This window comes from Aegilops tauschii, chromosome 1, assembly GCF_002575655.3.
Source record: "Aegilops tauschii subsp. strangulata cultivar AL8/78 chromosome 1, Aet v6.0, whole genome shotgun sequence".
Lineage (NCBI taxonomy): Eukaryota > Viridiplantae > Streptophyta > Magnoliopsida > Poales > Poaceae > Aegilops > Aegilops tauschii.
Window position 1 is genome coordinate 522,602 of NC_053035.3, and position 72,089 is coordinate 594,690.

The 72,089-nt window shown below is 45.3% G+C and overlaps 4 protein-coding genes and 1 pseudogene across 4 annotated transcripts in view; all 5 read right to left on the bottom strand.

Moving 5' to 3' along the window:
- LOC109734584 (wall-associated receptor kinase 5-like) overlaps window positions 1-28 on the bottom strand; it is a 9,985-nt gene extending 9,957 nt beyond the window's left edge. The window contains exon 1 of the mRNA XM_045230178.1: window positions 1-28. This exon is cut by the window's left edge and continues 295 nt beyond it. Within this exon, the coding sequence (XP_045086113.1) occupies window positions 1-27 (27 nt within the window). The 5' untranslated portion in view covers window position 28.
- A 10,053-nt stretch (window positions 29-10,081) lies between these two features.
- Window positions 10,082-13,273, bottom strand: LOC109734583 (wall-associated receptor kinase 1-like; annotated as a pseudogene).
- A 356-nt stretch (window positions 13,274-13,629) lies between these two features.
- LOC109734560 (glycosyltransferase-like At2g41451) lies at window positions 13,630-17,526 on the bottom strand. The gene is made up of 11 exons (XM_020293766.4): window positions 17,136-17,526; window positions 16,891-17,040; window positions 16,757-16,809; window positions 16,550-16,658; window positions 16,314-16,448; window positions 16,185-16,229; window positions 15,486-15,673; window positions 15,242-15,383; window positions 14,992-15,038; window positions 14,209-14,296; window positions 13,630-14,109 (listed from the first exon to the last, which is right to left on the bottom strand). Exons 1-11 carry the CDS (start codon window positions 17,505-17,507, stop codon window positions 13,816-13,818), a joined length of 1,623 nt encoding a protein of 540 aa, XP_020149355.3. The 5' UTR covers window positions 17,508-17,526; the 3' UTR covers window positions 13,630-13,815.
- Window positions 17,527-19,853: 2,327 nt separating this feature from the next.
- On the bottom strand, window positions 19,854-36,400 carry LOC109734561 (disease resistance protein RGA5). The gene is given in 7 exon segments (XM_040401475.2): window positions 19,854-20,140; window positions 20,424-21,293; window positions 21,640-22,335; window positions 22,337-27,060; window positions 33,815-35,686; window positions 35,801-35,994; window positions 36,123-36,400. Coding segments are annotated over 4 exon segments (1,758 nt in total). The 5' UTR covers window positions 22,432-27,060; window positions 33,815-35,686; window positions 35,801-35,994; window positions 36,123-36,400; the 3' UTR covers window positions 19,854-20,043.
- A 17,976-nt stretch (window positions 36,401-54,376) lies between these two features.
- LOC109734581 (uncharacterized) lies at window positions 54,377-56,707 on the bottom strand. The gene has a single exon (XM_020293790.4). It carries the CDS (start codon window positions 56,700-56,702, stop codon window positions 55,467-55,469), a length of 1,236 nt encoding a protein of 411 aa, XP_020149379.2. The 5' UTR covers window positions 56,703-56,707; the 3' UTR covers window positions 54,377-55,466.
- Between the last annotated feature and the right edge of the window lie 15,382 nt (window positions 56,708-72,089).

Consider the following 72,089-nt stretch of genomic DNA (forward strand, 5'->3'; position numbering starts at 1 on the left):
CTCCACCTTCCACAAGTGAACAATCATCTCTAATACTGCACACAATATGTTTGGGAGAAAAGGTTTTCCTTGGGATGGCCGCCACAACGTCGTTGCTTTCTTGCTGCTTTATAGTGCAGATGATAAATAGATTCCCGGCAGATGTTGTCAGGAGTGGCCACATGCGGTGGAACTGCCGTGCCATCTTGTGAGAGAAAAGCAACATGGAGAACCTAGGATTCGTTGCCGACAAGAGGCAAGAATTTCCAAAACTCATGGATCACATGAATAACTGGACAAACTTGAAAAAGCCGTCGTTGAGTCCACACCGCAAATGCCATCACAACATCACCTTAACTAAATCTTTCAGAGGGCAGTTAAGGGGTTTGTGTTGAGCTTCCAAACGGGAGACTGTGAAATGATGAATGCTAATTGTATGGTTTAATAAGTTTTCCTCCGTTGTGCTTCTGCTGCAACACGAGTTCCCTTTCATATAGATTTGGTGGCTTTCTGCAGTAACAAAGTTCACTATGCATGTTGTGTTTGCTATTTGGATATTTGGCCCCGTCGATTATGCTGTGTTCCCGGCAAAATGAAAGGAAGGAAAAATTATGCCTAGCTGCTTATTTCACACTCAACTTAATTTATCAACGTCAAGACTATAGCAATGTTGACTTTATTTTGATTTTGATTTTTTTTGAAGGATAGAAAGGTTGACTTATTGATCTGATTTCAGACAATTCATAAGAAAACTCTACATATGTTCACAAAAATCATTATGTTAAGTGACATATGCCTTAAGAGGTAACTGTGGTCTGAAAAAATTATTTTACTGTTCCTTCAATAATGTTCGTTACTATGTTTAGTTGATGATACTTCTAAGCTATCCGAAATGTAAAATGACTATTCAAACCAAGTTAGCGCTCAACTTAAAAGGTTTTATGAAGTTCAGAATTTAATATAGCCGGTTTCCAAGTACAACGTTCAAGTCTGACCAAGCACCATAGTTTAGGGCTCAAAATGGATTTTTTTCCTTTTTAATATTGGTATGTATTGAAATACCTAGACGCGCAATTGGAATTTGGATAAGTTCTTCCAACAAAAGATCTCCCAACTGCATGCCGCAAATGTAAGGCACACAACCGATATTCGTTTCCCTCCTCTGTAATGCATGTGCAAGACCGTATTACAGAGGTATTTCTGGACTCACATTACCAATTAACTCGGCTGTAGGGTGTTGACTTTGTGTGAGACCACTCGCTCCACCACCCACACAAACAAGTGCAATGGTCAGTACACGATAGATCAATGCAAATGATGCCAGTCGAGGAGCCCCCACATGCAGCCGCGAACCCCCGGAGCCGCTATTGCGGTGAGGCATGGGATTATGCGACCGGGATAGAGCCATGTGGGCATCGGTGCGCGGTGTGGGCGGATCTGATGGCCTCGATTGCATTGGAGGCCGCAGATGCCCCTAGGAGTTGGTATTCCAACACCCTTTAAAGGAGTATAATACGTTAAGTCTTTTTAGAGAATGGGTGAATGGCTGAATTTCGACCATAATGCTACATGTGTTAGAAAGAATTGATAAAAAGTATAGTTCTTCCCCGTTGAGAAGGTAACCAAAGATGATTTCTCTTTCCAAATCGCTCCTTTCTCTGAGTTTGTAACCCACCACATTGGGTTGATTGTGGATTTTGTACCCCGCAGCTCGCTTGCACCAGTTACTTTGGGAAGATTAAAAACTTATGTCTTAAGACGCAAGGGCTCATACATACGCACATACACTCACCCCTATGAATGAACACACGAGCGTATCGCTAGAAATCCTGAAATAAATCCAGAAATAATGTGAGCACCGAGACTTGAACCCTGGTGGGTTGGGAATATCACTATCCCTCTAACCATCCGACCGTAGGTTGGTTCGCCATAGCATGCGTGTTTATATGTTATTTCGAGCTTGTTTTGTCTATATATGTTTGCCTACCAAATATGATAATGTCATTTTAGGAAGAGATATGGAAACCCAATGCTCGAGCACGATGAAAATATACATTTGGCATCTTGGACGTGCACCAAAAAGATACACGTTCAAGATCCAAATGTATATTTTCATCGTGCTGTGTGTGTGGTACGGTAGTGTAAACTCAGGAGATTAATGGTGCGTGCGGGTAGCCTTGATTTAGTACTGTGAAAAGAGGCAAGACTTGGCGTGGTTCGTGGCCTGGTCATGGCATCATGCTCATGCCTCGACAGAGTTATGCTCCTTGTACGAGCCTACACAGGTGGCGTGTCACGGGTGCCAACGCTCGGAATATTCGTACTAGGCTGACATACGTCAGATCTCACTGGACCTCTCTCTCTCTCTTATGATTGGAATATTCGTACTAGGCTGATGTATGTCAGATGTCCCTGTGTCTCTCTCTCCCATATGATTGGAATATTCGTACTATGCTGGCATATGACAGATCTCTCTCTCTATCTCTCAGATGTCCCTGGGTCTCTCTCGGATGACTGCAATATTCGTACTAGGCTAATGTATGTCATATGTCCCTCGGTCTCTCTCTCGTATGATTGGAATATTCGCACTAGGCTAACGTACGTCTGATGTCCCTGCGTCTCTCTCGTATGAATGCAGGCCAAAACTGCTATACGTACGACTCTTTTTAATCGGACACTGGTACGACCAAAGAGCAGATGATATGGCCCACAAACTGATAATCTCTGATTTCTCTCTAACCATACTGAGTGTTGGACGAAAATTCATCGTACGTATAGCAAGGTTCCTTTGCCATCCCCGAAGATACCCACCTCCAGAGGAACAGCCTAAACCCCAGCCGCCGGAACCACCGTCCACCGCGAACCTCGGCTCCCTCTACCACGCGGGACAGCGTGAAACCAGCATAAAAAATATGGAAATTCGCAAGGGCACCGCACGCAGGTGCGAGCATACTCACACGCACCTATCATGTCTTGCCCAGCCGCTCAATTGCCTCGCGATTCGCAAAGTAGTTGGATCCCGCACGAGGGCACGGTAAGTTTAGTTTCAATCAAGTTTCAGAGTACCAAGTTTGCATATGAAAAATCCGATTTTCTCGGTCGCGAGTACCAAGTTTGAGTTGCAACTTTAAGCAATTCTTTTTTTTGTTGGTCGCTGGTACTAAAGCTGTGATTTTATCGGTCACTCGTATTGAGTTTCAAGAGATGTAACTTTTTTTTTGCAAAACATGTTCAAAATGGATAGTTTTTCAAAGCCCTTGTAACGCGAAATACGAAAATGAAAAAGGAACTTAATTTGGACTTTTTATTTAAATATTTGAAAGTTTGATAATCAAAAGCCAAAGAAAAATCACGCGTGAGGGACAAGGTGCCCCCGCACCTGTGTGCCCGAAATCCCATCCCATCAAAAAGATGGATACAACAACATCCAAAGTATTCCATGACCCAGTTGGCGCCAGCTAGCAATGTGCTATTATACATGACATGGTAGGGCCTTAAACAATGATGGCTACAGGTAATAGGCACGAGAAAAAAATATGAACATGCTAATATTTCATGACGTAGTCAGAAAAAATACGAAAACGTCGATAATTATTTCCACTCCCGTGAACCCCCTCCTGGCGACCAAAGCCCTAGCCAGCCTCCCTCGCAGCCACCGACGGACCCATGGACGCCCTCCACAACGCCATACAATGAAAACCGGCATTGGCAACTCCGAACGCTTTCTTCTTCATCAACAAGGTAGCATATGTCTAGCCGGCTCTGGCAGGGGAGAGGCAATAGCTGCGCGTCGGTGACTAATTGGTGCCAGTAGCGGTTGTTCGATGGTCTTTGAATCTCGGTGTAATTTTTAATATGTTTGACATGGTTTGTACTTCCGGTGAATTATGATAATAGATCTGGATCATTTTCGAAAAAAAAGGTATCATAGGTCAGTTTTCTTTCTTTTCGAGAGAAAGACCACTCCTCTTTCCTCCCTCTCGGTTTTTTTACCACATTGCCACCAGTAAGAAAATTCTCCATATGACTCTCTTCATTCTTCTTTCGTAGCATAATAATGCTTACAAGAAAAATCACAAGACTTCAGTACCGTTGGGTAGTGTTATACAAAGGGATGTTAAACATGACATGATATGGCCTTAATCCTGACCCACGGGACTTGAGAAATTATTGACAGACCCAAAACCATGATGTCTATAGGTAATTACCCTAGGAATAAATTATAAAACTATCAAATTTTATGACGTAATCAGAACAGACAAGTAACTGTGACACGCATGTTATTAGACTGCTTACTCCCCCCGCAAAAAAAAAAGACTGCTTACTCGAGAGATCCATTTTTTCTAGGGAAGAGACCAATTTAAAAGGTGGAGTATAGTCGATAGAAGTTCTTTTCTTTTGCACCGTCACAATGTGTGGTAAGAAGAACCAGTTGAAGAACATTTCTTCTGCCACATGTCTGTTTTGTTGCTGATGCATCTATACCAGGCTGAATTCTAAGAATTCAAATTTGTCAAACATATTTTCCTTAAGAAAAATCCTCAGCTTAGGTCTACCAATCGCAACGCAAACCCCAAAGCATATTCTTTCCTACGCCCGTGAACCATCTCCTGACCACCTAAGCCCCAACTAGTTACCTACACCATCACTAACGAGACCGTAGTAGCCATTCATCGCACCAGACAACGAAACTCAACATTGCCTACATGGAAGGCTTTAATCCTCGTCAACAACGTAAAAAAGATCACATCTCTATCTGCTCCAAAGAGAGACCACTCCTCTCTTCGGACTGCTCCTCCCATCTCTTTTTTTACCTTGTTACCTCCGGTAAGAAAATTCTCCTTATAACTCTCTTCAATCTTCTTTCGCAGCAAAATGATGCTTACAAGAAAATCCACAAGATTCCATGACTGGTCGGCAGTGTGGTCTGCAATGGGATGCTAAGAATAACATGGTAGGGTCTTAATCATGACCCGCGGGACTTGAGACAACTAAATTATTGAGGGACCCATAACCATGATGGCTATAACTAATAGCGGTAAAAAATTGCCCCAGTCGTATCCGTAGGGTCTCGTTTTGCGCTCGATTTGACTGAAAAAATATTCCGGCGATCCCACCCCAAGCGCAGCCTACTGGGGGCGCCGACGCTATTTTTCGCATGCGAAAACCGACAAGTCAGCCTCTCTGCTCACTCTCTATCCTCTGTTCCTCACAGGCCCACCACGTGCATGCACACCCGCCGCGGAACAACTTCCCACTTCTGTTGGCCGCTCCGACCTCTGCATGGGCGCCGTGGCAGGGAAGGCCGTCGAAGACCTGGCACCTGCTGATGGGACAACGACCAGAGTCGAGGACCGGCTCGCCGTCGCTGAGCGCGCCATCCTCGAGTTCGAGCGCCACCGCTCATCATGCGACGGCACCGTTGTCGGAATATGGGACGTGCAGGCGACCTGCACCAACCAGGGCCTCCTCGCCGCGGTCGACGAGATAGTCTTCCTAAAGGAGATGCACACGTTCCCCATGGCCTCAGCCGCCGGCCGCCGCATGGACAGCGCCCTCCGTGCCGCCATGTCGTGCCTCATGGAGGAGTTCCTCAGCCTCAGGGTGGCGGACGGTTCTCAGCTCTAAGGCAGGAGCAGCCTCTGCTTCGCTGTCGGCAAGCTCTCTGTTTCCGTGCCAGTGGCCCGTGACGCGTCGTCATCGCTCGCCTTCCTAATAGGCTGAAGCACGGCCAGCACGGGCGAGTTAAGCTAGTGCACCATCGACGAGCTGTACGCGTACGGGTTCGGGAGCCAGCCGGCTGGGCTGATGGCTTCTCGGATGGGGATTTTCCGGATTAGCTCGACCTGATCTGCCCGGCAAGCTTGTCCGTCCTCCATGAGATCTCACTGTGTGTCATCCGTGTCGGCTACACAAAGGAGCTTCTCCACACGTTTGCCGACGCTCCTTGCGAAGTTCTGGACAGATGTGCTAGCTGGCTTCTTTGATTCTCCAAATGCTCTGTTATCCCACACACGGCGCCGACCGCCCCATTCCTTCCGACGCTCCCAGGCACGAATGCCAGCTCCTCCTCGGCCGTGTACTGGCGCCGGCGGCCACGTCGAAGAAGTCGGCCACGCGCTCGTCGGAGTCGCCGGTGCAGCCCGGCCTCGAGCCTGGCGAGCGCGGCGGCGGCCATAACGTAATTCTTGAAGCTGGTTGTATGGAGTTGATTGACGTAATGGTCAATGGGGTAATTCGCTAGGACCAGTAGCGGCCATCTATGAAGATTGTTCCTTCCTTAGTCGAAAATTTTCTTCTATTACTTTTAATCATTGTCCTAGAGAGGTCAATATGGCGGCGGACGTTTTAGCTAGCAAGGCGGGGTGCGATCGATCCATTGTTTGGCAATCGGAGCCTCCGGATTTCTTGTTGATGTTTTGGCAGACGATGCATCCATATTTGAGCATGAAATATAAAACGTCATGTTGGTGTACTGCCCTAAAAAAATATCATCAGTTTACTTTGTTGTTTATATAATGATCAAATGTTAGGAGCACTTACCAAATTGTTTAAAACAACTGCCACTTTTTCCTACATAGCTAATGTAACTTTGAAGGGTACCTTTCTTTTAGAAAGAAAAGGGCACCATATTGTTTAGGATAACTACAATTTTTTTCATTGTATATCAAATTATTTCGAGAAAACGTTATCGCCTTTTTAAGAAACAAAGATGATGGTGTGCACAGCCACCACACACAAAGAAGATGGTGTGCACGTCTTCCTATGAGAACTTCCAAACATTCTTTTAGAATATTTTTTATATAACAGATTTTTTTTTTGAACTGTTTTATATAACAGATAGGGGAGCCTGCGTATGTTTGCTATATTTCAGTTTCCTGCTGAAGCCCAAACTAAAGCATTGTAATAATTTTTTTTAAAGGTCATCCCACGAGGTACTTAATTTCACTGTGGTTACGATCATTTCATTTTTATTGGTTGTAACTAATTTGACTCACGCGTGATAGATTATGCCTGCGCCCTTGAAGCTATATTTATATGGTCACGTAAATCACTGGTTGGCATTCTAAAGATATTAACTTCTACATGTAAGTCATTGGTTGGTATTTCAACGAGCCCGGACAGTTGAATACTTGAAAATCATTACTTGTATTATTTCTTTGTAATAACATCAAAGATAATGATCAGTGATAGTGTATTCATCTACCTAATTGCTTCATCCATTTTGCACGGTGAGTATTTTATAATGCATATTCTTACATCTTGCACATAATAGCCTCATGCTAACGACATATATTGCTCATGTGGGATAGTTACAATCTTTGTACACTTGCTTAAATACCATGTGAATTACACCAAAGACAACATATCTAAGTTATACATGAATTTCTTAAGCGTGTCAAAGTAGATATGTTACATTACTTAGCTGAATCATTGTTTTCTATACTTTATACAAGTACAGCCTATTATAACATTTTGGACATCGCGGGTGGCCCAAATTTTGGGGAGCCTGAGCTGGTTGCATGGTTAGATTTGCGGAGTCTATTGGGCGTCGCTTGGATGTATGAGTGACAAACAAGCTTTGACCTTGGACAAAACCTTAATCATTTGTTGATTACTCGTATGCATTGTAGCCCGTAGCAACGCACGGGCATCCCGATATTTCTAAATGGCAACGTTTATTTCCGTTTGGTATTCCAACGAGTATAGATGAGTAATGAATTCATAATAAAAACATTCATTTTTGTTTTCACTATATTCTTTACATTATTAATTTAAAATATTGCAGGAATGTGTCTGGCTATTTTGTTTTTCATTTTATGCTCTTGTGGAACTGTAAACAATTGGTCAAGCCGGTTTGCGCGATGAGTATTGTCCATTACATGTTTTAAGACCTTCGACGTGAAATTTGCATACTAACTACATATATTGTCTGTGGAGGATGGGTATGAGTGAGGAAGCAGTTTTTATTATACTTGCTAAAACATCGTGGGAATAAAAGCTAAAGGCCTGATATTGTTAAAGAATTTCTTAAACGATCATCTAGATATTGATAGTTTTGTAATACTAGATGTTTAGATAGAACATCGCTCAGTCTGTTACATGGGCATGTCGTTAGTCTTTCTTTTTATTATCAATTTTCATTGCAGAATGGACTTCAATTATTCAGTAGTTGTGTTTGTGTTATATTATTTGTGCATGTGAAATTTAACATGTAACTTTTGCAAACTTTTTCGAAAGCCCGTGGCAACGCACGGGCACTCTACTAGTATAGGCAAAAGATGGGGCATCGGGAGCAGCCAAGCCGACGTGTATCGCCGAGTCGTCTCAGTCGAAACTTGCTCAATTTAAAGTTTCCTTATCTTTTGTCAACGCATCAGATTGATTTTCTTCTTGGCGTGCAAGCCAGTACAAGAAAAGGAAACAAACCTAATACATACCTTCTTACGCGGCGCCTTCCAAATTTTGGTAGCTCCCCCATCAAACGTACGCATCTGATTGCTTATATGTGCCAAATCATCTAATTGCAGTAGCCAACTCGTAAGTATTCAAGTGTAATTTACACCCACCAAGACACACACATATAACGAACGAACCTGTGGTTGAGAAGGTTAGGTGGACCGTGGTATCCCCAACCCACCAGGGTTCAAATCCTGGTGCTCGCATTTTTCCTGGATTTATTTCAGGATTTCCGTTGATGCGCTTACAGTGGATGATATGCCGGCTCAGTCTCTCGGAGGTGCTCATAGGGGTAGGATGTGCGTGTGTGCGTTCATAGGGATTAGTGTATGCGCGTGTATATGAGCGCTTATGTCTGTACTGATGCAAAAAAAAAAGACACGCACATATTTCATCCACGTACCTGTCCAAATATCAAAAAAGTATATGTGCATGGTTAGCTATATATATCGGGTATTCGAATATGTATACGCACACTTGCCAGCCGGACGTAAATAGTCGAGTACATATTTGTACTAGCCGCCGCCACGCCAGGCCACTAGGGAGACGATTTTCTTCCTCCGATCTCAGCCGGCCAGGCCGTTGGCCCCCTCTCCCTCCGACTGCTCCGGCGGCAAGAGGGAGGGGGGAACCCGTTCCTTCTCTCTGTAGTTAGGTTTTGGATTCGTAGGCCGTGGTGCGCCTTTGGGGTGGTGGGAGCGGCGTCCGGATGAATAAATCTGCCTCAGCTTCACTCCCACACCGGCGGTGCCCTTCATGGCGGCGTCTCGAAGTTGATGGCATCGTGTGTTTGCCGATCCTTCAGATCTGTTGTGTTAGGGTTCATGGATGGTGTCAGCGAGGCGGCAACGGCGACTCCATCAGGTGTGTCTCTCCTTCTGCTCTGTCCCCGTTGTTGTGGTGTTGTCTCCGACGTCATGGTGGAGCAGGGAGGTTTTGTCGTCCAGGAGTACGCGCAGACGGTTGTCTGTGCAAGTGACAGCTAGAAGATGGTGCATCCCGTGTTGGGTTTGTGATTGGTGGCTGACAGTTCTGGTTTCCTCTTTCGACGTCGTTGTCGTGCGGGGGTGTCAGATCTAGAGCTCAATGGCGTGTTCGGGGACATGTTGCCCCGGTCTGATTCTTTCAATGGCAATGGTTTTGCTTCTGGCAAACTACTTCCGAGGTCCGTAAAGCTGCTGATCAGCAATGGAGCCGCGTCGAGCTCGGGTAAAGAGGTGATCTGTTTTCTTTCCTTTTGGTGGCCGTTTCGGTGGTGTCGAAGGAGAGGAACAGGCACTGGTATTTTGCATAGGATTATCCTATCTTTTCAGTCTTGTAATTTCGGTGCTTACGTGCCTGGTAACCGGATCTTTATTTTATAAATGAGACACATATTACCATGCAATAAAAAGAGTACATATTTGTACGAGCTCTACGTGCGTGCATGCATGCACTGGGCTAATTTTAATTAGCTGTCCATTCGCCCATTAACACATTGGCTAGGAGTAGTTCATATGCCTACACATGCAATATAGGCGCGTACACGTAGTCACTTCTTGTTCCATGTGTACAACTAAATATTATTAGTCCAAGTCACAATTTAGACAACTTTTATTTTTGCATCATCCTCCCTCCTTATTTTGGTACTATTCGTAGTGTTAAAAAATTCTCATCGAACAACACTACAGGTGCAAGCAAAAGGATGTATGATGTGTAACATGGTTACAAATTTGGTGAAATTATAGTGCTTTGAAACACAGTTGCAAATGGAGCGTACAAACATTCAACACCTTAGAAACATTGTTACAAATATGACCTCGGCTTCCCCCTTTTTTAAGGATTTTGTAAAAACTAACGGTGAAAAACACCCTACACTTTACGAGACCGGCCTAGTATGAGCAGTTGCTCAGCTACCTCCATCATCGTTGGTCTTTGGTCTACATCAAGGCTAAGGCATTCCACGACTATACCTGCTAGACTATCAAGAAGCTCCAAATCTTTTGTTGTTGCAATTTCCTTGTCAAAAAACTCAGTCGATTTATTCTGTTTCTTATGAGCGTCAAGAAAGCCCTTTACCAAGCTATTATTCTCAGAATGTATGGCCCTCCTCCTACTAATAAGCTCTAGGATCACAATTCTGAAACTATAGACATCACTTTTTTCAGTGAGTCGGCCTTCTTGTAGATATACTGGATCCATATAATTCATGTCGCCGATGACTTGTCCAGTGTGCTGCTTGTATTTCTGAATCAACTTAGATATGCCGAAGTCTGAAATCTTGGGAACAAAGTTATCATCCAAGAGTATATTCGCTGGTTTAACATCACCATGTAGAATTGTACTATTTGTTTTTGAGTGCATATAAGCTAGACCATCCGCTGATTGTGCTGCAATACTTAAACGTGTATCCAAGTTGAGAGCCACCTTGTTATTACTGTTGTGAAGGATGTCAAGGAGGCTACCTTTAGAGATAAACTCGTAGACCAGCATGGGGGCATCAACTTCAAGGCAACAACCAATGAGCCTAACAATGTTCTTGTGAATGACTCGAGATTGGATTATGACTTCATTTGCAAATTGTTCACTCTCTAGCACACTACCATTAATCGGCTTCTTTATTGCAACTAATTTATTGTCAAGAAGGCCCTTGTAAACTTCACCAAAGTAACCTTTTCCAATTAAGTTACTACTCCTCAAAATTGGCTTGAGCTCCCCCTTTTTGAAAAGTTTAATGACATCTGCCTTCTCCAATGTAGGGCCACCATTCTTTTTATAGAATTCTTTCGTCTTCTTTTTCTCTTTGTGAAGAATAACAAGAAATGATAGAACCGGCATGAGAAGAATACCGCCAATGGCACCTTAATGGACAAGAAACAAACTTGATTAGTACATATCACTAAATTATCATGTACAAATCTATCAGGTATGTTTAACATAATAACTAAGTAAAATGATTCGTATGTTGATCTACTAAGAATCTAAAACAAGTTGCCACTAGAATTTCAGAAAAAAAAATGAATCTAAATCAAGACTGGAAGGGGTTGAAACTCGGAGGGAAGTGTGCAGAAGATAATGGAATCCTGTACTTCGTCTTTGCCAAATTACAATGCGTATAAACTGTCAGATTTTGTAAAATTTTGATGAAGTTTACAGAAAAAATATCAACATCTACAATACTGTATTAATACCGCTGGATTCATCACAAAGCATATTTTCATATGATATATATTTGGTATTGTAAATGCTCATATTTTTTGAATTTTTCCCTATAAACTTGGTCAAAATTTACAAAGATTGACTTTGAAGAAAAAAATTACATGCTCTATAATTTGGCAAGGCGGAGTAGCTCATACATTAGAGTCAGGTTATTTGTAGAAATTAAGCAGTATACACACTAGAGGAAAAATTATATATGCGGCTGGTATCCATCAAGTGATGTACACGTAGTGCACCTATCCAATACATGTTTCTATTTGCATATGGAATCAAGCTCCTAGTTGAAAAACATAACTGAAGGTGAATGATCTAGGTGACACAAATTTTGGTTTATAGTTTGCACTTGAGATCAACGTTTTTCGTGATGTGGCATACCCAAAGGGTTTTGATTCTAAAAGAAAAGATTCTCACCTGGGGTGCTGCGTACTGATGCATACATAGTTTTTTTGTTTTGCGAAAATGATGCATACATAGTTACATGCATGTACACACACATACAGTGGAGTGCAGTAGTAGCTTAGTACTTACCCACAGCCGCCTTGGCCGCTGGAGTGAATGTATCTGAGCAGGTTCCGGCTTTGCCGTCGCCTTTCATCCCGAACTTGCATGGACAGTCATAGCCTCCGAGCCTGTTTTTGCAGATCCCGCCATTTGAGCAGGGATACACATGCGGGAGCTTGCATTCATCAATATCTGAAGAATCAACACTTCCGGGAGTTAACCAATCAGCAATGATGTGTGTATGTATGCATGTATGTACCTTGGCATCCGTGAGTGACGTAAGGGTTGCCGGCGTAATGGTCCCAGCACTTGCAGATATATATAGCCAGGAGTATGTGTTGAGTTGGCGCAAGAGCTGTTGCCGCTGACGCAGGCGTAGTCCGAAGGGGGTGACCGTCCCTTGGCCGGACACGAAGTGTTCCCGGCGGCGAAATCGAGCGCGATTTGGACGCCCTCCATGTCCACCAGCATGGCGTAGGAGCACGGGTAGTCTTCCCACCGCTCGTTGGGGACCTCGCCATTGATCGAAAAGCTTAACAACTTGCCGAGGTTGTTGTCCGGCGTGATGGTGGTCTGGCAAAAGATATCGTGCACGAGAAGTACAAGGGAACATGACCGTATACGCACTACCAGAAACGCGAATTATACTGTGGTTTGGATTATTTTCCTGTCGGGCCCGAAGCCACCCACAGGGCAAAGTTAATATTCCTGTGCGTCCTTAGCCCACAGAAAAAATATTTAGCCTTTCGCGCTCTGGCCTCCCGCTAAAAAGGCCTTCCCGCGGTAAGGAATCCGGCCGCGCGCGCTCGGGCAGTTTACCTGTGGGTTATTGGGCTCAGATCCCCAAATCAGAACCTTCTCGTCCCTCGTCTCCACTCCGCCCCCTCGCCGCCGTCTAAACCCTCAACGCTGTCCCAGCAGCATCGGTCGCCGCCTTTGCCGCCTCAGTCCGCCGCTACACCCACCACATCGTCTCCATACCGTCACTTGGTCCTCGCCGGTCGAGCGACCCACGCCGTTTCCTCGTCGGCGCCTGCGTGTGTTCGCGTCACAGCACGCACAAGCGCCCCCCTCCTCACGTCGTCACCACCTCAGCCTGCTCGTTCGCCCCTTCCTTCTCCCCTCTGCCTCCCATCGCAGATCCAACAATTCCTCCTCATGGATCCAACATCCCCCCTGGCATTGTTATATAAGGCTGGATATTGTTCTCTGAGACTGGCATTGCCTAGCCAGATATCTTCCCAGAATCGAATCTCCGACCCGTCTTTTATCGCAAAAGACCCAAAGCGAAAGAGATGTTTCTTTGCCGCCATTAGGCTAGCCCAGAAGTGCGAACCTACATATCAATTAAATCCACTTCGTTGCGAAAGAGGGAGCATGGATTCATCACGCATCAGCTCTGTACACCTTATATTTCTGTAAGTACATGTAGCATCATCTTTTTTTCACTAGCATTTACTAAAAAAAAAGATGGGTGCACATACTAGCATATATGTCCTGCCCAAAATCACTCTATATATTGACCAACCATGAAAATATATATTCTGGATATAACATATGTCCTTTGATCACCAAAATCATGTCACTAGCTAGCCTGCCCATCCATCCACGATCATCTTCTTGTCACTAGCTGACCAACCTACATGGGCAAAAAGAATTCTTTCATCCCGATCCAAGTCACCACCTAGCCAGCCCCTCCCCTCGCGCGTCATCCAAACCCGGGGGCGACAAAGGGGGAACAGCGGCGGACGCGCCGCCGTCCTTGTCCCTGTAGGCAGGGGCGGGCTCGACGACGTTCAAGATCTTCCGAGCGTTGTTAGCTGCGACGAATGATGTCCTAGGTTCATCTTCATGGTCATGATCGGTGCTGTTTCGGTCAACGCTTTCCTTCTGTCCAACTTTAGCATTGTCCACGGCTGCTGCAATGACAGAGGTGAAGACGCCAGACTCCCGCAGGCCTTGCACGATCGCCTGATAGAACAATGCACAGGTGTCAAGCGTATGAATATTACTGTATTATTACATATGACTGACATTTTGATGGTGTGGCTATGGTTACTTATTGCGTACCATTGGCGCATAGATGCGAGTTAACACTCCTTTTCGCAGAAGTTTCAGGTTGAGCTGCTTATCGTTCCACACGACACGTTCGTTGTACCTGACAAAAGAGCAATCAGCCAACAGTCATACTAGGTGTGGGATGTCTAGGATCATTACGAAGAATACCATATCTCTTAAAAAAAGGCATAAATGGCCAACTGCGAATCATTAACGTCAGCTAGTACTTTCATGCTACAGGCTGCAATGATAAATCATTATACATCTGATCTGAGTGCTTGGAGAACAACTCACGGAAAAAATTTGAGTTGTTTGTTTACCTGACAAAGATCATTATTTTAGTTGAATTTATGATACACGGTCAAATATATCATGACCTATCTGGCAAAAAGAAAACGAAATTTCCATGACCATTCCTGCAGTTTTCTCAGGGGCGGTAGCAGTAGCTATCTTTTCCTGATTTGTTGCTTTATGCTCTTAGAGTGCCCGCTGATTAACTTATTTTAGTTTTGCTCATCAATCAATAAAAAACTAAATTGGCCACATGAAATTGGTATGACCAAATTTACTAAAAAATATACTTTCATAATATATGTTTGTGATCATGATCATGACAGATATTAATGTCAGAGTGAAGAATTGGAGATCGTGTAAATGTCCAGGAGAGTATATTTTCCGTCAGAGTATCATTGATGGTGCATGCTAGAAATCAGAAAGTGTTTTTGTTTGATGGCTTAGATTAATTAAGCCAAGTTAGAACAGAATTTATGATACTAAGGAGACCATGAAAATTACCAGCGAAGCATATCCTCTTCACTAGCAGTTGATGCAATTATAAAAGCCTGCATAGTAAATGCTCAAGTCAGAACTCAGGGTAGCAGCAGCAGTAGCAAACTAAATCATGGAAGAGGAAGCAGAACCACTAGTATAAGAATGTAAAATGCAAAAGATCCTGGAGGGGAAAGGGACTAGTGCAATGGGAAAAAAAAATCGACAAACAAAAATCTGGTAGTAGCTTGCAAGAGAATCAAGTAGCTTTACTTACTGCTCTGTCAAAATCCAACATGAAACATCTTTTAACATCTTCTTTTGTAGGCTTGCATCCACAGCGATCACGTCTAGATGTTAAGTCTGAAAATTTGGTGTATGTATAGTGCAGAACTGCAGCCTCTTCCAGCTTGATCTCACTGTCAGTTACATGCCAACAATATTATAAGAATCAATTTCGGCTTGATCTCACTGTCAGTTACGTTCTGAAAAAAATTGATGCTATGGGCAAAGGTCCTTACTTTGGGCTCTTTGCGTAGTTATGCCATCTGTGTGCACCATTTGGCCGGAGATGATCTTGAATTCGCGCAGCAGATTTTCCATTCCCATAAGTGATGAAATAGTTGGGATTGCCTCTTGTTGCTTCCTTATACATGCCAAAGTAAGTATCTTTGGGGAGATGATCATAATTCTTCTTGAACATAGACACCTGGTAAGATATTGCAATGTAAATAAATTAGCTAGTTGTATATGATTGATCACTAGTTGTATATGAGATTATCTTTTTCATACTAAAAAATGGCAAGATACTAGTACAGTTTATTGAAAAAAAGGCTAGACACAGCAAAAAATGTCAAAAGGCATAATCTGTTGTTGGCACTGAATTGTTGCACATATCGGAGGCCTAAGATTATTTTTCATTTGCTTCTCTTTTCTTTTGGAATAATTTGCTAAATTAGCTAGGCCCGTGGCCAGTCTACACTAAGAAAAACAGGTAAAACTTAATTCAAGGATACTAGGCTAAATCGAAATTGGACCAGATTACAGGGCAGCACAAAACTAAATTTCCAAGCAAATGTAAACAACAATATCAGAGTATCAGACCACAGTATCAGACTTTAGATGTAACCGAACAAACAGAATTCATATCACATCAGCCAACATTGTATCAAACGGAGCTTGTGGATATTATTATGTTCTTAAAAACAGAGAATGTTTACCTCACTAAATGGATCTTTTATATCATCACGCTCGACGCTGCTTTCCTGCAGAGTGCAGACATGCAAGTTAATTACTACTGTATGCATAAGAAGTCTGGCAGGCATAATTAGGAGCAGCAGCATACTTACATAGTTAGGGAAGATAACCATGTCAACATCCTCGGGGACGTCGGCTAACAGGCGTCTGATGGAATACTCGGAAGCTCCACCGGGATATAGCAACTCATCGGTGTCTAGATGCATTATCCAGTCCATGCCAGATTCCTACCATGAAGAAAGAACGCTTTTTCGTTGTTTATGATAAATATAATACACTAAATGAATACTAGCAATACTCGTGATAAGCCGAAAACAAACATACATACCCGGGCCATTACAATTGCCATCTCCATGTTGAGCGACTGCTTCACAAACAGTTCGTAGTTGCAGGGCTTGTAGAAGAATCCTGAGAGCCAGGTTTCGTCCCAGATGCGGCTGCAGGTGAAACATATGCATCATCAGAATGGGTATCGAAATGATCGAATTTGTGTATAGGCCGACGAGGCACGCGGGCGGCAAGGATTGTTTCGGACCTCCGGGCCTGCTGCTCCTCAAGCTCCTTGGTCCTGTACACCACCTTCACCCCCTGAAACAGAGACAGAGACATAGATCCAGACTCAGAACAAACAAGCAGAGTCAAATTGAAAATCTCAGGCGAGGAGCGCACGGGGATGGACTCGAGGACGCCGGCGACGCTGGGCTTGGCGGCCTTGCCCTCGACGAAGAGCAGGAAGTGCGCGACGCCGACGACCTTGTGGTAGTAGAGCCACGGCAGGATCTGGTCCAGGCCGGCGGAGGTGCTCGTCTGCACGCACACCTGGCAGACAGGAGGGCGAAAGATCAGCGGGTCAGGCACATCGGCCGGCGGCCGGCGAGGAGGAGGACGGAGGTGAGATTGGAAAAAGGCGGTACCTTGGGGTGGTGGGTGTCCGGCGCGTCGAAGTGGAAGGACCAGCCGCGGAGGTAGGGGAAGGCGGGGCCGGCGGAGGCGGCGAGCACCTCCACGCAGGAGGCGGCGGAGGAGTGGAGGGCCTGCAGCCTCGACGGGGCCGGCACGGCCAGGCGAGCCGGCCAGCGGGAGCCGGCGTCGTCCACGCCGCCGCCGCGCCACTGGAGCGCGAACGCGAGGAGGGCGAGCGCGAGCGGGAGCGCCGTGAGGAGGAGCAGCAGGTGGCGCCACGCCGCGCCGCCAGCGCCGCCGGCAACGGCGGACGGAGTCTGCGCCGGCGCCGGCATTCCTTCCGAGTGCGATCGATCCGTGGGTTCGGGCCGGGTCCGCCGCATCCCCACCGTTTTTTCTCTTTAGCTGTGATTTTATCTTATTTCATAAGTAAATGGTTGCCTTTTCCAACAATGAAATGAATTACTGCCAAATATTGCCATAACCTTCTTTTGCCAAAAGGAAAAAAGAATGGGCTTTGCTGTTTTTATTTATTGGTTTTCTGTTATTTTTGGGTTTCACTTTATTAGGGTTAAATGTCGTCGATGGATTTGAGTCAGGGTCCGACGCATTCGCCGGTAATATTGTTTTAATTTCTTATCTAATTAATGGTTGCCTTTTGGAACGATGGAATTAATTAATTCATGGTTTGAAAGAAAAATAGCAATCAAATATTGCCTAAGATGGCCAAGTCCTCCTAGCACGAGCCTAGTTCATCTGGGTGCAAACTCACGATGCTCGCTTGCACCGAGAACCAGATTAAAGTGGTTGAAAGCGATTTTGACCATGGCCGCATGGTCGGACGCCACCCCACTGTTAACCACTAGGGTTGTGTTTGATTCGCGGGCAAGGTTGAGTTAGTCGAGAATATTCGCAACCACGTGGTAGTGATGGCCAGTTTTTATTGTTTGGTTGGAAGGGATGGAGTGGGTTGGATAACCATATTTTAACCAAATTTATAAAAAAATGTTTATAATAATAAATAGTGGATAAGCTTTATCTGCTTTTGATAGGAGGTGTGTTGGTGCATGATGAAAGAATGTTGTGTTATTGTCGCTCTTATTACTCAACCAAACATTCTTCGAGCGTTTGTCGTGCCATGGTGAGCTTCATCAACAAACCCTAGGTATGTCCGTTTTTTTTCCTTTTCTTGTTTTCTTTTGTTCCTTTTCTAAAAAAATTGTTCTCTGGTTTTTTGTTTCTTTTTCTTTTTTTTTAGTTTTATTTTTTCTTCTCCAGTTTTTGTTTTGATTTTTCTTATGTTTGTTTTCTTTTTCACTCTACATTTTCGTATATGTCAATTTTTTTAATAAGTGATCAATATTTTTTATCCATGTTCAACATTGTCTGAACGCTTGTTCAACATTTTTTAAAATATTTGTTCAATATTTTTTTAATACTTATTCAACCTTTTCCAAATACTCGTTCATCATTTTGTAATACTTATTCAACATTTTTAAATACTTATTCAACATTTTTAATAGACTCGTTCTACATTTTTTAATACTTATTCAACATTTTTTAAATACTTGTTCAACGTTTTTAATATTTCTTCAGTATTTGGAAATACTTGCTCAACATTTTTCAAATTCTTGTTCAATATTTTTATAATACTTATTCAACATTTTTCAAATGTGTTATTGATTTTTTTCATATATATATATATATATTAAAGTATAAAGAAAAATAAAAAATAAAGTAAAAAACGAGAACAGAGAACAAAAAAAACAGGCCATGGCCTCCCGCGCGGCTGGGCCGGCCGATCTGTGGCTCCCCCCGACGCGGGAGCTTCCTCCTGTCTTGCTTAAAGCGAGACATAGGGGCGCCCTAGCCCGAGTGCCGCCTCCAGTCCACCACCCTCTCACGTCTCCTTGACCAGGCCCCTCAACGACTTAGCTGGCGGCTGCGTTGGTACTATGTCGCGAGATAGTTTTAACTGTTGTGTTCTGTAATCAATGAAGAAATGAGTAGCAAAATTTCTTGCTTTGATATTTGACTGCTACTAACTGCCTGCAAATAGGTAGTCGCTCCGTTCCAAATTAATGTGAACTAAAACCACGACGAGTAATTTGAAACGGAGGGAGTAGTATACAGCAGTGGGTTTTACCAACCTTGTGGTAACTGTTGCACGGAACTTCATATCTTACTGTGCTGTTTTTTGTGTTGGGTTGGGTATTTTCTCCTGAACAAGTGCGGTGCAGGAGATGTCGCGCTTAATTTGCATGGACTGTTACAGTGTAAATCACGCTGGCTGGGGAGTTGAATTTGAACATATGCGCAAACTGAAGGAAAAATGTAGCAAACTTTTGATTGTATCAACGGATTCAGTTATCTCGGTCCATGCAATGTACTGTTTCTGATCTGTAATATTATAAATAAATGTTGGCAATAGCGTTGAATTTTATCGATGACTGTGATTTAATTAGTGCTCTCTTACTTATCTGCCAGCAAAAGCCATTTGGAATTCGGCGCGGTGAAAAGATCATTCGCACGGCCGACCGAAACTGACTAGCGAGGACTGAACTGAACCCTTTTGCAAACTGACTAGCGAGGCCACCTGCGTTCCTACTGCCTGACAGTTTTTTCATAGTATTTTTTTTGGTTGCTTTTATTTTTATTTCAGCTGTTTTCCTATTAATAACACTTTCTAAATTTTGGAAAATATTTATAAAATTTGAAATTTCAATAAATGTTCAGAAAATTTATAAAATACCCATGTCCGAGGCCTGAAAATTTGGGAATTGGGATGGGATGGGATGGGATTAAATCCCTTCCTTCCCATCTCAACATCTAAAACAATCAACCACAGAGGAGGGAGGCCTGTGCATCACATAAAAACTACACCAGCAGTCCCATAATTAACACCAGAAGGCACTAACATCACAATAAAACTACATCTTGATGAGACAAAAGCAGTGTTCCTGAATTCTCCTGGTGCTGCTGCTGGACACGACGTTCTTGTCCAGTGAAATTGCAACTGCATTTGCAAGGCACTAACTAGTTCAGGGAGCAGAAGCAGTTGGCCCAACTTGAATTCGCCATCTGTTGCACGTGGAGCATTGGAGTGGAACAAGAGAATGAGAAATCCAATGGTGCCAAATTACAAGAGTAACGAAGAACCCAACTCAACAAATTCAGAAGCAGACCAACTTATCTGTGCAAGTTCGGAAGCATTAACTGAAGAGGGCTACAGAACACACAACACAGAGAAGAGAGAAGATTGCATGATACTAATATAGACAAAACTAAGAACAGCAGACCTCACTTGTGGCATACTTGTGGCATCGATCAGATTGGTGGTGGGCTCTGACATGCTATTTTGAAAAGATAATCTGCGACTCTTGCTGTGTGAAATAGATTTGCTTTGCTGTGTACCATCTAATATTGTAGCAAAGTTTTGTTCACTAGACATGGAACATAACATATCAAGCACCATATCATGCACACGACAAGCTTTAGCCTTGCCGGTAGCATCAACATCTACTGGTTGAATCAAGCTTCTATTTGCAAGCTCATTGAAGTAACTCACTCCAAGCTCAAATAGTCCAGTTTCTTCTTCTCCACGTTGCAGAAAGCCTTCGGCTATCCACATCCATATCAGACGGTCTCTCCTTATCTCAAAATCCTCTGGAAATATACTGAGATATAATAAACAAGTCTTCAAATGAGAAGGTAAATCGTAATAACTAAAGGCCAATATTCTCTGCATGTCCTTTGCACCTCCACCTCCTGCAAGTCCACGACCAATATAGCCAAGTATGTTGTCCCAATGATATTTTGGCTTCATCTGTTGGTCTTGACTATTACTATCTAAAATACTTGCAATACTAATGATGGCTAGTGGTACTCCACCACATTTTTTAAAGATTTCTCTAGATACTAGCTCCAATTCAGCCGGACACACACTTCCTTGAGGAAATATTCTTTTGTAGAAGAGTCTTTTGGAGTCATCATCAGTAAGAGGTTTCATCTGATATATTATATCATCACCAGAAGAGCAACATGCTTTAGAGATACTGCCTATGCGGGTGGTAGTCATTACTTGACTACCAAGGCAGTTGTCTGAGAAAGCACACTTAATAAGTTCCCATGCTTTTTCATCCCATATGTCATCGATTACAATGAGGTACCTGTATATTTTAGTGCGTTAGTTTGCAAATCAACCAACATAACTAGGTCTATAAATATTTTTCCCAGAAGTCAGCATCTAATTAACTAAGAGACGGTATTGCCAGCTCTAGAAATTTAGAAAAAAGATTAATCGCTTAGAAACATATATGCTGCATAATTTGAAGATGCATATAAAACACAAAAGTAAGGCCTAATAACAGCGTCATTTAACAAAAAAGTAAGGCCTAATATCAGCGCCATTTAACAAAACCAAAATAAAACTTAGTTGGGACTAAATGTTCACTAACTAGCACAACATGCTCTCATGGAAAGAATAATGATAATCATTTTCTGCTACATACGTACCTCTTGTCCTGAAGAAACATCCTCAGTTCATCGATGAGTTGTTCATTGTCCCTAGCAGCTCCGTTGATGGTTGCATACTTGCTCTTGTCAAGTTCATGTAAGATCTTCTTGAAAATCTTGGTAATGTCAGGATTCCGAGAAACAGAAACAAAAGCTACACTATCAAACTGCACTTTGATCTTGTCATACATTGCTTTGGCCAGAGTTGTCTTGCCCAGTCCGCCAAATCCAACAATAGACATGGTCCTTAATTGGTCCTTGGACCTCTCATTGCCGTCACACAGCTTCTTGATCAGCTCATCTCTTATGTGATCTATCCCAATGAGCTCCGTGACATCTTTGTACACCGCCTTCAAGCGAGGGTCAATGGCATCACCGGTACCTTTGGCTTGCGCGTCAATCATATACCTTTGGCGCAGGTCGCCCAACTCCTTGGCGAGCCGCTGAGCTTCTTCAATGTCATCAGAGATCTGATGAAGAGCCTTGCCCTTAGAAAATAGTTTGGTGGCCTTTCTCAGGAACTTCTTGACTCTGTTCTTCATGTTGGTCTCCACACGCACGATGAAAGCGTCGATGGCGTCCTCCATATGGTAGGAGAGGTCCCTCACTTTGCCGGCCCAGATGAGGACCTGCTCGTCGAACTGCTCCGGCGGCTTGGCCCCGATCTTGCGTAGAACGGCGTGCATCATCTCCAAGAGACTTGACGCCTTTCGTCACGCGTTTCTCCAGGTTGTACTCATCCACTAGTAGGCTACCGAGCTTCTTGATTAAGGGGATCATGGTGGCCTCCATGGCTTGGATGAGGAGGAGGGGTGTGTTTTCTTGCTGTGGCGGAGGAGTTGGTGGTGCTGCAGCTAATGACAGTGGTGGAGAAACGGAGTAGACGATGGGTTGATTGATAGAGCTGGAGACACAGAGGAGACGCTGGGTTGATTGATAAGAGTTGGCGGTGCTACTGCTACAGATGGATGGTGCAGCAGTCCATGTGATGTGCGTGAGTGGGCGAGTGACCCCTCCACCTTAAATTGCATAATAGATGTGTTGCTGCAGTGACCTCACGATGTCTTGCAGTGTCGAGCCCACGATGTCTGGCATCCGATGCTTTGTTAGAGGTGCCAAGGAGGTAAGATTTGGAGCGGCCCGTGCTCTCTGGACGGTCATGTAAAGCTCTGTTTTTAGTTTTTACACATCGCCATGGTAGAGCTGCTTCTAATGATAGAGCTGGAGAAAATGAGGTGCTACAGATGGATGGTGGTATGCAGCAGTCCGTCCATGTGCGTGAGTGACCCCTCCACTAATTGCATGATTGCTGTCTTGCTGCAGTGAGCCCAGCTGCTGTTTTCTGCAGTGACCCTAGAAGAGAATGCTGGCATGGCATCCCATGCTTTGTTAGAGGCGCCAAGGAGATGAGATTTGGAGCGGCCCGTGCTCTCTGGACGGTCATGTAAAGCAGTGTTTTTTATTATGCAGTGATTCTTCTTCACGTCCTGGTGTAACTTGATGATGCAGCGATTTTTCTTCATGGTTCGGTGTGTGTATATGATATGAATTAAACAATTAGGTCAAATAAGTAAGCTTGGCGAGTTAACACTAAAGGAAATATCATAAAATTAAACTATACTAAATTATTTAATACTCCCTTCGTCCCAAAATAAGTGTCTTAACCTTACTACGACCTTGTACTAGAGTTAGTACAAAGTTGATACAGAGTGAGTACATGATATGAATTACACTGTGATATAAGATCAATTAACGTATATATTGGTGTAATGAAATTTCAAATTCATCAATCAAGCTAATCATGAGGCACTTTTGTAGTTCACACTAATTTCTAGAAAAAAAAAGGATTCAATAAAATTAAATTTAAAAAAACTGAGTTAATGTACGGCATCATACGGTATATTTGCACTAACATCATTTTTTGTGTGGATGAGGCCATTTATTGTACATTTTATATAAATAATAAAATAAGAAAAAATTCATTATAAATTTTCTTTACTTTTTTTCTTTATTTTTTAGAAAAGGAGGAAGACCCCAGCTTCTGCATCTGGACGATGCATGCAGCCACTTTATTAATTATTCATACAAGACCTTACAAAGAGATACAGCAGCAAGTCTAAATCAACCATCTAGGCAACATCTGTCGCTACTCCTATCCAATTGATGAAGGGATGCTGATAGTCTGAGCCTACTACCATAGACCTCGCAGCCAAGCCTAACATCTAAGACCTGTGGCCCCAACCAAGCCACTTGCGGGTATGGGCACACATCAGTCTGGCGCGCTCTCAGAGGCCGCCGTAGCCAACTGCCACCACTCCAACTTCAGAGTTGTACTGACGCATCATCCTTGCCCGGTCTAGCTGCCGTTGACGCCACCACGGCGCCCAACACCACCACCTCCCTGCGCGCGAACTGCTGAGCACGTCGCGGTTGCCGCTGGTACACCTCAACACCATGCCACCAAGTACCACCAGCCGACACAGCTTGAAGTCTCTAGAAGATCTGTCGTGCGTAGCACCTGCTGACCAGGAATGACAAAGCGTAGCACCTGTCGACCAGGCATAACTTGACATCTCCACCGAAGCTCCGTGCAAGACGAAGCCGCTCCACCTCCTACCTCTGACTCCCAGCGCTGCTCCACAAACGATGCTCCCACGAGAGAAACAACAACACCGTGCCGCCATCATCCGATCTGGAAAACCAGATCCTAGGGTTTCCCCCGGAGCAGTACGAGTGGGTCGACAATAATTACACGACGATGCCTTCATCAAAGTAACGACACAGAATGCCGCCATCGCTTGCCGCCGGCTCGGTTTTCACCGACAACTCTATCTCCCCAACTCGCAGCCGGGACTAGATGACGGATCTCAAGATCCAACCACCCAGCCTCTAGCCGGCCACCTCTGACGGAGAAGATGACCACCACTGCTGGCTACACCGGCCAGATTAGATCTGACCAGAGGTGCCGCCAAGCAGCTGTGACACCCCAAAAAATTTTATTTGGTTTTTATGAATTTCCTTTTTCATGAGAAGGAGGTTATTTAAATTTTTGTTTTAAAAACCTCTCCTTCTCAAAACCTTTAAGACAAGTATCTTATGTTTCTCTCTCAGCTTTTACTTTGGTCTTGAGGGTTTTTCATTTTTGTGTTGACTCAACACAACAACTTTCTTTGGGAAGGTTTTTGAAATCTTTTCTTTTAAAATTAACCCTAGGACTTATGGATTGATCCTTCCCCTTTCAAAAATTTCCTCCTGCCATGACCTAAGTTGAAATCCCCCCAAAAGTCATCTTCCCACTTTGTGTCAAGTCAAGCTTCATATCCAGCAAGTTTAACTCCCCCTTGAATTTATTTCTAATTATTTTTAATCAAAAATCTTTTCTGTCTCTTATTTTGGCCCTTAGTGATTTACAAAGGAACCACTAGAATTCCTTTGAGTTTTGATTCCAAACAAGTTTCTCTGGCTAGTCCTTCAAACCCTCAACCAAGATCCATGAAGATCCACTGGTCCACAGTTCAAAATTTTCAAAATTTGCTTGCTGCAAGTTTGGACCAGATTTGTCATTTTCGGTGAAATTCATTATTTTTCTTCTCCAAAAATTCTGAGAAAAATCATGAGGCCTCCAGATGCATCAAGAGACCTCTCCACCAAAGATCAGCTCCAGAAAAATTTTCCACATGCCAGAATCATTTCATCGAACAGGTGGCATGCATTGTTTCTATGCAAATTCAGAAAGTGCAGTGTTCAGTTCAGTCACAAGTGTCGTTTTCTTCAGAAACCGGCGTCCATCTCGCGAGTACCCGCGCTGGCCTCTTGCTTCCTGCTTCTTCTTCTTGTCCACCGCACCGCACGGTCGCCTGGACGGGCGCGTACATCGGCGGTAAGCTGGCAGGAGGAACACCGTCCCCGTGAGCGGCGGCAGCAGCACCCGCTGCGGCTGCCAGAGAGGCGCAGCGAGGGACGGCGCCGTCCAGCACCGCCCACACCACCAGGAGACTCCGCGTGGCCATCCTCTCCTCTGGACGCGCTGCAGAACCGTCGTCGTGGCCTGAGTGGTGCAGAGCACGCCCACTGACGCCGACGAGCCCGTGAGGCCGTTCCGTCGAGGGCTGGAGTATCGCCCAAGTCCGACCGTGATTAGCTGAGAAACGGAGTCAGTGAACCAATCCGCTGCTGCCCAGCCCCCTAAACCTCTCGTCTGACCTCTACCTCGCCGTAATCCTCACCGGAGAAATCACGCTCACGGCAACCGCCTCGGAGTGGCTATAAAAGGAGACCCCGAGCTCGATCTCGAACACGCACCATCTCTCCACCTCACCAGAACCACGCCCAGCCACTGGGAAGACCTCGGGGAGGTCTTCTTCCCTGACTCCGGCCGCCTCGATCCGCTTCGGGCTCCGGCAAGATTCGCTCAAGTGCGTGCACCCCCGCCTCTCAAACCATGCCAGTACCATCCTAGTGCATCCACTCTTCTAACCCGCGCCCTAATTTGAAGGTTGCAGCTCCTGTCGGAGAGATTCATCCTTGCCCGAACGGCCGTCCGCCGGAGTGAAGGCCACCGTCGACGTGGTGCTCGCCGACGGCCAAGTCCACCACCCACCGACGCGGAAGGACACCGTGAACCCGTAGGTACCCTCCGATCCCCCTGCCTCGCCGTGGATCAACGCCGGCGACCACCGCGAGCCTCGGCGCCGGCGAGCTCTGTTTCAGAGTTTAAACCCGACGGGTGGGACCCCCCGTCAGCCTCTCCTCTTTCTGTTTGAAACGTTTTCTGAAGACGCCTTCGGGCAAAGTGCGTTTTCCTTCGGGGCTGGCGTATTTCTAGCTGAAACGTTTTCTGCTTTTTCAAACTGGCCCCTGGTTCTTTTCTGTTTCATCACAGATTAGTCCTTGGACTAAAACCTTTATATCTTTTAAACAAAAGATGCTTTTTAGTTGATTCTTTTTCTGTCAGTTTTATTTTTTTGTCTAGTTTTTTATAGTATTTATTTGAAAAATATTTGGACAACTGTTATGCACACTTGGTATTCACGTTAGTTCGCGTTCTTTTATAACGTAGATACCGGAGGAGGTGACGGAGCCGCGAACTTCGCCGAGCTAGACTCCGACTACTCCGAACCAGGCAAGCATGTTTGAACCTTTGATATGATGAGTGTTTTGCATGTTTGCTTGAATAGTTAGTTCATGGCATATTTATGTGAGCATCAGTGGATGTTATGTTGCATACAAGGCAACTACTAGTATGCTTCGAAACTTGATGTGATCTTTTGGTGAGAGGTAACATAATCATGTGGTGACATGAAAGGTGGTAAGATGGTATTGTTGAAGCATACCAGTCTTATGTCGACCGTTAAACTCCAGTGTTAACGTGGATCAAAACCACGTTACCGTCCGTTTCCTTTTTGTGCTACCACATGTTTTCTGCAAAGAATACGGTTTAGTAAGTTGCAAGCCTCTTTCCTCGTACACACCAAAGAGAGGGGCCGAGATGAGGGTACCATGGCCCTGGATTAAAGCCTATCATCCGGTCAGGGGGCATGGGTGTTTCCGGTTGGGACCGAGGGGGGCACCCCTTAGAGCGCGCGGTATAAATTTGATCCCATGCTACGCGAGGTTGTAGCCTCCCCGTCTTAAGGTTTTTTCTTGAACGTTGCCTAGGGTGATTCCTGGCAGCGGAATATGGAATGGGTGTGTACTGGTTGGATGTGTTTCTCTTAAAATACCGTAAACGGAACTAGTCCTTCGTGACTACTGAAATCCGTTGGCTGTGGTTAAATAGTACAAACTCTGCAGAGTCAAAAACCCATCCGAGTAACCATGTCCATGGTCAAGGATCTTGGTCAGCTTATCCATGTCAGTATCATTATCAGTCTCAACGTTCGTCTCAGCGTCAGTCTCTGTGCCAGTCTCAGTGAAAATCCCCGGTGAACAAACATGAGTGGTAAACCTGGTTGAATGTTATTCCTGTGGATGGACTAACCAGTTTATTATTACGTACATGAGTATTTCTTTGAGATGATTTAATTGCATGAGCTACTTGAACTCGAATAATGAAATATAAGCCCTTTATGTGATGTCGCTTAGACGTCTGACTGTGGCACTCTTGTTATTTACTTTTGATATAAGCCCTTTATGTGATGTCGCTCAGACGTCCGACTGTGGCACTCTTGTTATTTATTTTTGATATAAGCCCTTTATGTGATGTCGCCCAGACGTCCGACTGTGGCACTCTTGTTGTTTATTTTTGATATAAGCCCTTTATGTGATGTCGCTCAGACGTCCGACTGTGGCACTCTTGCTATTTACTTTGATATAAGCCCTTTATGTGATGTCGCTCAGACGTCCGACTGTGGCACGCACTTTCGATTATAGTCCAATATAAGCCCTTTATGTGGCGTCGCCCTGACGCCCGACTGCGGCATTGTTAATTTATTTTCTTTTACCTTTCGAGGCGTCGCTTCAGACACCCGATCGGTCTTCAGTTATTTTTATGGGATTTCGGGAGGACTACCGCCTGACTTCCTTTTTATTTTACATGCAGTGCAATTTTATTATCTGAGTGCGCATTACTAATCTGTTCATGTGCATCATGTTTGCATTTGTTATATCTTATGTCCAAACTGTCTTAAGAGTACATTCAATGTACTCACCTGGCTTGTTGATTTGGCCAGATGTTGACGAAGGCGATCTCATGGATGAAGAGTTCGATAGCGAGTCCGACGCCTAGAGGAGTCCCAGTCAGTCCCGTGCGATCCCGGATTTGGTCGCTTGTATTATATACGCTTCCGCTACCCAGAATAAAAGTCATCGAGCCCCACTCCGGCGCTCGATGAGTTGTAAGATTTAGGAGTCATGTCACCCACCCCACTGTGACATATCCACCACCACTTTTATTACGAGTCAGTAGTAATGCCACCATAACCCTTGTGTCATATCCGCCTTTATGTATTATATCGGCGTGCTTGTAATAAATTGTTGAGCAGCCTTAGCTCAACCCTGTGTAAGATTAGTGCTTCTGAATTTCTGTATCAAGGATTTGTCTACCAGTGAGAAGGATTCTTCTATGCTGGTCCGAAATAAGGGTCGGTTTCTCAATAAATGTTTTATTTGAAAACCGGTCCTGACAGCAGCCACCAAGACCTCGACGCCGCTGTCGGTCCAAAGCCAGATGACGCGCCGCCGCAGCATAGATTGCCCGCCGCGAGGCAGGAGTGGGCTCCGCCACCGTCGCCGCTTCGCTAGATCGGCATCCGCCGCCGCCGTTGCTGCAGCCGTCGCCGCCACTTCGCTGGATCGGCCGCACCTCCATGCGCATAGGGGGCCCGCACCACCCCTAACACACGAGAGCGAGGAGAACCCCCGCCACCGCCGTCAGCCATCGGGCGCAGGCCGGCGGTGTCCTCCGGCGGCGGCGGGAGGAAGGGAAGGAGGGGGATCGGCCCCGGCGGTGGCTAGGGTTGGAGCATCACCTGTGTCGCCCGAGTGGGGGGCGAAGCGGGGGTCAGGAGCGGGGGCTCAATAGTAATTAGCAAACTCATTTGTAAAATAGAACGGACAATTAAAAGACACAAATTTTGTATTCTTTGCAGTAGCATGACGACATATCTCTATATGAGTTTGCCACGGCCGCTCTGCGTGGTTGGTCTACCCAACTTCTGCCTTGACTGTCATTTTTTAGAGTATGAAGGATGGCGGGGTACTCAAGCATGGTGGATGAGTTGTTGTGCGATGCGTAGTTGGCCACATCCGTGGATTTCGTGGCAAGAGCAGAAGGTGGCTCTTCTGGCAGCGCATGCATAATTCGTTTCACAAGCGAAAGCACATTGCGTACGACATGCACATCATCCATGAACGCAATGTGAAGTCGTTAGTGTATCGACTGTACATCATCCAGACCACCATCGCCAAGTTTTGTGTGATGGTTGATATGCTGGAGGCAAGGTGGCCATTATGCGTGGTAGATGGAGAGATCGTAAGTTTTGCTTCTTCTTGCTCAACTTCTTGACTGATTCATTCATTCACTCATCATTGATTTACACCTTGTGTAGCCTGTACGTGCCCGTGATGTACCACGGGCTACAGGGCAAACCATTTACACACGTACACTGTTAGATGAAGCTCAAGGGGCAGAATGTGTATGACGACATGATCATTCATGAAAAAACTTGTTGAACATCCGATTAATCTATTTGAATTTGAACTATTTCTCTTTGAATTTGAAGTATTATCGTACTAGCTAGATTTATTTGCATCATATATATAGATGTTTTGTGCTATTTTTATCCAAACTTTGATGAAATCAACCGTGTTTGATGAATTTCATCCGATTTAGTTAACAATATTGTTTGAAATGTATGCAGAAGTGTTGGATGGCCGGCTTTCATATTCATGGCCGCGGACCTGTCCCATGTCTATGGACTCAGCTTTGGAGATGCCCTAATGCAAGTTGTACTTACACACCTCTCAGCTCTTAGGATTATATGTGTACAATTTTAATTAGCTGACACGCAGTTAAAACAAACGGAAATACTAGTTCCGATGATTGAGATACATGCATCGTCTTTTTAACTGGAAAGGGTACACAAGGACCCTACAAGCAACAGAAAAGTTGATGTGATGCATGTGAGGGCTGGTAAACTTCATGTGGCATGTCTCATTGTTAGGTTTTGCGTTGCCAGGCATGCAGCGCCACTTGTGCTGCAAAGCTGACAGGCCATGTCTCATCACATCATCTCATTTTCAGACTACAGCTGCCGACACTAGTGGTACTGCTATGCTAAGTCTGGTCCCAACACCCTCCCATCCATGTACAGACTCTAGTCTCCAAGTGTCTCCCAAAATTGCTTCTGGTATGTCACAATGCACATTGTTTTCTGGTTTGTAAAAAGTAAGGAAGGAAATACAACACTCCCTCAAAATTAAAAGGTTTACGGACAGTCCAAACGTATATGGATGATATGGGAGGTTCAATTGGGTCATTTTTTCCCCTTGAATCATGGTGATTGATTGAGCGTGTTTGTGAACGTTTGAAGAGGATTTTAAAGAAGCCGGCTTTAGATGCTCTACATGTAGTCAAATACGTGGTGTTGCGAGCGCGGTTGATAAGTTAACGTGGGTGGGGTTCAATGTTAACGTAGTACAGGTTAGATGCATGCTCCCAGTCTCTCTCTCACACACACGCGCGCGCGCACGCACGCACGCGCGCACACACACACACGACTATCTAGGACAATCTCTGCCTGCTACTGTCATGACTCAGACCATCTTCATCATCAATTTGGCCCGTGTACATGTACATGGAACGCTCACCTAGCTAGCCGGCGCGTGAGAGTCAAGCCATTCGACACTTTTGTGCATGTGAAAGAACGGGCCATGCCCAGGGCATCTCAAAGTTGGACCCTTTGCTCGTGCCCAAGTCTGTTGATGAGTTTTGCCTTGATGGGTTTCAGCAAAGTTGTTTCGGTAGTTTATTTGCTTTGCTTGCCGAAAGGAGAGAACCTGATTTGTGATTTAAGCATTATCGGAGCAAGGCAGATAATCTGAGCTGAATGTACAACTAGAGTAGAAGATGTGCGATATAAAGACGGATATTGAATGGCCAAGGGTGTCTCGCCGAGTCAAGTATCCTCCCAGAAGCATGTACTAGCGCCGTTGCCAATAACAACCTTTGTCCTATTAAACAAGGATTGTTTGACTTTCATCAGTCCTTTCCAGAAAGGCGAGTCAGTCGGCCTGACTGTGACCTGGGACAAGGATTTTGTCTGTAGGTACTTGTTGTGAAGGATTTGGGCCCATGTGGCATCAGTCTCAGATGAGAGCTTCCACAGCCACTTACTAAGAAGGCATCTGTTCTTGACTTCAAGATTTTCAATACCAAGACCCCCTTGGTCTTTCGGTCTACAGATGATATCCCATTTTGCAAGACGGTATTTTCTTTTTAGTTCATCACCCTGCCAAAAGAAGCGCGATCGATAAAAGTCCAGTCTTTTCCTAACACCAACTGGGACTTGAAAGAACGATAAGAGAAACATAGGCATACTCGTGAGCACCGAATTTATCAGAATTAATCGGCCTCCGTATGACATGAGTTTGTCCTTCCAGCAACTCAGTTTCTTCTCAAACCGGTCTTCGTATGACATGAGTCCCGACCTTGGTGAAGATTTTAAAACTAACATTGAGAAGGCAGATCGGCCTGAACTGCTCAATTCTCACAGCATCCGTTTTCTTAGGAAGCAATGTGATAGTTCCAAAATTCAAGTGAAATAATTGTAGCTGTCCAGAGAACAGATCATGAAACATAGGTAGCAAATCCCCCTTAATAATATGCCAGCACTTTTTGTAGAACTCGACCGGGAATCCATCCGGTCCGGGAGCCTTATTGTTTTTCAACTGTGCAATAGCATCAAACACCTCCTTCTCTGAGAACGGGCAACCAGAATATCATTATCAGCAGCCGATAGTTGGGGCACATCCTCAGTCCTGGACTCATCGAGGGCACACAATTATCCTCCGGAGGTCCAAATAGCTGCCTATAATACTCGATTATATAGGTTTTTAGGTTATCCTGTCCTAAAATAGTGCCCTCATCTTGTTCAAGTTGGAAGATTCTCTTCTTTCTGTGCTTATCATTAGCAATCAAATGAAAGAATTGAGTATTCGCGTCCCCTTGGACCACTTTGCGGACCTTAGCTCGCAAAGCCCACTTCAATTCTTCTTCGCGGAGAAGTTCTTTCAACCTCTTCTCCTGCCTCAGTTTTAACCTGGAGTTCAGCAGGTAGCAAAATCGTGGATTCGGCCTTAATGTCTAGATTCTGTATAAGAGAAAGGAGTCTGTCCTTTTCAATCTTATACACCCCACTAAGGTGCTTAGCCCAGCCCCGTAAGAAGCTTCTCAAATTCCTAATCTTATTCTGCAAACGCTCGACCGCAGTCCTACCTCCTACACCCTTCGCCCATTCCCTAGCGATCAGGTCCAAGAACCCTTCGCGTTCGAACCAGGCCATCTCGAATGAAAAGGTGTTCTTGTTTCCCACATGGTTCAGCTCCCCTGAGTCCACGAACAAGGGTGTGTGATCGGAAATGCCCCGCGAGAGAGCTTGAACCGTAACAAGAGGGAACTTCTGTTCCCACTCGATCAAGCTTTTCGTAAGTCGGGTTTGGCATAGAATTAGCCCAGGTAAACTTTCTACCAGAAAGCTCTATCTCCCTCAGATCCAAGCTTTCAATAATGATATTGAACATGAACGACCACCTGCCGTCAAAGTTATCATTATTCTTCTCCTCTCTCCTCCTGATGATATTGAAATCACCCCCAACTAAGATTGGAAGCTGTTTGGACCCACAGATTCGAACAAGGTCTGCCAAAAACTCCGGTTTAAGCTCGGGCTGTGCGGCACCATAAACCGCCACCAAAGCCCAGTTGAAACCATCAACCTTAGACCTGACTCAAAACTTAACCGCGAAGTCGCCCATCACTACACTTCGGACTTCAAGCGAATCGCATCTCACACCCAGCAAGATACCACCCGATCTTCCTCGCGGAGGGAGGCAATGCCAATCAAAATCAACACCACCCGCAAGAGAGGAGAGAAACTGGGGCGCAAAGTTATCTCTACCAGTTTCCGATAGAGCAATAAAATCTAAACGATGCTCCAGAGATGCCTCAGCAAGAAACCTTCTTTTAGCCAAGTCCTTCAGACCTCTGCTATTCCAAAAGATTCCTTTCATCACTCATCATGAAATTTTTTAGTAGTCCGAATCCTAGCACTCCGACGAACTGCAGAATCGGGATAAATTTTCCGTTTCCACTTGCGCTTTGGTTTACTAGGTTCCGTCTCCCGGTCCTCATAACCGGGCTCAGCGGTACTAACAACTGCATTATCTATGGGCATATCATCGTCCTCAGACTCATGATTGGAGGGTGCTAGATCCGCACACATATTATCGAGCACTCTGACCCCTAACGCCTCAATCTCATTATCATTCATGGGTTTAACCGCGGCGAGATTACGAATAGTCTCTAAGGCACGCTCTGCCTCCAAATCTAACAAATCATTCACCGAATTGGAAATCTCACTATCAGTAGCCCCTAGTGAAACTCCTAATTGGTTTGCATTATTTATAATTTCCTCATTAGAAAAATGCAACAAAGAATTAGATATGTGGACGGACATACCAGTAGAGATCTCAGCATCATGAAGCTTAGCCGCCCTCATAGCGCACCTCTGCTGCATGTCATCAACCTCCGGAAGCTCCTGAATGCGAGCACTCATCCATCGCCCCGTCGAGGCCGGGTCCGGGATCCCGCCAAAAGCAACGACCTCCTCCCTAGTAAATCCTCGCGCTGAATCCCGCAAAGGGTCAACCAAGGTTACCGAAGGAGGCGGCTGCGGGCTCCCAAACCCCTCGGACAAGTGCCCCATACCGAGACCCATGGCCACGGGCACGTTGGGAGAGAGGATGGCGGGGGCCGCCTGCCCAAGCCCTCCTCCCGCCCCACCCGTCGGCGTAGAACGGGGCGTCGTCGTCGCAGGAGACGCGGTCCTCCTGACCGCTGGAGAGGAAGGAGGAGCCAGGGCCACCTGCCCCAAACCCCCCTCCCCCAGCGCCTCTGAAAGCGCGGGCGCCGCTGCCACGACCGGGGGAGACGCGGTCCTCCTGACCGCCGAAGAGGAAGGAGGAGCCAGGGCCACCTGCCCCAAACCCCCCTCCCCCAGCGCCACAGAAGGTGTGGGCGCCGCCGCCACGACCGGAAGAGAAAGAGTCGAGGCCGCCTGCCTCGGGCCCCCTCTCCCAGCATCCGCCGATCCCACCGTGACCGGCGACGCCGACGTCGGGACAGGGAAGAGAGAAGTCGAGGCCACCTGCCCCGAGCCCCCTCCCCCACGCCCCACCTCAGCCACAGTCGTCATGTCCGGATCATCGACCACAGGTGAAGCAAGGGAGATGGAAGCAACCACCGGCTCCTCGTCCCCAACGCCAACCAAAGTCCTCGCCGACGATGCCCTCACCAAGCATCCAGCCAAGGATCCGCCAGCACCCTCGAACTCCAACAAAGGGAGCGAATGCTCAAACACATCATCAGAATCTAACCGGTCACTCCAAAGTCTGGGAGGGGCAGAGGCTGGCTCAAAGGACCCAAACCGCAACGAAGTCATAGGCACCGATGGTGAGGGTGCCGGCTAAACCCCGGTCCCACTTGATATGACCAGTCTCTGTAAAAGCAGGCAGCCTCAAACACATGAACTAACCAGCTGTATAGTGATGTACAGCAGTTCTTGAAGAAGTCGAACGAGCTGCACAAGCAAGAGAGCCACCGCCTCGACAAGGAATCTGAGAGTGTAGTCACCGGATCGGGTTTGTCGTCGGAGGCCTCAGCACCGGTAGTCACCGGAACGCTCCCATCACAAGAGGCCTGAGCACCGGCAGTCGCCAAATCAGGATTGTCATTGGTGGCCTCTGAACTAGTAGTCACCGGATTAGTCTCGTCAGAGGCCGCAATATCGATAGTCACTCGAACGGGTTCGTCTGAGACCACCGCAGCACCGACATTCACCAGAACAAGCTCCTCCGGCCTGCATAGGAGGACCAGAGACGAGGAGATTGTCCGTGCCCACTGCAGTAGCCGAGCTGATTTTGTCCGGACAACGCGTGCAATCCCGACGCAGCAGCATTTACAGAGGGCAATGCAGGCGGTGAAAGCACCATAGAGGCGGTGGCAACATCTGAGGACGATCTTCTCCTGTGCCTCGTCGAAGATGTCTTCCGCGTCCTCCAGAGCGTGCCTGAGCATGGCGGCCATCTTGTCCAGCGCGTCCACATCAGACTTCATTCTCTTTCCTCTCTGCATCATCCTCTCCTGATCCACGGCCTGCAACGTCTTCTTTAGCTCCGGGATGATGTGGATCTCTAGCTCCAGGAGCTTGTTGGATGGATCGAAGCCGAGGCAGACAAGGATCTTGGGCAGGAGCGAGCGGATGATGGGTGACACGAACCAGCCCAGCACGGTTATCATGATCGGAGACATGGTTTGCGAAGGGTCTTTTTCCTGCAAAAGAAAGAAAATTGTAGGATGTGAAATCGGGAATTCTCTCTCTTACTGGAGGCGATGAGGGAGAAAAAGGGTTTGTTTGGATTTTGAAAAGAAGTGATGTTTGGTTACCTTACTGAGGACGGAGGAACAGAGCCGATGTCGCCGTCCGGCCGGTCGCCGGTACGGCGGAGGGCGGCAGGGTTCCCTCCGGAGCTGGGTTTGTTGGGGCGTGGAAGATAATGGCTGAACCGGACCGGAGGCTGCTGCAATTTTACTCCTAGGTGGCGAGACGGCGGTGAGCTAGCGCCATTAGATCTTGTTGCCTGGGAATCAAATAAGATCGAAACAGGGTGAAAAATGGGGATATTTTTTTTCTTCCGTCGGAGAAGAGAGAGAGAGAGAGAGAGAGAGAGAGAGAGAGAGACCTGTTTGGGGAAAGAAGTGATTTTACCTACATGGCTGACGAGCAAGAAGGAGGCGCCGGAAGGGCTCGTCGGCGGCGACGCGGGCGGCGGTCGGGGGATTTTTTTTTCTGGCGGAGGCGGCGAGGTTGTGGAGGGGGGAAGAAGCTACATGGTCGACGAGGAAGAAGAGAGCGTTCCTGAGTAGCCGGCGTCGAGCAGAGCCGCCGTGTAGGGGTCGGGGTCGCCGGCGAAGGGCGGTGCGGGCCGGCAGGCGGCTGGGGGTTTAGGGGTTAGACCGAGTGGGCATCAATGATGACTGACGAGCAACAGCAGTATAGTAGCTTTGCAAGAAGACTTGGGGTCGTCGCCTCACCGGTCACCATTATTGCTGCTGCTCTCACATAGCTTCGCATTCACTCTCACACATCTTTTACTGCCCTATCAACTCTGGTAAAGAAAATAGTTATCCACCGACGCCCTTGTAAAAGGGAAGCACTAGCAATCAGACTACTGATAGCTAGACTCCTATCAGACCTGCCCACAACCTTTGGATTAGAGGAACTTGGGTTGTTGATTAGCTAGTTTCCTCTGCCGTAGTAATTACTTCCTATATACTCCCTCTGTCTCAAAATTCTTATCTTTAATTTGTCTAAATACGGATGTATCTAGTTACATTTTAGTGTTAGATACATCCGTATCTGGACAAATCTAAGACAAGAATTTTGGGACGGAGGGAGTACATGGGATCCCTGATTTCTGTTAACACCAACCTAAAATCACGGGAGGATAAGATTGTTACCCTATTTATTCTCTAGTTTTCCAATTTTATTTCTATTATTTTTAGGAAATTTAATTTCACAAAAATATTTCCAGCACTTATAAATTTTCTTCCAGTGCACTCAAATTTGCTTCCGTCGAACAAGATATTATGTATAATCTGACAAACTTTGTTCACTTGATGCCATCAAATTTTTTGTTTCCGAAGATTAGATAATTTCGTTCAACCGCAGCTGAACTTTGCTTCGATCAAATAGCTTGTTTTAATTCCAGCACAGCAAAAAAACATATAATGACAAATTTGCTTCTAGCTCAAAAGTATTCCGACGTGACAAAAAATTGCTTAGCATATGTTTTTATATTTTCTTGCTCCTGGAGAAATGGGCTTCCTACAAAACTGAAATTTTCTTACGGATTTTTTTCAAGCACACGCAAGAGCATTGCGCGCTTTTTCATTTAAGAAGAAAGAGAGGACATTTACAGACTAATTACAAACGCTGGAAGCGCAGTCCACAAGTCTAGGCTATTACAATCTACGTTGCATCTCGGGCGCCAGCCCACCTGGTTTCGCTTGAATCCATAGTTGGAACTCACTTTGGATATTGCTAGCTACCACATGCCGCATGAGAGCAATCTTGTCGAAGACCCTCCTGTTGTGCTCTAGCCAGATGAAACGGAGCACAAGACAGATCATGGTGTTAATCTTGCGACGGCTTCTACTGGGAACCGCATTGCTTAGCGCCTGCCACCATTCCTTGATAATGTCCGTTGGGGTTGGAGTTCTTCGATGCAAACGCCATGGGAGTAGGATGTTGTACCGGATTTCCCTGGCAAAGGAACAACCGAGCAGCATGTGATTCAGGTTCTCATCCTCTTGTGCACAAAGCACGCAGCAATCCGGGTGCTCGAGCTGCCGTCTTGCAAGGCGATCCGCAGTCCACAGCCGATCGTGGAGGGCCAGCCAGTAAAAAAGTTTTGTTTCCAAAGGTGCCCATGAAGTCCACAGCTCCGCAGCACCAGGGAGAAACTCCCGGCCAAGGAAGAAGAGATGATAGGCGCTACTTGCTGAATATGATCCATCGGGTGTTTGCCTCCATCTGAAAGAGTCTGGCTGCTCCGACAAGCTCTGTCCAGTGATAAGGGGCCAGATTTTTAGGACGTCCGCAATGGCATGTATGTCAAGGTTCCCACGTAGGTCAGTTATCCACGCCCCATTTGGCAGACTGTCTGCAACAGATCGTTGCATGGCGATAGGCCGAACAAACTTTAGCAGAGACGGGGCGAGCTGCTGAAAACTAGCACCGTTTATCCACGGGTCTGTCCAGAATCTGATCTTCTTACCATTCCCAAGCAAGCAATGTAATCCAGCACTGAAGACGCTGTCAACCTCAGCAGGCAGATGAATGTCAAGGCCTTGCCAAGGCTTCTCGTCAGCGACCTTCTCGAACCAGCGCCATTTGAGAAGCAGGGCCTGATTCAGTAACCTGAGGTTGTGGATCCCGAGTCCACCATAAACTTTAGGCGAGCAAACAAGGTTCCAGTTGATTAAGCAGTTCCCGCCTTTGGCCTCGTCATGCCCACACCAGAAAAATCCACGTCGGATCTTATCGATGCAAGAGATAAACCACGCCGGCAGATCAAGCACTAGCATTAAGAAGATGGATGCTGCAGTGAGCGTTGAGTTGATTAGGATAAGTCTCCCAGCCCGACGGAGATAGCGTGCTTTCCAGGTGGGTAAGTAGTCCGCGGTTTTGTCAATAAGAGGTTCGAGGGCAGATTTGGGCAGTCGAGTAACGGACAGAGGCAACCCCAGATAGGTTAGAGGAAATTCCTTGATGGAGCAGGCAAGGATGGCTGCCACTTGATGGTTGTCCTCCTGCCTGCAACGGATCAGCGAGATAGAGCTTTTTGCCATGTTGCAAGAAAGTCCAGAGGCGTGCCCAAACGCAGTCAGAAGTTGCACAGCTGCCTTTGCTTCGACCACATCGGGCCTAATGAGCAAAACGGCAGCGTCAGCGTAGATGGAGAGGCGGTGCTTGATGCCCCAGCGGCACAAAGGCTTGAAGAGATTACTCTGCTCCCCTTTAAGAAACGGGGCAGTCAACGTGTCCATGAGGATAATGAAGAGAAGAGGAGACACCGGATCACCTTGCCGGAGCCCGCAAGCATGCCAGAAATCCTTGCCGGGACTACCATTGATCAGGACACTTGAACTGGCCGTAGACAAAAGGCAGGCCAGGCGAGCAATCCACTTTGGCCCGAACCCATGGTGCTTGAGCAACTTCAGCAAAAAAGCCCAGTTAACCGAATCGAAGGCCTTTGCTATGTCAATCTTCATCATAATTGCAGGAACTTGCCGCCGGTGGAGAGTCTTGATCGATTGCTGCACCAATAAGAAGTTATCCACAATGGAGCGACCTGCGATGAACGCACTTTGGTTGGAGTGCACAAGCGACGGCATGAGCGGAGTAATCTGGATTATAACTTCGATTTGACAGAGACTCGTGTCTAATCGCTAATGTAACAATTTATTTGTTTCTAGTCACATGAATACTATGTTTCGTCCGACTAGAGAACTTGCTTCCTTGGCGAGATGTTTTCAGTGTGACAATGGCACAATGTTACTATTCATGATACTACCATGCTTCATTCGTTCACAAAATATGTTTCCAACAACCTGTATATTTGCTTCTTCCTTTTTGAGAGGAGGTATATTTGCTTAGTGGTCAACATTAGAGTGGTTCATACTATATTATATGGCATGCTTCATACGGTATACAAATTTGCTTCCGTCTACTAGAAAATAGGATTTGGTACATGCTTCACATATTAACCACTGTGATGACAATGGTAGACAAAAAAAGGGCAAGCGACATGGACGACGAAGGCTCCGGCCCATGGCAGAGTCGCGGTGGCTAGTGGCAAGACTAGATCCGGCGAGCGGGGGAGAAGAACAGCATGGCCACACAGAGCTCGACGAGGTCAACCTGGTCAGGAAGGAATCCCTTAAGAAAAGCTCCAGCCCCCACCTCTACTGTTGCACCTACTGTTGTAGGCATCTGCTCGGGGTTGCATGCCACACCACTTGATAGCATCCTGCATGTCGCCTCCTTGGACATCGCATACAGCATGTCTCACCATGGGTGTGATACAACGTGCAGAATTTGGTAAGGAAAGAGATGGGAGCAGGGGATCCAAACCTTGGTAACTTCGACAGAGAGATTAGATGGATGCGAGGAGGATTACAAGTTTGGCGGTTCGGTGCGTCCGAAGCAAGACAGGGGAGGATGTGTTCGGCGTTGGTGTGGGTCGGATGCACTAGCAGCAGGCGGAGCTGGCGGAGAGAACCAAGGCGGCATCTCGGCGGTGAGAGGTACGCAGGAGAGAGGAAGGAGAAAGGGGCGAGATTTTTGGGATAGACAGGGAAAGGGGAGAGTTACGGGGGTAGTTGGAGCTGGGTGGTATTCGGGCGCTTTCAATTGATTTTTTTCAATGCGCTCTCGACCATGTGATGGTGTGCAAATTAACAGCAATGAATCGGTCTGGTGTTTGCGTTTCATCAGACGTATGATAACAAGTGTTTCCCCTTGTAAACAGAGCAACGGCTGTCAAAGGGCAAGTATAGTGGGGGAGTAACCATATTGAGTGTGCAACATTTTATTTATTAGGTCATACAGACTCATCTTGTCATCTCAATACTTACGCCCGCTCATGAATAAATCAGATACCCACTTTAACCTGGTATTATGCCTTCTACCTGAAATTTTTAGGCCATGCCCTAGGTATCCGATCATCCCTTCAAATATTAATACTAGATCCATCGCGGACACGCCAAATGATCCCCTTCTTAAGAAGTTTCAGACCATGTGTAATACGTACCTTGCCAAGTCACTAAAGTAGCATGCGGAAACACCGTATCCGGAATATGTCCCTCAGGATAACACTTTGCCTTCATCAACTTCGCACACAGCGAGTTTGAATAAACTAACAACCTCCACGCTTGTTTGACTAAAAGAGTTTGATTAAAAAGTATGAGATCACGAAAACCCATGCCACCCTTACCTTTAGTTCTTGCTAGTTTGTCCCACGCCAACCAATGTGTTTTCCTTCTATCTTCGTCATCTCCTCATCAAAAATTCCTTATAATCTTGGATAATTCCCCACAAACAGAAACCGGAAATTTGAAAATCCCATAACGTACATAGGTAGAACCTGAATTAATGTTTTAATTCAATCTTCCTTGACTCCACAAGAAGCATATTTTTCAATCCAGTCAGAAAGCCTTTTCAAAAACTTGTCTTTAGTATAGTGAAACTTACCTGCCTTCATTCTACCCTCTGGGACTGGTAATCCAAGTTATCTATCCTCAAACCCCTCCATAGTAATTTATAAGATAACCATAATAGGCAATTGCTTCCACTAGTAGAAAAAGAGCCTGTTGTCCCGGTTCGTGAGGGCCTTCTGTCCCGGTTTGTGAACCGGGACTAAAAGATCGTTACTAATGCCCTTGGCCTTTAGTTCCGGTTCTTACATGAACCGGGACAGAAGGTCCTCCATGTGGCCGCTGCGGCCAGCCCAGGCAGGGGGCCTTTGGTCCCGGTTGATGACACCAACCGGGACCAATAGGCATCCACGCGTCAGCATCTGGCTGGAGCTGAGGTTTTTGTTTTTTTTGAAAGGGGCTGATTTAGGGGTTTTGGGGGTTAATTTAGGTTGTTGTTAGGTAGCTATTAGAGAGAAGTGTCCTCTCTTATATCTCCGTGCTTGGTTTACCAACGCTACGTACTGCTTTGCCTAAACATGGCTTAGATTGAAGTGAAGGCAACATGTGGTGCATGTCGAAAGTAATACTAATCCTAACTTGATCAAGTTTGGATTGTACTACTTTCGACATGCACCACATGCATGTTGCCTTCACTTCAATCCAATCCATGTTCATTTCACCCGCTGATATATAATAACTCTTTATGCTCGCATCATGCATCATCATAATAATAAGTCCTACTAATCATCATCATACAACTTCTACTCATTATTAATAACAAGTCATACGATCATCATCCTCATAGTCATCGAACCAACCCTACTTAGTTGTTCTAGGCACATGATCATCAGTATTAGGTAGGACCGAAATACCCTCTTTAAGGTAAAATAGCATAAAACAATATAGACCCTGACTCTCCATTATGGAGAATGGAGATCATCCTGTCTCCAATTCTTGCGCTTCGCTTCCTTTTGCTTCCAAGAACCTCCTTGCGACTGTCCATACATTTTTTCCATTCTTTGATTTGTATGTCTCCACTTCTTTTAGAAATCCGGTATGGACAGTTGAGATTCGTAGGATGACCTGGTTGTATGTTCAAAATATCAAGCCTACCATTCTGATACATCAAATGAGGCACACAATCCTCTGGGATTATCTGTTGAAAAACATAGTAATAACTTCATAGTTAGCAATGATGTACTAGTTTTAGAAGTATGCAAAAGATGCACGGATGTCGTAATAGTAAGAAATCTTACCAGGGTATCTCCATAGTAGTTACCGTAGTTCAACACGTGCACTAGTGGCACGTATTGACCATAATGTGGAGGAGTTTTACAATAGATATTGTAATTCTCAAGATCAGTACAAAATCCGACCAGATGAGTTTTCTCCTTATAAGTTAACTCAGAGCCATCGGTGTAGTAGGTTCTGTCTACCATGTTCCGCACATTGTTTGAACAATCAAAATAAGCTGTCAATGAAAATAAGCTGTCAACTATTTTGAAATGAACAATTTAAATTAGCTAATAACTATGTTTGAGAAACTCACATAGCGGTAGAATTGGAGGCGTATCAACAAGGACCCAAATGTCCATATTGTCTTGCTCGATGTCAGGATCACCAAGATCCATGGTGACAAGCATACCCTCATCAAAACCATACATCTTGCAAAATGCTTCCCAATTTTTGCAACCAAAATGGGTTACGCTCTCAGAATTATACAGATTTACTTCAAAATCTATATCATGATGGGTCCTTAGGTGAATTTTCTTTGTTTCCATACTTTCATGGTCTTCAAAACCCATCCTCTCCAAGACGTAGCGTCTTGCATGGCATGGGATAAGCTAGCCGAATTGTAAAAGATGAAAAGTACACGTTGAAATAGTTGAAGTCGTGCTTAATTACGAAAAAATAACACTTGTCGTCGTTGCGTACCGTTTCAACATCGAAGGTCTCCTCCAGCTTAATACTAAAGCGCCGATCTTCGTCCAGGTAAGGCCTGTCGCACTGACCTCGGTCGTCGTGGCACCAGTCGCACTCCTCCGGGAGACTTCGTCGTCCGAGTACGACATTTCCTATGTTCATAATTCAAATAGTAAACGTCTACAATTAAATATATGTACTAAAAAACCTAAGTTAGATCATTATTATTCATCACGGGTTGACTATCGGTTTGTCAAGTCTTTTCTTGAAAACTCTCAGCTCACGTGGTGTATGCATTCGACCGTTGGTGATGGTCGCTCCCCATTTGTCCCCGAGTGCATTACACCAAAATGTCTAGCACACGGGAACAAAGGAGAAGCGACCCCCACGATAACAGTCAGGATTCTTCGTCCTCTCATATATATATGGTGGAACTCTCCCTCACTGATTCCTCTCTGACATTTGCGACAGTCGGTGATGGTAGCTCCTCCTTTCGTTCTCGAGTGCATTACACCAAATTGTCTAGCACACGGGAATGAAGGAGAAGCTATCCCCACGACAACAGTCGGGATTCTTCGTCCTCTCATATATGGTGGAGACTCGACAGACTTACAGTCAACCCGAGGACTCATATTATAGGACTCATATTGACATGGAGATTTGGCTGGTCTCACCTCGAGGTCGGAGGGGGGTCGGTGACGGTGACGACGGCGCGGATGATGGAGGGGGCTCCTAGATTTTTGTAAAAACAAAAACCCTATAAGCTATCAAGTAATCAAATGCATTACGCCTTGCATAGTGCTCTCCAATTTTAGCATTCAAAGTACGTAGGAGTACTTTTCCAATCTAAGCATTCAATAAGCAAAACCAAATCGTAAAATAAAGTAGTATTCAAATTAGCATGCATTCAATTATAAGAAAAACTATAGTCTCTTGCGTCCGTACATCGTCGAATATTATCACTAATTAATACACCTCGAATACTATCATACATATATAGTACAGCTAGAACCGTAGCGCCCGACGGGTATCGGCGCGGGCGGTGGACACCCAAAGAGAAGGAACCATCACAGGATCATAGCTCCAGTGAGATCCCTGAAGAACCTGCCAGGTATTGTCGGACCTGCCCTCCAACGCAACCATGTAGCGACGGACGTGCTCGTCCTCCTCGCTGACACGGTGACGTACCACCTCCGCGGTGTCCGGAAGCCTCGGCACCGTCAATGGCCCACGCGACCGCCACCAAACAAGGATTGGGTCAACGACGGGCTGGCTCCTCACCAACCTATGCCCCCCGGAAGATAGCACCTCCCAATACCAGCCCGGCGGAGCCTAGTCCCGGACATGGCCCCTCTGATCAAGCCGGCCTCCTCCACCGAGTCGACGACGAGGATGCGGGATAGGCATCGTCGACGTCGATGCAGGATTAATTGCTTGAACTAAAAAAATAAACTAGTTATATTAATTTTCTTGCTAAAAATAAACTACTTCCATATATAGTAAAATAAAGTAGTTTTATTAAATCAACTAGTTCAACTACTAAGCACTTACTATAAATAAATAAAATAAAATAGTTCTTACTAAAAATAAACTACTTCTATATATAGTAAAATTTAATAAATTAGTTTTATTAATTAATCAACTAGTTCAACTACTAAGCACTTACTATAAATAAATAAAATAAAGTAGTTCTTACTAAAAATAAACTACTTCTATATATAGTAAAATTTAATATAGTAGTTTTATTAATTAATCAACGAGTTCAACTATTAAGCACTTACTATAAATATATAAAATAAAGTAGTTCTTACTAAAAATAAACTACTTCTATATATAGTAAAATTTAATAAAATAGTTTTATTAAATCAACTAGTTCAACTACTAAGCACTAACCTAAAATCGATATCTACTAATAATTAACCTCAATAAAAAATTAATACATATATGAAAAAACATATATAAACAAAAAAATTCTATGAACACTATATTCGTACATACATAGCCACATCCATTCATCATATAGCTACCACATACATACATATATATATATATATATATATATATATATATATATATATATATATATATATAGACACACACACACACATTATATATATGAAAAAATGCAATGAACAAAAAAAAATACAGATTATATGAAAAAAAATAAACAGAGCCGTGGCGTGGCGGCGGCTCACATCGGGCGACGGAGGGCGACGGCGTGGGTGGCGGAGGGCGACGGCGACCGTGGCGGGCCGGGGCGGAGGGCGACGGCGATGGTGACGGGCGACACGGCTCTAGTATTTTTTCTAGATTTTTTTGTTTTTGAATTATTTTTTTTGATTTTTGCTTTATTTTTTTTTGTTACTTCATTAGTTTCCAAATTTGAATAGTTTAAATTTTAATTCTTTACGAAAATTCTTTTTGCTACTAAAGTTTCTAACAATTTTTTTATGATAATTCTTTCTGCTTTTCATGTTTTGAACAGAAAATACTTTGATAATTTTAGTTGCATAAATTTTATATATTTTTAGTTTAAAAAATACTAGAGGTTTATAAAAGCCTTTTAGTTGATTCCTTTTGCTATTAGAGTTTATAAAAGCATTTCAAATGAACTCTCAAAAGGTTGAAAGTTGGCATGGTATCATCATTTCATCCACATAGCATGTGCAAGAAAGTTGAGAGGGTTACGGCAAAAACTGGATGCACTTCGTGTACAAAACGGACAATCTCTTTCAAAGTATCAGGATTTCATACGGAAACTCTTCTGTTACAAAGGGATTTCATTTTTTAAAACTTATTTGAACTCCTGACTTTTTGTGTGTTCAAAATGCACCATTCAAAGCCACATCATCATTTTTCAATCCTTTCTGACTTCATTTGTTATTTTTCATGCATTTACTAATTATTTTAAGCTATAAGACCCTAAAATTGAAAAGCATTTCAAATGAACTCTGAAAAGGTTGAAAGTTGGCATGGTATCATCATTTCATCCACATAGCATGTGCAAGAAAGTTGAGAGGGTTACGGCAAAAACTGGATGCACTTCGTGTACAAAACGGACAATCTCTTTCAAAGTATCAGGATTTCATACGGAAACTCGTCTGTTACAAAGGGATTTCATTTTTTAAAACTTATTTGAACTCCTGACCTTTTGTGTGTTCAAAATGCACCATTCAAAGCCATAAGACCCTAAAATTGAAAAGCATTTCAAATGAACTTGAAATTGAAAAGCATTTCAAATGAACTCTGAAAAGGTTGAAAGTTGTCATGGTATCATCATTTGACCCACATAGCATGTGCTAAAAAGTTGAGAGGGTCCCGGCAAAAGGTGGATGAACTTCGTGAACAAAATGGACAATCTTTTCGAAGTATATATCAGGGTTTCGGACGAAAACTCATCTGTTACAAAGGGATTTCATTTTCTTGAACTTATTTGAACTTCAGACTTTTTGTGTGTTCAAAATGAACCATTCAAAGCAGAGACTGATTTTGAATGGTGCATATTCAACACACAAAAAGTCTGTAAAGATCGCCAACCCCAACATAAAAAAATGAGCATAGATGCGCCTATAGAGAGAATTCAACCTAAATTCATAATAAATTTCTATGAATTTCAGAGAAATTCACTCTGAATTTAGGTCAAATTCCCTGTATAAACCGATGTGATCGCCCTTCGGTTGGCGAGGTGGGACTAAACTCTGACCGCAGCAAGGACCAACCCTTTAGTTCCGGTTTGTGGCACAAACCAGGACTAATGGTCATGGGCCAGGGGGGAGGCGCATTGGTCCCGATTCGTGCATGGAACCGGGACCAAAAGGTCCAGACGAACCGGGACCAGTGGCCCACGTGGCCCGGCCGGCCCCCTGGGCTCACGAACCGGGACTAATGCACCCCATGGGTCCCGGTTCGTGCAGAACCGGGACTAATGGGCTGGCCAGGCCCGAACGAAAGCCCTGTTTTCTACTAGTGTTCACCAAGCTGCACTTTTTCCCAACCATCATGGAACACATATTAGGGCTTAATAACTGTCCAGTTCCCTTCTCATATACCGTCAGAATTCTTTTTAATTGCTAAAGCTTGATTGAATGACCCCTTGAAAAATAACAGACTATCATCTGCAAATAACTAGTGAGAAATACCAGGAGCTTGTCTATTCAACCTAAATTCCTGAAGAATGCACATGCGTCACTAAGAACAAAAAAGTGCCTGTGCAACAAATATGAAAAAAAGGGGAAAGGATCTCCCTGCGTGAGCCCCTGAGTAGGCGAGAACGACGGCAACAATTAACCATTAAAGCACACCACAAATTTCACCGATGTAACACATGTCATAATCTATTGCAGCGCATAACCCAACGCCCCCATCATACCTTGCAAAAATTGTCAACCCACATGGTCATAGGCTTTGGCAAGGTCCAACTTATAAGCAGAATATTCCCCTCTTAAATCCTTAAGCGTACTTAACGAACGCATACATTCAAAAGCTACGAGAGCATTTTCAGAGATTAACATTACCGGAATAAATGCACTTTTACCGGAATAAACGTACTTAACGAACGCAAACAAGCAGAATGGTTTTATGTGTTGTCCATGCCCTAAATGTTGGAATATGAAGTCTTACTCTGACCGGAAAATCCTTCACACCCACCTGCTTTACAAGGGTTACATGCCACACAATAATGTTTGGACGAGGCATGGAGAAATAGGGGTTATGATGGAAGACAACGAAGAAGAAGAGGACGATGACAACTATGTGCCCCCTAAATACGGTGATGCTGCAACGGGGGAAGCTGCTGAAGATCAAGAGGAACCAGACGATGTGCCCGATGATGATGATCTCCGCCGGGTCATTGGCGATGCAAGGACGCAATGCGAAAGTCAAAAGGAGAAGCTGAAGTTCGATCGCATGTTAGAGGATCACAAAAAAGACTTGTACCCCAATTGCGAAGATGGCAACACAAAGCTCGGTACAGTACTGGAATTGCTGCAGTGGAAGGTAGAGAATGCTGTGCCCGACAAAGGATTTGAGAAGCTACTGAAAATATTGAAGAAGAAGCTTCCAAAGGATAACGAATTGCCCGACAGTACGTACGCAGCAAAGAAGGTCGTATGCCCTCTAGGATTGGAGGTGCAGAAGATACATGCATGCCCTAATGACTGCATTCTGTATCGTGGTGCGTACGAGGATTTGAACGCATGCCCGGTATGCGGTGCATTGCGGTATAAGATCAGACGAGATGACCCTGGTGATGTTGACGGCGAGCCCCGCAGGAAGAGGGTTCCTGCGAATGTGATGTGGTATGCTCCTATAATACCACGGTTGAAACGACTGTTCAGAAACAAAGAGCATGCCAAGTTGATGCGATGGCACAGTGAGGACCGTAAGAAAGATGGGAAGTTGAGAGCACCCGCTGACGGGTTGCAGTGGAGAAAAATCCAGAGACAATACTGGGATGAGTTTGCAGGTGACCCAAGGAACGTATGGTTTGGTTTAAGCGCGGATGGCATTAATCCTTTCGGGGAGCAGAGCAGGAATCACAGCACCTGGCCCGTGACTCTATGTATGTATAACCTTCCTCCTTGGATGTGCATGAAGCGGAAGTTCATTATGATGCCAGTTCTCAACCATGGCCCTAAGCAACCCGGCAACGACATTGATGTGTACCTAAGGCCATTAGTTGAAGAACTTTTACAGCTGTGGAACGGAAACGGTGTACGTGTGTGGGATGAGCACAAACAGGAGGAATTTAACCTGCACGCGTTGCTGTTTGTAACCATCAACGATTGGCCCGCTCTCAGTAACCTTTCAGGACAGACAAACAAGGGATACCACGCATGCAAGCACTGTTTAGCTGACACAGAAAGTATATACCTGGACAAATGCAGGAAGAATGTGTACCTAGGCCATCGTCGATTTCTTTCGACTAACCATCAGCGTCGAAAGAAAGGCAAGCATTTCAAAGGCGAGGCAGATCACCGGAAGAAGCCCGCCATGCGTACCGGTGATCACGTACTTGCTATGGTCAATGATTTACACGTAATCTTTGAAAAGGGTCCCGGCGGACTAGCTGTTCCCAATGACGCTGAGGGACGCGTACCCATGTGGAAGAAGAAATCTATATTTTGTGACCTACCCTACAGGAGAGACCTAGAGGTCCGCTCTTCAATCGACGTGATGCACGTGATGAAGAACCTTTGCGTGAACCTGCTAGGCTTCTTGGGCGTGTATGGGAAGACAATACAGCTGAGGCACAGGAGGACCTGCAACGTTTCGAAAAAGACGGCATGCCTCCAAAGCAGTATGAAGGTCCTGCCAGCTACGCTCTTACCAAAGAAGAGAAGGAAATCTTCTTTGAATGTCTGCTCAGTATGAAGGTCCAGACTGGCTTCTCGTCGAATATAAAGGGAATAATAAATATGCCAGAGAAAAATTTTCAGAACCTAAAATCTCATGACTGCCACGTGATTATGACGCAACTGCTTCCGGTTGCATTGAGGGGGCTTCCTGGAAGGAGGTTCTTGGAAGCAAAAGGAAGCGAAGCGCAAGAAATGGAGACAACATGATCGCCATTCTCCATAATGGAGAGTCAGGGTCTATATTGTTTTATGCTATTTTACCTTAAAGAGGGTATTTAGGTCCTACCTAATACTGATGATCATGTGCCTAGAACAACTAAGTAGGGTTGGTTCGATGACTATGAGGATGATGATCGTATGACTTGTTATTAATAATGAGTAGAAGTTGTATGATGATGATTAGTAGGACTTATTATTATGATGATGCATGATGCGAGCATAAAGAGTTATTATATATCAGTGGGTGAAATGAACATGGATTATATTGAAGTGAAGGCAACATGCATGTGGTGCATGTCGAAAGTGGTACTAATCCAAACTTGATCAAGTTAGGATTAGTATTATTTTCAACATGCACCACATGTTGCCTTCACTTTAATCTAAGCCATGTTTAGGCATAGCAGTAGCGTTGGTAAACCAAGCACGGAAATAAGAGAGGACACTTCTCTCTGTTAGCTAGCTAACACACCCTAAATTACCCCCTAAACCATCCCCTTTCAGAAAAAAACAAAAACCTCAGCTCCTGCCAGCTGCTGACGCGTGGATGCCTATTGGTCCCGGTTGGTGCCACCAACTGAGACTAAAGGCTCTCCTGCCTGGGCTCGCAGCACCGGCCACGTGGAGGCCCATCTGTCCCGGTTCGTGTAAGAACCGGGACTAAAGGTCTAGGGCTTTAATAACGATCCTTTAGTCCCGGTTAAAAAACCGGGACAAATGAGCCTTACGAACTGGGACAATAGGCCCTTTTTCTACTAGTGATTATCCTAGGCACCGGAGAAGCATGAACGGCTCTGACGAGGTACGTCTCGGCGGCGGCATGACTGACATTCACCGGAACAGGAGACTCCCTCGTCTCCTCGTACAGGAAGGCGACTCTCGGACTGGGGGTCATCTCATCGCCGACGATAATAATCTCAGGACCAGGCGTCGGGGCGTCGAGGGCGATCTCATCTCCAATAGGACGCACATGAGATAAAAATCAAGAACGGATCTCATCTGTGCGCGGCCGCGCCCGCGCGTGGCGTCATCAAACCCTAGGCGTCATCTGTGCTGTTCGCTAACTTCCTCCAAGGCCCAGTAGTGTAGAGCATGCCTCCTACCTGGGGCCCCTTGGTATCCGGGGGCCCGGGGCGGCCGCCCCGTTCGCCCCCCTCCAGGACCGGGCCTGGATAGAACATGAAGTCCAGTAATTAGAGCTCTCTAATCACTACGCACATACGTGCAATGCCATATGCTCTAATGATACCTGCATCTACTCATATACGTGGAAGAACGTGCTACGCAACAAAAATATTTATGCTATACAATCACATCCCGGAACATTATAAAGGTGGCGGTAATGATCAACCTCACCAACGAGCTGAATGGCGGAACCAGCGACAGACTCGGTGAAGCGCGAAGATTCCAGTCGATTCTTGCAGCTAGGTTATACCACCCAGCCATGAGAATGTTCTCCGAGACAAGGGTCGAAGTAGATGACCCCTCTGAGGTATACACATGTTTCAAAGTAGTAGTCCGGCAGAGTTTCGACATCCGGGAAAAAGAACTACGAGAAACTAAGAGAAAGAAAACTTGGTGGCGCTTTCACGTCTAATTAGAAGTCTAATTCTATTTGACCAATTAGACCAAGATTCGAGCCCATCTAATTAAAAGCATAAACATTTAAGCCAGTTACACCGGGAGAGCATGGTGCTATGCGGGAGAAAGGCCTCTTTGATTTGATGTGCTTCAAGAGGGAGCCCTCCACACATATATGTAGGTGGGGGAAGGAGAGGGTGTGCCCTCCACTTGGATCAAGGAGTGAAGGACTCCCTTCCCTTGCCAAGTTCGACCTAGGTCTGCCATAGGTCTGTGGCCCATGTGGGTCCTGTGGGGCCCATTAGGGGTCATCATCTCATGATGGCCCTTCACAACTTTCTTTCACAAACAAAATCCCTGATTTTTCGGATGTCTTCAGAACCCTTTGCTAGATCCTAACTTCTCGTATATATAGATCCGGACTTTCTGAAATCATGTTATACTTTTCTGGAGTTCCCAGAACCGGACGGTCTTTGCATGGCTGGACCGCCTTCCAAAGAGGAGAAGGAGACTAGTGACGGCTCGAACAACTCTGGATTGATCCCAATTTTCATCTTCGAGCGCCATGCTAGCACACTTCTGTTTCGGTACACCCCCCTAAACACAAGGACGGCTAAGATTAGCCCATACCTCTTCATAAATAAGGGCATGATAGTCATATTTTATAAACTCTTCACCTGTCATAGACGGTTGTTTTAGAAACGCTCGACTGTCATATACGGTTGAAGACAGCCGCACTGACAAACTGAACAACTATACCTCAAGTGTTAAGTATGTTTTTTATACTTATAATACAACACCGGAAAAGCGGAATATTTTCTGTTTGTTTTCTTTCCTTTTCTGAGGGATTCCAAGAAACAACATGTTCTAAAACTAAGCTTTCTGGCCTACCCGGACACCCTGCATTGAATATGATGTTTTTTGGACATTTTTGAAATGATCCCAACTTTTGCCAGCCGGTGGGCATGTCCATCATAGACATCCATGCCAAGTTTGAAGGAAAAATATATTTAAAATCATAATTTGAACAGGTACTTAAAAATGTTATCTTGAATTTTAAACATAAATAATAAATACAAAGGGATAAAACTGAAAACAGTAAGCGGGTTTTCTAAAAGCATTTAATAATTATTTTGTAGAAAAATAATACATAAAATCATTCTTTGAAACAATTACTTAAAACTTGTATTTTGGTATTAAAAAGTTGAAAATTGAAATAACAAAAAAAATGAAAGAGATAGAAATAAAATAAATCTAGGCGATCATATCGCTCCCGTCGGGCATGCGTTGGGCCAGCCAAAGAGCTCATGGATTTGAAAAAGGTTTATAAATAACTGAATTCATTTAATCAACGGAAGTCTTGTCGGCATTACCTACTTCATTCATGTGAAAGGATTGGATGTTTTAGGACGCCGATATCCACCACACGTGTGGCATAATAGGCATTCGCCCATACACCGTGTGTGGCATGAGGAAGGGGCAGCCCACACGGGCTGTGTGTGGGTGAACAGTAGAATTGCCCACACGTGTGCGCACAGCTACTTCGTGCCACACGTCCAACAAGTACTACTCATCCCCACCCCGCGCGTATGGTACGAAGCAAATATGCCCACATGTCCTGGCGCAGCTACAATAGGTACCCGCGGGATGACAATTTAGTTGCCATCCGGGATGGCAGATGTAGTTATCCGGGATGGCAGATGTAGTTATCCGGGATGGCAAATATGGTTGTAAAAGTATGGCAACTCTCTCTGTTTTGGTTAACTTTAGTTGCCATGTCTAATTTATGGTAGTTGCCGCGTGTAATTAAACCATAGTTGTCGTGTGTGATTAACTAGTTGCCACATATACTCAAACAATAGTTGCTATTTGTGTTTACCTAGTTGCCACTTGTGGTTAATCATAGTTGCCATGTATGTTTACCTGATTGACACGTACGCGCAACTGCAGTTGCTGTCTAGCAAACAAATCATAGTTGCCATGTGTGTTTACCTAGTTGCCATGTACGCGCAACTGCAGTTGCCATCCAACAACGTACGACTGTCGTGTCGGCGAAAAGCAGTTCGCCCACACGCGCGTGGACTAGGTGGTGGCTGTGTGAGCAGATACTAGTTCGCCCATACAGCGCAGCTGGCAACCGCGTGTTGTGGGGCGTGTGGGCGACCTCTCCAACGCCCACACACCGGCCTTGTCCTACGTGGCACGCGAAAACTGCCTCGGTGTGTCAAGATTCGTGCAAACTTAACTGGACGGTGATCCAGGCGTGTGGGCGAGTTGCAATGTTGCCACACGTGTGGGCGTTAGTGTTTTCGATGTTTTAAGGGAGTAAAGTTACACTTACCATATGAAGTGAACTTTAGCATCTTTTTTTTTTATTGTAAAACCTCAATACAGGAAGGCTGGGTGCTATGCAGGGTGTTGCACAAGAGCAGAACAACGTGCTCCCCAAAGGCCACCATCTGAAGAAGAAGCCTGCACATTCTCCAGTGAGCTGGACCTTCTGGCTGTGCCACCGCTCAAGCCCCTCATCGTTGCCTACATCGCCTCAATGGATCAGTGATTTTCTGGGACATGCTGGGCTGGGACAACACAGATGAAAGCCATCAGGACAGCTCTGAGCAATTCAAGGCTGGAGTTGCCTCCAAACACTGAATCTTGCTATCAGATTACTGTGCTGCTAGTGCTAGTGACTGAAGTGTGGTGGTGACTAGTAATTAGACGACATATTATTTGTAATGATCTTGGAGTGGTATTGGACCATTGGCTGATGCAGTGTATTTTCTTAGGATTTGATAAAGTTAGCTCTGATGCAGTAGGATTAGTGAAATGGCTTGGTATAGCATTTGTGCACAGGATAGCTGAAAAACGGGAACACTTAGACCATGTGTGCAAAATACTAGAGAGCTGACTTTGGTTTCTCGACAAAGGCCCTCGAAATGGAGTACTGCTCACAGCAACCCCAAGCCAGCACCTTGCAGAAACACAAGCAGAAAACAATCTAGACGCAGAAATATCTACCACACAGTACATTTGTAGTATTACTTACTGATAGGCAAAAGTAGACCAACATCAAACTCCTTCACACTGAATACTGAATACTAATGACAGATGAAATTAAACAGTATGGCCACCAGGGTTGCAGAAATCACACTGAGTACGTAGTACTGAGCACTGAGCACTCGCAAATCACAGCAACGCATTTCATTTGATGGTGTAGTCAACATGCATCCTCAGAAACACAAGAGAATATTTGTATTATTGTTATACACCAACAGAGACAGCCTGGTCAACTGACATAAAGCATTACAACCAGGAAGAAAGTCAAGCATCATAACATCATCAACAAACAAAGTAATGATTCGGGAAATAACTTAGACAGATATATTAATCTCGTGCTCAACGGATCTGCCTTCACCACCATGGTCGCCATCTTCTTCTTCTTCTTCTTCTTCTTCTTCCTTAGTTTCGGGAGGCTCCGGCTTCTGATACCTGTCGGCGGATGTCTCCATCCCCATGAATGACAAGAGGCACCAGACATCAGAGAGCAGCTCTAGGCCTTCACTCATGTTCTTCGCATGCAAGTACCCCCTGCACCTACCGGCAGAGTAGCATAGCATCTCAACCCATACCCCCTGGACCACCTCCCACCTCTCCCCTTCATCCTGCAGCTCCATCAACGCTTCAGCAAGCCTGCATGCATTGGGAACCAAAGCTCCTATCTTGCTGGCCTGTAACGAGGGAGGCTGTTGCGCCCTTTGAAGAATTCCCTGTGCAAGTCCACTTACGTCCGGTGCTAACACGCCACCCATCATGAGCTCGACATCATCACAGGCAACGGTGAAGATACCGTTCCTGGTTCCGAGCATCAGCATCTCAGGACGGATGGAGAGCAGGTAAGCCATGTGGTTGGATATCACTCTGCTTTGAGCGGCATGCTTTTGGCCGTGAGGTGTTGTGTTTTGGTGGTGAAAGCAGAGGTCTGTGGCGATGTCATCTTCAAGCTCCACCCCAGCCGTTTGTCGCGACCCAGACTATGCTTGTTCAGTGTCCATTGGCCTCTGTGGCTGTTGAACCTCCTGTAGCTGGCAGCGTCGTGGATGTATCCTGTCCACCCATTCCTCACATATCCAAGAACCAAATTTGTAATTGGGATTGAGGATACTGGTGCGTGTTGTATATAACAATGCATGTTAACATAGTCCTTGCAGCAGACAACCGTGGCAAGCTTCATCAAAATAGTGGGCCTCTTCTTACGAGCACAGAACGAAAAGAAGCTATATTGGGGAACCTTGATATATCCAAAGGCTCCGATCCAAGGACCAAGCAAGAGCAATAGGAAATCCAGCAACATGCATGGTACAAAAGAACAAGATGTAAGTTATCTTGACATCTGTTGCGTTGTAGTCATGATATTTGTGGCTTGTGGAGAAGAGGATGGCAGAAGCTAAGGTCAGGAATGGAAGCAAGAGATGCAAACAGAAGCCAAGGCCACTGAGTATCATCGTCAGTTTTGTGTAGAGGAACCCAAATGACCAAGCGAGTACGCGGTTCAACAACCTATGTGCATGTTGGTAATCAAGGGCCATTAAAAGCCGTAGGATTTTAATCCGACTAGAGTACGGAGTTGATATGTCTACCAGTAGCCTGTAGACATAATTTTCCTTAGAGTCATCAGCTAGTTTTCCCGCTTTCTCTTGATCACTTGCTAACTCTGACAGCATCACGCACCTGCTTGCTTGTTGTATAAATTCTTCAAGCGGAATGTCCTTCTCTTCGACTGCTTCTTCTTGTCTTCCACTTTTGGAAAACTCATATCCAAGACGGGAAATGCAGTCTCCGCACCAACGTGCAACCAGACCTTGTTCGCGCGTGGATGGGGAGGAAGAGGCGACCATGCCACTGATACTGGCGTTCTTCAGAGCCCATGGCTTCTGGATGGACCTGATAATCCCAACGACGAACAGCAAGATTGCAGCCTGCAGTAACCTCTTCTCCCCGGACCACGACGTGCAGAACACGTAGAGGGCGACCGTGACCTGGGACACTGCGGTTATGGCATGCCGAGTCCACAGCTCGTTGTCTTCGATGTTGTAGGCGGTCATCGCGTGCTGGCCCCTGAGGTGGATGAGGAGGACAGGCGTCCACAGGACCTGCAGGCCGCTCCCATTGGCGGGCAGCTGCTTGTGGCGGTTGAAGAGGGTGGCCAGGGCGTATATGGCCAGAGCATCCCCGCCTAGGTAGGCAAGCCACATAAACAGTCTGAGCCAAGATGGAAGAGCACACCTGCGCACCAGGGAGGAGAAGAAGAGGAAGTACTGGATGAAGAGGCTGCCCAGCACCAGAATGCGCAGCTGCCACTCATCCCACCATTGCACAGCGCCAGAGAAACTCATACTTTGTGTGTGTGTGTGTCTCTCTCTTGGTCTTGTGTATAATTTGCAGCAACAGATGTAGCCTTCCTCTTCTTCTTTCAACTCCAATGGATTGATAGGTAGCCAAGAGAGATGCATGCCCTCGAAACCAAGATGGAAAGGAAAAGAAAAGGGTGTTGTTGCGTGCCTTGCGTGGTGGTGATATCTAGTAGTTAACGTGCTCATCGTGATGTCGGTACATCTTCTTTCCTTTACTTTTTCCGCTTACACGTATCCCTTGCTTGTTGGTGGTGATCACTCACTGATACTATATTAATAACCAAATCCTTTTAAGGATTCTTTCATGCGGGGAAGACAGCGCCTATTGTATATTTTATTTGCGGGGAAGACATAGTGTCCTGATGTTGATAGCCTTCTAGTACTTTGTTTTTCTAATCTAGACAAGATGTCACATCTAATTTGTTTTTTCTTTGTTTGTTGTTTTTCTTTTTTGGTTGACCTGAAGACTACCGGTGTCTGCTTTATTCGATGAGTTTCAAATTTTCCTATTTATATATCCATGGGATAACTTTTTCTTCATACTTTTACCTTTTAACCCATAGAGTACGTGGATAATGGGTACCCATTGCTATCCCTAATCACGCAGAAGGTAGGTGCTGGCCCATGAACCCACGACCCCATCCATGACTGTGTACGTGTGTTAAAAAATAGGATTTGCTTACTCGTGTGCACGTGTGTTGCGTGCACTAGATTGTGTCCTCCTTAAAAAAATTTAGAGTATATTGGGTAAAGAAAGCTACTATTTTTTATGTAACTTTGTTATGAACGGTTATCTGTCTACTGCCAGTTTTATTTAAAACGTGAATACTTTCAGATCTATACGAAAAAATGTACATCGTGTATGAAAATTAAAAAGAAGTCGTCAAAATATGTACTTCAAAATTATAATCTTTGTATTTAAAAAAATGTTAACCTGCATAAAAAATTGTAAAAATTGATGGTATTAAAGGGTTCTACAAAATTATGGATAACAAATGTTCATGAAATTAAAATTGGGCATGAATTTGGAAAAATATTCATAAAATGAGAATGGTGTTTTTAATTTGATAAAAGTTCATGAATTTTTAAATCACAAATTTGAAGAAAATCGCTAGTTTACAAAAATGTCACAATTTTAAGAACTGTGGCTTTTGGTAAGGGGGAGGGGGCGGGGAGGTAGATATTTTCACGGAAGCCGAAAATTTGGAATCGCTTCAGCCAAAAAACTGGCGCGCAAAGTGTGATTAGACACGGTCCCTTATTCAGAACTGTGTATGATATGTGGACATCACAAACGATTCAGATAGCTTTTACCCGTGCGTGATGAGTTTGAACGTCACAAGTTTTGGTTCGAATTTCCATGGTTATAGTGGTCATCCACGTCATTGCATAATTTGGGTACACAAAGGAGACTACAACACACTCACACTTCTTAATCGAGCAAGTTCAGCAATCAAACAGAGCAAGCTGACCTAAACACTACTCTAACAAATTAAAGACCGGCGCTCTTAATTAAACAAAACAAAGAGTACTACTACGGCTAGTGCTCGTCGATCTCCGCCGCCGCCTCCCCATGTCCAGCTCGCGCCAGACGGTCTCCTGGGGAAGGGGCTCCATGGCATCCATCGCACCATACTTGGCAAGCATCTCGCCATCCGCGTCCGCCATCTCCTTGGAAAAGGCCGCCACGAGCTGGGCGTGGGCGGACGCAATCTGGGCTTGGACAGGCTCCGTCGTCGCAAGGTATGCGGCAGAGGAACGGACGGCTGCTCGAACGCTCTCGGCGATTGCCAGCTCTTCGGCTGTGGGTTGCCGACCGTTGTCGGAGAAGCTTCGTTCGATTTGTGGGGTGACCGCCAAGAGCTGGGTGTGGGCGGCCTCAACATGGTCGTGGCCGGACTCGATCAGGGCTATGGCTGCTACCGCGGAACGGACAACTGCTGTGCCGCTCTCACCAGTTGCTATCCCCAAGGCAGATGTTGCTGCCGCCACCTGAGAAGCAACAGCGGCCGTTTGGGCTGCCTTTGCCGCCCGGTCGCAGATTGCGGCCACGCTCATGCACCTCGTTAGCACGTGCATGGCGGCTGTGGCCGCGCTCTCGCCGGAGTGGGCCACCGAAGTTGCCCTCACGACGTGGGTCCACGTGCCCATCTTTCATTGGTGACGATTGAACAGTGAAATGATATTTGGGGAGCGAGCTGGTGTGCTTGAGACGCCGGTTGTGGACTGTAGCCGACGTACCTTCTCGCGTAAGCCATAGGCGTACTATACACCAATGGTGCTCCAGGATATTTTGTGCTGCATCTCACACGGTTGGTGATAATAAACTGTGTGCGATCTACTTGATTTTTCATCTTGATTTGAATTACATAATGGGGTCACAGCGGCAATGGACGGTGTGTGAATTGCTAGACCTTTTATCTGGAGTGAACATGCGACTATATGTGTGTCGTAAAATAATTGGAATTATTCAGGGTTCGTTTGAACATTTTATACATTAAATTGGTTTTCTAGCCATTTCAGCTGCACAACTCAAAATTAAACTACATACACATGCTCCAGTGCACCAACATGGGTTGTAAAATCATATATGTGTCCATGGGTTTATGCTTATCTCCCATGCAAGAAATGGGGATGAAATTCGAACATCACGGCACCGTGGCTCTCCGGCAAATGTCGACGTACTTGCTTTTGTAATTCTAGTAAATCCAAAATTCGTCTGAAATTCATGAAACTTGGCATGCTATCATGGAGCAGCATCAACATGTCGTGGTAGAAATTATGTCCCATTTGGGGCAGGTTTGGGTATAAGCTTCTCATAAATCAGAGCTTCTCACAACAAGTGTGATGGTTTCGGTAGGGAACGTTTCACCTTTTTGGACGAAACGATATCCGTTGCCTCTTCTCGATTTCAATTTTTTTCCTAGTGTCAACATAGAACAACAGGAGTGTTGTGTCAATTTTTGAGATTTTTCGGGTTTCACTTGGACATTTTTATACATTAAGAGAGTTTTCTATGCATTCATGTGCATAATTCAAATTTGAACTATGGGCACATGCTCTAATGCATATAAATTAGTTGAAAATTCAGATCCATGTCCTTGGTTGCCTGCTTAGGTCCCATGCAAGAAATGGGAATGAATGTCAAACACCCTACCACCGTCACTCGGTAGTAAACATTGAGATACCTACTTTTTAAATTCTAGTAAATCCAAAACTCGTCTGAAATTCATGAAACTTGGTATGCTATCATGGTGCGGCATCAACATGCCGTGGTAAAATTTTTGTCCCATTTGGGGCAGGTTTGGGTATATGCTTCTCACAAACTAGAGCTTCTCACAACAAGCACGGTGGTTTCAGTAGGGAACGTCCCACCTTTGGGGACGAAACGATACCTATTGCCTCTTATTGCTTCCAAAAAATTACTCGTGTCAACATAGAACAACAGGAGTGTTGTGTCAATTTTTGTGATTTTTCTGGGTTGGTTTGGACATTTTTATGCATTAACTGAGTTTTCAATGCATTTATGTGCATAATTCAAATTTGAACTACATGCACATGCTCCAGTGCATATAAATTGGTTGAAAAATCAAATCCGTGTCCTTGGGTGCATGCTTAGGTCCCATTCAAGAAATGGGAATGAATTTCAAACACCAGGGCACCGTTCTTTGCGGCAAAACATTGAGATGCCTCATTTTTAAATTCTAGTAAATTCAAAACTCATCTCAAATTCATGAAACTTGGCATGCTATCATGGAGCGGCATCAACATGCCGTGGTAAATTTTTTGTCCCATTTGGGGCAGGTTTGGTATATGCTTCTCACAAACCAGAGCTTTTCACAACAAGCATGACGGTTTCGGTAGGGAACGTCCCACCTTTGGGGACGAAACGATATCCATTGCCTCTTATTGCTTTCAATTTTTTTTCGTGTCAACATCGAACAACAGGAGTTTTGTGTCAATTTTTGTGATTTTTCGGGGTTGGTTTGGACATTTTTATGCATTAACTGAGTTTTCAATGCATTTATGTGCATAATTCAAATTTGAACTACATGCCGTCTGCCAAGGCAGACGCAAAGGCATGGAAGGCGGACGGCAAAGGCCTTTGCCATCTGCCGCGGACGGCAAAAGGCGCCGGCAAAGAAAGGATCGGCAAAGCCTTCTTTGCCGTCTGCTTCCTGATGCGGACGGCAAAGGAGCCTTTGCCATCAGCTGCGGACGCCAAAGAAAGCCGACGGCAATAAATTCGCTGTTAGTCCGTTAGGTGGCTAACGGCAGTCTTTGCCGTCCGTGGCTGACGGCAAAGAGCATCAAGCCTTTGCCATCTGCCACTGTAGGCAAACTGACCAAATGGGTCAGTTGCCAGGAAGCACAGGTGGTAACCCCGTGGCTTCTTTGCCGTCCGCCGCGGACGGCAAAGAGCCCGTTGCCGTCGGTGGCAGACGGCAAAGAGCTTGCATTGCATCTTTTTTTTCTGTTTTTTCTTATACCCAACCATTTTCACAGCAAATAGATGATACATATATATTTTTCACATGGCAAGTTCACAACAAACATATGAGATATCCAACGCATATAATTTCATCATACATGCATAGTTCCATCAACCATAATTAGCAAGTTCCACATACATGCATCCAACCATACATATTACAATATTGTCATCCTACCATACATGCATAGTTCATCAATACAAAAGAAACATAGTTCATCCAAACAAGCACTCCATCTATGCAAGCTTCCGTGAAGCGAATGGATTCTGCAAAATGGGAAATAAGAAAGTTAGAAGAAGAAGATTAGAAGAAGAAGAAGAAGAAGAAGAAAATGAAGAAGAAGAAGAATATATGACATTTATGAGCTAATTTAGGTGAAATTGATCGTTTGTGAGCTAACTTAGGTGAAATGGATCGTTTATGAGCTGACCTAGGTGAAATGGATCGCTTATGAGCTAACTTAGGTAAAATGCATCATTTCAGAGCTAACCTAGGTAAGATGGATCATTTTGGAGCTAACCTAGGTAAAATGGGTCATTTTAGAGCTAGCTAGGGTAAAATGGATCATTTATGAGCTAAGCAAGGTAAAATGGGTCATTTTAGAGCTAATTTAGGTAAAATGGATCGTTTATGAGCTAACTAAGGTAAAATGGATCATTTTAGAACTTACGTAAAATGGATTGTTTATGAGCTAACTAAGCTAATTATGCCATTTTTGACATAAGTAAGCTAAGTACATGTCATTATTGAGCAAACCTAGTTAACTAAGCATATTAGAGCTAACTTTGGTCATTTTGGAGGAAACAAAGCTAAGTATAGATCGTTTTAGAGCTAACTTAGGTAAAATGGATGGTTTTGGAGGTCAGTAAGCTTATTAAGTCATTTTGGAGGAAATAAAGCTAAGTCTAGGTCTTTATGCATTTGTTAAGCAAAACACTAGAGAAACTTACCGTGATAATGGAGGTGTGGGAGCGGGCTGGCTCGTGCCGGTAGTTGGAGAAGGATCGTGCGATGCTTGTCTGGAGTTACGCTGCACCAAAGATCATTTCCAATGTCTCGTTAGCATGATGACACTCAAATGTTAAGACTAGCAAGTAGTGTCCATTCAAATTAAACTCACCGTCGTCCCAGGAGCAATCTCTGGCATTGGCGGAGTGGTCTGATCGGACTTCTCGCACACAGACTGCACATTTGGTTTTGACGACTCAGTCATACTAGTTAGTAATGAGACAAACACTACATGAATGTTTTGGCTAATCAGCATAAGAAACTTACCACAAGGAGCTCATACATTACCCTTGCCTGCATGCCATTCCGTGCCCTCTCCTCCTCCAACATCTTTGTCGTCCTCTCCTCCAACTCCCGCTGCCTCTCCGCCGCCTCCGACAGAAGTTTCTCCGTTCTATCTCTCTCACTCTGTATAGCAGCCTGCAACACCACTCCTCGTTAGCATTTGTAATCATTGATGGAAGCGCACACAATGTAATGGAGAAAGATATCTGAGTACGTATAACTAACCTTAAAGGCGAGTTGGACTGGCCGTTCACGAGGCCTTATCTCAGGAGCGGATCTCGACTAGCGCGCCATGATCTCCGGGAGAGTGCCAGGACAACGGATAAGCCTTTTCTTCTTCTCTTCTTCTCCTCCTCCTCTTCTTTCTTCTTCTTCTTCTTCTTCTTCTTCTTCTTCTTCTTCATATTCTAGCACTAAAACTAAACTGAATCTCACACTAAATCTAACAGTAAGACATATCTAGCACTAAATCCAACACTAAGAATTAAACAGCAAAAATAGAAAAAACAGAAAAAATTAACTGACCGAAGCGGCGGCGACGGGTGCGACGGTGGCGCCGGGGCGGTGAGCGGCGGCGCCGAGCCGGCAGGGAGGCGGGGCGATGGGGCCGCGGTGGCGCCGGCCCCGAGGGCGGGTGGTGGGGGCGGCGAGGCGCCGGGGTGGTGGGGGCGGCGGGGTGGTGGGGCGATGAGGCGTTGGCGCGTGGGGGGCGGTGGGGTGGTGGGTCGACGGGGCAAGCGGCGGCATGTGGTGGGGGCGGCGGTGGGTGGCGGGGGCGGCGGCGGGCGGCGGGGGCTGCTCTGGTCATCGGGGAGGAGAGAGGGAGAGAAACAGAGAGAGGAAGGGGCGGGGTGGGGCTCGGCCGTTAGTTAGGTTACTTCTTTGCCGTCCGCTTTGTTTTCTCTTTGCCGTCTGCTAGCAGACGGCAAAGAGGGGGGTTATTGAGTTTTTTCCAGTTAGCTCGTTAGTGGGGGCCAGCTTACTCTTTGCCGTCAGCCAGCGGACGGCAAAGAACAGGCTGATGGCAAAGACATTCTTTGCCATCAACCTCTTCTTTGCCGTCCGTTTTCTGTAAGCGGACGGCAAAGAACTGGCAGACGGCAAATAAGCTAATTCCAGTAGTGACATGCTCAAGTGCATATAAATTGGTTGAAAAATCAAATCCGTGTCCTTGGGTGCATACTTAGGTCCCATTCAAGAAATAGGAATGAATTTCAAACACCAGGACACCGTTGATTGCGGCAAAACATTGAGATGCCTGGTTTTTAAATTCTAGTAAATCCAAAACTCGTCTGAAATTCATGAAACTTGGCATGCTATCATGGAGCGGCATCAACATGTCGTGGTAAAATTTTTGTCCCATTTGGGGCAGGTTTGGGTATATGCTTCTCACAAACCAGAGCTTCTCACAACAAGCATGATGGTTTCGGTAGGGAACGTCCCACCTTTGGGATGAAACGATATCCATTGCCTCTTATTGCTTTCAAATTTTTTCTCGTGTCAACACAGAACAACAGGAGTGTTGTGTCAATTGTTGTGATTTTTCGGGGTTGGTTTGGACATTTTTATGCATTAACTGAGTTTTCAATGCATTCATGTGCATAATTCAAATTTGAACTACATGCACATGCTCCGGTGCATATTAATTGGTTGAAAAATCAAATCCGTGTCCTTGGGTGCATGCTTAGGTCACATGCAAGAAATGGGAATGAATGTCAAACACCCTACCACCGTCACTCGGCCGTAAACATTGAGATACCTACTTTTTAAATTCTAGTAAATGCAAAACTCATCTGAAATTCATGAAACTTAGCATGCTATCATGGAGCGGCATCAACATGCCGTGGTAAAATTTTTGTCCCATTTGGGGCAGGTTTGGGTATATGCTTCTCACAAACCAGAGCTTCTCACAACAAGCATGGTGGTTTCGGTAGGGAACGTCCCACCTTTGGGGACGAAACAATACCCATTGCCTCTTATTGCTTCCAAAAAATTTCTCGTGTCAACATAGAACAACAGGAGTGTTGTGTCAATTTTTGTGATTTTTCGGGGTTGGTTTGGACATTTTTATGCATTAACTGAGTTTTCAATGCATTTACGTGCATAATTCAAATTTGAACTACATGCACATGCTCCAGTGCATATAAATTGGTTGAAAAATGAAATCCGTGTCATTGGGCGCATTCTTAGGTCCCATTCAAGAAATGGGAATGAATTTCAAACACTAGGGCACCATTGTTTGCGGCAAAACATTGAGATGCCTCATTTTTAAATTCTAGTAACTCCAAAACTCATCTCAAATTCATGAAACTTGGCATGCTATCATGGAGCAGCATCAACATGGCATGGTAAATTTTTTGTCCCATTGGGGGCAGGTTTGGGTATATGCTTCTCACAAACCAGAGCTTCTCACAACAAGCATGATGGTTTCGGTAGGGAACGTCCCACCTTTGGGACAAAAAAATATCCATTGCCTCTTATTGCTTTCAAATTTTTTCTCGTGTCAACACAGAACAACAGGAGTGTTGTGTCAATTTTTGTGATTTTTCGGGGTTCGTTTTGACATTTTTATGCATTAACTGAGTTTTCAATGCATTCATGTGCATTATTCAAATTTTAACTACATGCACATGCTCCAGTGCATATTAATTGGTTGAAAAATCAAAACCGTGTCCTTGGGTGCATGCTTAGGTCACATGCAAGAAATGGGAATGAATGTCAAACACCCTACCACCGTCACTCGGCTGTAAAACATTGAGATACCTACTTTTTAAATTCTAGTAAATGCAAAACTCGTCTGAAATTCATGAAACTTGGCATGCTATCGTGGAGCGGCATCAACATGTCGTGGTAAAATGTTTGTCCCATTTGGGGCAGGTTTGGGTATATGCTTCTCACAAACCAGAGCTTCTCACAACAAGCATGGTGGTTTCGGTAGGGAACGTCCCACCTTTGGGGACGAAACAATACCCATTGCCTCTTATTGCTTCCAAAAAATTTCTCGTGTCAACATAGAACAACAGGAGTGCTGTGTCAATTTTTGTGATTTTTCGGGGTTGGTTTGGACATTTTTATGCATTAACTGAGTTTTCAATGCATTTACGTGCATAATTCAAATTTGAAATACATGCACATGCTCCAGTGCATATAAATTGGTTGAAAAATGAAATCCGTGTCATTGGGTGCATGCTTAGGTCCCATTCAAGAAATGGAAAGAATTTCAAACACCAGGGCACCGTTGTTTGTGGCAAAACATTGAGATGCCTCAATTTTAAATTCTAGTAAATCCAAAACTCATCTCAAATTCATGAAACTTGGCATGCTATCATGTAGCGGCATCAACATGCCCTGGTAAAGTTTTTGTCCCATTTGGGGCAGGTTAGGGTATATGCTTCTCACAAACCAGAGCTTCTCACAACAAGCATGATGGTTTCGGTAGGGAACGTCCCACCTTTGGGGACGAAACGATATCCATTGCCTCTTATTGCTTTCAATTTTTTTGTCAACATCGAACAACAGGAGTGTTGTGTCAATTTTTGTGATTTTTCGGGGTTGGTTGGGAAGTTTTTATGCAGTAACTGAGGTTTCAATGCATTTATGTGCATAATTCAAATTTTAACTACATGCACATGCTCAAGTGCATATAAATTGGTTGAAAAATCAAATCCGTGTCCTTGGGTGCATGCTTAGGTCCCATTCAAGAAATGGGAATGAATTTCAAACACCAGGGCACCGTTGATTGCGGCAAAACATTGAGATGCCTGGTTTTTAAATTCTAGTAATCCAAAACTCGTGTGGTTTCATGAAACTTGGAATGCTATCATGGAGCGGCATCAACATGCCGTGGTAAAATTTCTGTCCATTTGGGGCAGGTTTGGGTATATGCTTCTCACAAACCAGAGCTTCTCACAACAAGCATGATGGTTTCGGTAGGGAACGTCCCACCTTTGCGACGAAACGATATCCATTGCCTCTTATTGATTTCAAATTTTTTCTCGTGTCAACACAGAACAACAGGAGTGTTGTGTCAATTTTTGTGATTTTTCGGGGTTCGTTTGGACATTTTTATGCATTAACTGAGTTTTCCATGCATTTATATGCATAATTCATATTTGAACTACATGCACATGCTCCAGTGCATATTAATTGCTTGAAAAATCAAATCTGTGTCCTTGGGTGCATGCTTAGGTCACATGCAAGAAATGGGAATGAATTTCAAACACCAGGGCACCGTTGATTGCTGCAAAATATTGAGATGCCTGGTTTTAAATTCTAGTAAATCCAAAACTCGTCTAAAATTCATGAAACTTGGCGTGCTATCATGGAGCGGCATCAACATGCCATGGTAAAATTTTTGTCCCATTTGGGGCATGTTTGGGTATATGCTTCTCGCAAACCAGAGCTTCTCACAACAAGCATGATGGTTTCGCTAGGGAACGTCCCACCATTGAGGACGAAACGATATCCATTGCCTGTTATTGCTTTCAATTTTTTTTCTGGTGTCAACATAAAACGACCGGAGTGTTGTGTCAGTTTTTGTGATTTTTTGATGTTCGTTTAGACATTTTTATGCTTTAACTAAGTATCCAATGCATTTATGTGCATAATTCAAATTTGAACTACATGCACTTGCTCCGGTGCATATAAATTGGTTGAAAATCAAATATGTGTCCTTCGGTGGATGCTTAGGTCACATGCAAGAAATGGGAATGAATTTAAAACACCAGGGCACCGTTGATTGCCAGCAAAACATTGAGATGCCTGGTTTTTAAATTCTAGTAAATCCAAAACTCGTCTGAAATTCATGAAACCTGGCATGCTATCATGGGATGGCACCCGACATGCTGTGGTATTTTTCGTGTCCATTTTGAGAGAAGGCGCACTCGAATAATGACAACCAACAAAGGCATTTTGAAAAAATATCTGCCACTTTAATATCTCAAATGTTTATATAATTCAAACCGTGTGCGTTCTGTTAAGCATTCACGTGACGCCATGTGTCTTGATTTTAATGGCTGTAGGAGGTGCCGTGCGGACAACTGCTTGACCTTAACTGAACGGGAGCCGTGCGAGCGCCGTCTGGTGCGCAGGCTGACCGAGAGGCATGCAAGCTATCCTCGAATGTGCAGGGTCATCGGGAAGCGTGCAAGCTGTACGCTGCGCAGGCTCACTGGGGAGCGAGCCCTTTGAGTTCCATGGCCGCCTGCCTTGCTCGCATCCTCTCCATTAATGGCGCCCAAGCTGTAGTTTAATTCGGATTTTAAATATAAAACACTCGTCGCAAACATTTTAATTAGAACACCCATACGCAACCGACAACTTCCCCAGGAAGCCAAAAGAAAATGTGCCGAGCAGGATTTCTGCAGCTCTTGCTCGCAAACGTTTTAGTTAGAACACCCGTATTCAAAGTGAGAGCAACGCAGGATTTGTGCATCCCTTCAACGCAAACGGTTGTTTTGGACAATCCGTGTGCGACCACGTACAAACAATTTGGTAAGATTTGTCAATCCTTGTAACACTGTGATTTGTCAAAATATGAAGCTAAAAATCACTAGCAGTATCTAATTTTTGCAACTAAAATTCAGTAATTAAGCATAGATTTCATTAATAGATTAAGCAGTCGTTCTTCATTTATACAAACAGTTCAACTCGACAGCTGCACCGACTAAACTTTTCCCCAATTGTTGCCGACCACGTACTGAAATAGCTAGTTCAACTATATATACTAGCTAATTTTAAGTACGGTGTACAGTTCCACCACATCTATAGTCAGATGAACTAAACAAAATAGCCCCTAAATACTACTACTACTACTATTGCGGAGGGGCTTTGTACTAGTTCCGGCTGCCTCTCCTCTGCCGAGCGCGCTCAGTAAGACGCGGAGGAGGAGGAGCCTACCGACGAGGTGGGCAACCACAATACGGTGCCTGCCGCTGTTGCAGCTTCAGCGACGCTCACCTCGAACGCCCTCTGCCGCTGCAGACGACCCCTCTCGAAGCGGTGGTTCTCCTCGTACATCTCCTGATTCCTCGCCTCTGAGGCGACGTGTGCCGCGGCCACGGCGGTGGTAAGGCTCTTTGCGTGCTCGACGATGCGCTCCTCCTCCACCCGCAGGAACTCGGTGTAGCACGCAAGGTCGCTGATGCACGTGCGGGCATCCACCTCCGCCTCGCGCATTTGGGCGGTGGTGGCGGAGCGGGTGATGACCCTGGCGGTCGACGGTGGGCTGGCGGCCATGGCGGCCAACGACGGGGTGGCGGGCACGACCACCACCTCCCGCCTTTGGGCCGCGGTGGCGGAGCTAGTGATGGCCACAGTGGCCGGCAGTGGGGTGGCGGCCACGACGGCCACCTCCCGCCTTCGGGCCGTGACAGCGGAGCGGGTGATGGCCCTGGCTTTCGACGGTCGTGTGGCGGCAACGGCGGCCGGCAACAGCTGCCGACGGGCAGGGGCGGTGGAGCATGTGGTGGGTGTTCCGCGCACACCCAACAGGGATGCCACGTGCACTACACTACGCAGGGGACTGCGCCGCCGCCACGGTGTAGCCTCCGAGCTGGAGCTGTCCTCTAATGACGGCAGAGTGGCTGAGCGATGACGACGGACCGGTGCCATTGGCGATTGTGGGAGAAGCAGACAAGATAAGCTACAGGGAGGGAGGGGAAATTGTGATGCAGGACTCGCTGGCCATGAGGGTTTTTATAGCAGGCCGGTAAGCATTGGGATTTTGGGGGATTTCACCGAGTCAGGCGAGAAGCTTGCACAGGAACCTGCGAGGTTGCGCGGGAATGCGCTCATAGATGATTTATTGACACCACCGTTTGGCCAAAAGAACGCCCCCGGGCGCTGCGCAAGCTTGCGCTGTAAGCCGTCTGCGGTAGCGAGGTGACAAGACGTGCGAGAGGAGGACGAAAGGCCACGTACACATACGATTAATACAAAAAACGTTTGCGATTTAATTACCTACTATACCACCGTCCTGGTTTATAAGTATGATTTAACTAATAAAATACGAATGCATGTCGCCAAAGATTATATAGTTGGATTTGTATTTGAACATAGTTTCCAATTATATAATTTTTAAAACATGCATTAACATTTTGTTGGTCAAATTTGAGGGCAAAGTATGGCACAGAATATAAAGGAGACTTTAGACTAGACGGAGGTGGTAGCACATGGCCGCTCTCTACGCAGCGACGCAACTGTCGGCCGGCTTGTAGGTGACCATTTCCTGCGTGTTCAACTGCTCTATGCGTGTGGTTGCTTGTGGTTCAGGCGGCTGCGGCGCGCTCTGCTCGCGTCCTGCCGCGCGCGCTCTACTCTCGCGTCTCTCCGCGCGCGCTCTACTCTCGTGTCCTTTCGGGTGCTCTGCCCTCGTCCCTCCACGCGCGCTGCCAGTGTTTGGGGCCGGTGCACGATCACGCACGTCCGTGTGCAAGCGATTGCGCCGGGCGCGGCGGCGACGATGCAGTTACCCGCTGCAAAAACTTCCCCTTTTATTCCTGCAGCCATTTACCTTCATCTCTCGTCTCACACGACACAATAAGCACACCCACGAGGACACATACAGAGAGGACATCTAGCGGTTCCAATGGCGCTCCCCATGGCTCCAATGGCGCTCCCAGCGGCCGACGACGAAAACAGCGGGCAGTTCACCACGCATCGGTCGAGGACAAGTGCCGAGTGGTCAGCTTCGACCTCGAGTACACCATCGGTCGTGCCGGGCACGATCAGAAGGTTGCCCTCGCCCAGTTGTGCATGCGACATGACGTCCTCGTCTACCACTACACCTTGCCACAAGGCCTTGCGAGCGTTTCTCCAGGTTTATCAACAGCTCCGACTACAGTTTCGCTTTGGTGGACACCACGAACGATCTAAAAGCGCTCTAGGTTTCGGACTTGAAATGCCCGAATCTTGTCAACATCCAGCACCACAACAAGGTCCGGGCAGCGACAAAAACAAACTAAACTCCCTGGTTGACCTCGCCTCAGCCATCATTGACCCCTACAATGTGAAGATGAAGGAAGAGAGCAATAAGGACAAGAACGCCTGGCACAATGTGTGGCATGAGAGACTGGATGAACGACATGTCAAGTACGCGGCCATGGACGCGTACACAAGCTACGAGATGTACAGGCGGATCGTTATGAGGAACTATCTTCTTCCTGACCCAGACGAGGGATCGAGCCACATAGCAGTGGCGGGAGCGTCACAAGAAGTAGATGACTAGACGATCATTTCTCCTGCTTTAGAATGCATGCAATTGTTTATTGAGGTGTGTACGAATGATCTGCATAGTCACTTATGTAATTGGATGTTTATTTCAGTTATATATATATATACATATATATATATATATATATATATATATACATATATATATATATACATATATATATACATGTTATTCTACGGTAGACAGAGCAATTCACACGGTTTATTAGCAGCAAACGTCTGTCTTATTATGGGTCTTCACACACATTTCTGATTACGTACCTGTTTGCCGCGTATCACACACATCTTGTTCAGTTGAATCGTTTCTGTTCTCATGTCTCAACGCAAACAGTTCATCCGAGTGAACCGCATGCCGTATATCGCACAAACCTTTGATCTGGCTGACCGTTTCTTTTGTGTTGCCCAATCACAAACACTTCATCCGAGTGAACCGTATGATGTACATCGCACACACTTTCATCTGGCTGCCCGTTTCTTTTGTTCCTCCTCATCACAAATAGTTAATTGAACTGAACCGCATGCCCTGCATCGCACACGCAACTAAAATCTGAACCGTGTTTGATGGCTCCGCCATCACAAACATTTTGCACCTTTTTGACTGTTTTTACACCACCTTTTGTGATTATGGCATCGCACACAGTTTCGTCGAAGGGTCTTTGATCGTAGTGTCGCGTTTGGACCATCCTGCAGTAGTGGACACCTTTTTGGGCCACAGGCGTGCACGCGGTGGTTATCGTAGCTAGGACACTCATGTGTGACGCTTCCATCTGTGGGCCCATGAGGCCACCGTCGATGCATGCATGCATCACTTTGACCTACATCGAGAGAGGTTAATTAATTTCACCATCGACGAGGATTCTTTTGGGTTTTACATATTACGACAGGAGCATATAGTATGCGGTGAAGAGGGGGGAAGGGGACCATCATATGTAGTACGCTTCATGAACCCTGCTCGGTGTGGGTGCATGGTTTACGGTTTTTGAGGCATGTGGGACATCAAAGTTGTGCATTTTGGGTATTCAACATATATATGTTTGGCCCACATGCAAAGCAGTGGTGGTTGTCCTCTCGCACCCACTTAAGCGGTTATCAGCGATATCGTTACTTTCCATCTGTGGGCCTGCTTGATCCATCACTACTTTTTGCCTGACAACAAGAGAGGTTAATTTGACTTAGGAGGGGATTATTATTTTTGCTTGTAATACTGTGTGTATATATATATAGGTATATATATAGGTCATGCTCTGGGATGACATGCATGATGCAGTTTGAGAACACACACATGCATGCGTACGCATGAATCCATCCCATCGAGTCAAAATGGCTAGTACAACAACACGTCATGAACCGATCTCACACTGTGTGGGGAGCTAGTGTACGATTTTTGACGCACGCGCCACATCAATGTTGTGAAATGGTATTCAAACATGCATGCACGCATCACCTCCATACATATGCATGTAGTGGT

What these genes read in the sequence shown, in the direction of transcription:
- LOC109734560 (XM_020293766.4), bottom strand. Translation starts at nt 17,507, where the DNA reads ATGCGGCGGACCCGGCCCGAACCCACGGATCGATCGCACTCGGAAGGA. An exon ending in TAAAAGATCCATTTAGTGAG is followed by an intron (nt 15,674 to 16,184) that starts GTAAACATTCTC and finishes ATATCTTACCAG; the next exon opens with GTGTCTATGTTCAAGAAGAA. An exon ending in GAAGAGGATATGCTTCGCTG is followed by an intron (nt 14,297 to 14,991) that starts GTAATTTTCATG and finishes CTCTTTTGTCAG; the next exon opens with GTACAACGAACGTGTCGTGT.
- LOC109734581 (XM_020293790.4), bottom strand. Translation starts at nt 56,702, where the DNA reads ATGCATCTCTCTTGGCTACCTATCAATCCATTGGAGTTGAAAGAAGAA.